This window comes from Lycium barbarum, chromosome 11 (genome assembly GCF_019175385.1).
Source record: "Lycium barbarum isolate Lr01 chromosome 11, ASM1917538v2, whole genome shotgun sequence".
In the NCBI taxonomy this organism is placed as follows: domain Eukaryota; kingdom Viridiplantae; phylum Streptophyta; class Magnoliopsida; order Solanales; family Solanaceae; genus Lycium; species Lycium barbarum.
In genome coordinates, this window is record NC_083347.1 from 54,307,307 (window position 1) to 54,379,395 (window position 72,089).

Consider the following 72,089-nt stretch of genomic DNA (forward strand, 5'->3'; position numbering starts at 1 on the left):
GGCCATATTTTTCATTAACAAAAACAGTGAAGTCCCAATTCTCCAAGACGCTTTCACACTTAACTCGGATTTACAGAGTGTTACATGGTGTGTCTAGACTTGAGTGGAAGGGTACTCCAGGTCACTCCCCAAAGAAGATCATTTCCTTTCTTCGCACCAAGAAGTTAGTTGATAGAGGTTGTTTGGCTTATATGATGTATATTCGTGATACCAGTGCTGACATTCCATTGCTTGAGTCGGTCCCCATGGTGTGTGAGTTCGTGAAGGTGTTTCCCAGGGACCTGCCGGGTATGCCACCCGACTGTGATATTGATTTCTGTATTGCCTTGGAGCTGGGGACTCGACCTATTTCTATTCCGCCATATCGGATGGCATGAGCCGAGTTGAGAAAGTTGAAAGAGCAGCTTGAGGATCTTTTTAGCAAGGGATTCATTAGATCGAACGCCTCCCCTTGGGGCGCTCCTGTGCTATTTGTGAAGAAAATGGATGGGACTATGTGGATGTGCATTGATTACCGCTAGTTGAACAAAGTCACCATTCAGAACAAGTACCCATTCCTCTTACTGATGATCTATTTGACAAGCTTCAGGGGGCTTCGATGTTTTCCAAGATTGACTTGAGGTCAGGTTATCACCAGTTGAAGATCCGAGCCGAAGATATTCCTAAGACAACCTTTAGGACTCGGTATGGGCATTATGAGTTCCTTGTTATGTCATTTGGGCTTACTAATGCCCCAACTGCTTTCATGGACTTGATGAATGGCATTTTTAAGCCATACTTGGATTCCTTTATGATTGCGATGATATATTGGTCTACTCAAGGAGTAGGAAGGACCACAAGAAACACCTGAGGATTGTTCTTGGTTTGTTGAGAGATAGGGAGTTGTATTCCAAGTTTTCCAAGTGTGAGTTTCATCTTGAGTATGTATCCTTCTTAGGTCATGTGGTATCGAAGGAAGGGATAATGGTTGATCCTCAGAAGATTGAGGCCGTGAGAGATTGGGCTTGGCCCACATCAGTGATAGAGATTCGTAGCTTTGTAGGTTTGGCCAGTTACTACTATCGATTCGTGAAGGGGGTTGCCTCCATTGCTTCGCATTTGACCCGTTTGACTAAAAACGAAGTACCTTTTCAGTGGACCGATGAGTGTGAGGAAAGCTTTCAAAAGCTCAAGACTTTATTGACTACAACTCCAATGTGGTATATTGTGATGCTTCTCATTCTGGGTTGGGTGCAGTGTTGATGCAGGAAAAGAAGGCTATTGCTTTTGCTTCTAGACAGCTGAAGATTCATGAGAAGAACTACCCTACCCACGATTTGGATTTGGAGACACTATCTCTAAGTTGTCCATTGTAAGATATTCATCGACCATCGCAGCCTTCAACATGTGTTTACTCAGAGGGATCTCAATTCTAGGCAGCGGAGATGGATGGAGTTGCTTATAGATTATGACATTACCATCTTATAGCATCCGGGCAAGGCAAATGTGGTAGCGGATGCCTTGAATAGGAAGTCAGTGAGTATGGATAGAGTCATGGAGGTTCAAACTCTGGCTAACAGTTTTATGAGGCTTGATATTTCAGATTCGAGTAGGGCGTTGGTGTCACGACCCAGCCCGTGGACCATGACTAGTGCCTGAGCTGGACACTCGTACACGTACCTGCTAGATATAGTCAAACTGGACCTAAGAACAATATGGAAACATACAAAAGAACTCCAAAGGTTCGTAACATCGTCATATATATAAATCCCAATAACCTGTCTCCTGAGGAGTCATAACTACTCAAAACATAATATGATACGCAAGCAGACAAGGCTTCCACTACATATCAATACCATACGCAGGCCGACAAGGCTGCCACTACAGGCAAACATATCCATAGCACATCGTACAGACACAGCTGAACAAAACTTATACACAACCCACACATATGTTTACAGACCTCTAAGAGTATCGATAGTAAAATATGATGGGACAGGGCCCCGCCTTACCCCTGGATAAACATATATATACATCAAAAGATCTGTACCAAAAGTCTAGGCTCCGGAACAATGGAGCTCTCCAAGACAGCTGAGTAGAAATCCTAAGCCGGAGGATCACCAAATCGAGTATCTGTACCTGCGGGCATGAAACGCAGCCTCCCGGAGAAAGGGGGTCAGTACGAGATATGTACTGAGTATATAAAGCATGAAATATAATAAAGAGGATCATGACTGAAATAGAAATCACATGAGACAAGTATGAGATTCAAAATACCAATACACTTGCCTTATGAAACGTAAATCATGCATATCAATATCATATATCATACCCGGCCCATTGTGTGACTCGGTGAATAAAGTCATCACATGCCATCCTTGGCGCCATAATAACATCATCATATCATCACATCATATATATATATATATATATATATATATATATATATATATATATATATACCGTACCCGACCCTCTAGTGAGGGACTCGGTGAACAATGCAGTGATACTGTGCACGAAAACATACCCGGCCCGGGACTCGGTGAAAGATATATTGAGGCATGCACGAGCAGAGTAGTGAACAACCATATGCAGACTAAATTATATTTGAGACTCAATAGAATATTCAAACGAACTATCATTTGGAAATCAAGACAACAGTCATATCAAGTATCCTTCGAATGTCACTATGGAACATATCAAATAGAACTTCAGAAATCATAGATACGTATCAAGACACAATAAGATAAGTTCTGGGAATCAAGAACATTAGCCATCCTAGTGTCTCTAAGAATAGGAGCTTCTTTGGAGTCATATATACGTCATCTGTTTGTTTCATAAAGATCATGCCAAAAGAAGGAAGGGATAACTTTACATACCTTTGGCGCTTAATCCGTTCCTCGATATGTATACGTTGCCTAAAATATCTCAACCTATATTAAGACGTCAAGACTATGGTTAAGCTACGAAAAGGCATAAAACGTACATCAACGTTAGTAGCTTATTTCAAGACAATTGGGCAGCACTTCCCCTATATCGCTCAATATCCTCACATTTACGCCAACTATACAACAACCAACATAGCAACAACCAAAGCACGTCTAAGTTATCACATCAAGAACTAGTCGAAACAAGATCCGAGGATACTCCAAAACAGCCCACATAATATAAGAATGCCCGATATACCTCAAATATCTAAATATGCAACCAACAAGCCACATACGCTTCGCATACGATATTTTATACGTTTCTTTCTTATCAATTAGTGATTCACATTAGCGACAACACAACAACGGCCTCAACTTCCATATACAAGAAAATTATCTTAACATTACAACAAGTCCATCAATTACAACAACACAATACAAGTCCTAACTACATTTAGTCCTCCAATTTCACAAGATCAACAACACAATACATAATCATAACCCTTGATCCCTCAATTCAACAAGAACAGCCCACTAAATATATAACTTCAACTTTAACCATCAAATTCCTTTACTTTCATCATTTAATCCATGACAACAACAATATCAATTAAAATTAACTCATCATTATTAGATTAAAACAACCCCTATACGACCCAAACAAAGTCTCAACATCAACATACACAATTCTTGCATCCAATTCCACATCCACCAATTCATACGAAGACCAAATCATCACTAAAACATGTAAGAGGGAATTAAACCTTACCTTAGGAACTTGATTTTTCTTGCAACATTTGAGGTTGATCAAGGGCTGCCATGGCCGTGAGCTTGGCAGCCATGGCTGGTCATATTTCCTTCTTGAATTCTAGACAAGATAGCAATTTTAATGGTGTAAAACAGCAGTTGGCCGTGAGCTCAAGGGGCTGCTGCCATAGCCATGGCCGTGACTCTCTCTCTCTCTAGCTTAGGAGTTCCTCCCTCTAAATTTTCCTTGGTGAAGATGAAATGAATTGTTATGCTTGGTCATCAATTAACCAATATATATATGCTGCCCATTATGTTGACATGTGGCAGCCCATTGACATGTGTCTCATTAACATGTCCTCACCCATGCCCAATCACAATTGTCCACATTTTCGTGGGACCCACCTAATACACTAATTAGGCTAATTAATCATTAATCCCCACTTAATAATCTAGTCATGGTTAGTTAATCCCTAATCTCCACTAATATTTCCACACTAATTGAAATTTACAAGCAAATCGTGCACTTATTAAAATCGGGATTAAAAAGTCCTTGTCTCATATCTAAAAAATAACCTTGTCCTTGAATTCATGTCAATTAGCTTACGAATAATCCAATGTACAAAAATACGGGGTATAACAGTTGGTTTGTGTTGAGGTGAGATCATCGCTTCTGGATCAGATTAAGGCAAAGCAGTTTGAGGATGCTGGGTTGTGCAAGATTCGTGATAAAGTCTTGAGTGGTGAGGCCAAGGAGGCCATAATTGATAGAGGGAGTCTTGAGAATCAAGGGACGTGTTTGCGTTCCTCGTGTTGATGATTTGATTAGGATGATTTTGGAGGAGTCCCACAGTTCCAGATACTCTATTCATCCTGGTGCTACCAAGATGTACCGTGATTTGAGACAGCACTACTGGTGGGGTCGGATGAAGAGAGATATTGCAAATTTCGTTGCTAAGTGTGGGAATTATCAAAAAGTAAAGTGTGAGCACCAGCGCCCTAGTGGTGTGCTTCAGGATTCCCATTCCCACGTGGAAGTGGGAGCGGATTGTCATGAATTTTGTTGTGGGTCTTCCGAAGAACCTGGGCAAGTTTGATTCGGTTTGGGTTATTATTGATCGATTGAGTAAGTCTGCTCATTTCATCCCCATTCAGGCTACCTTCACTGCTCAAAAGCTGGCCCAGATCTATATTCGTGAAATTGTTCGTTTGCATAGGGTCCCTATTTCCATCGCCTCTGATAGAGGCCCTCAGTTTACGTCCCATTTTTGGAGGACTTTACAGGCCGAGTTGGGTACTCGACTGGATCTCAGGATAGCTTTTCACCCTCAAATAGATGGTCAGTCTAAGCGAACGATTCAGGTTTTTGAGGATATGCTCCGAGCGTGTGTGATCGACTTTGGTGGTCATTGGGACCAGTTCTTACCTTTGGCAGAGTTCGCGTACAATAACAATTACCATTCGAGCATTGATATGGCTCTGTTTGAGGCTCTTTATAGGAGGAGATGCCGATCTCCTATTAGATAGTTTGATGCCTTTGAGGTGAGGCTGTTAGGTACTGATCGTTTGAGAGAGTCATTAGATAAGGTTAAGGTGATTTAAGATATGCTTTTAGCGGCTCAGAGTAGACAGAAGGAATATGCAGACTGGAAGGTCCGAGATCTTGAGTTCATGATTGGGGAGTAGTTTCTGTTGAAGGTCTCACCCATGAAGGGTATGATGAGGTTTGGGAAGAATCAAGCTCAGTCATAGGTTCATTGGTCCATTTAAGATTCTTGACCGTGTGGGGGAGGTAGCCTATGAGTTGGTTTTACCTCCAGGTTTGACGGGTGTTCACCCGGTGTTTCATGTGTCTATGCTGAAGAAATATCATTTGGATGGTTCTTACATAATTAGTTTGGATTCGGTCTTTCTTGATGAGAATTTGTCTTATGAGGGGAGCCTATTGCCATTTTAGATAGAGAGGTTCGAAAGTTGAGGTCAAAGGAAATAACTTCAGTGAAGGTCCAGTGGAAGCATCGCCCAGTCAAGGAGGCTACTTAGGAGACCGAGTCTGATATGCGCAGTAGATATCCCCAGCTTTTCACTTAGTCAGGTACCCTCCCTCTTGTTTCCTTTCTTGTCCATTCGAGGATAAACGATTATTTAATTGGTATCTGATGTAACGACCATTTTGACCATTTTACCCCTGTTGATCCATTCCTAAGACTTTGAACGAGTCTAGTGAAAATTAGAGGATTTAGAATCCTTAAGTGAAAGTATTTGACCAATAGTTAACTCTTAGGTAAACGTACCTTTTTCAAAATTTCGTCGACTCCGTGAGGTCCGGAGGGTGTATTATGACTTGGTGGGGTGGATGGTTTGGCTCCCGAGGCGTTTGGTTGCATTTTGAGTACTTGGTTGGAAACTTATTTTATTTTGTTTGGGAGTTGACTTGGTAAATTAGGCGTCCGTTGTAAAATCCGAGGCCACGAGTGAATTCGCAGCGCGTTTTTATGTATGTGTGCATATCTGGTTTATGTATGTGGGGCCTCGGATTGATGTCAGGATTTCGTGAAAGACTTGTGAAAACCAGATTTTTGGCGGGCCTTGTGCCGCCATAGCAGGACCGCCATGGTGGGGTCTCGATCACCATGGTGAGAAGCAGCATTTAATGATTATCTGCCATGGCGGATGGTCTAGTCGCCACAGCGGGACTGCCATGGAGATCCTTAGGACCGTCGTGGCGGAATGATGAGAACAGAATCCCATTTTATCTTCCTAAGTTCGAAGCAGTTTCCAAAACTCCTAAAACCTATCCTAAGAGCTTAGAGAGGCAATTTATTGAAGAACTTGGGGGAATCATCATTGAAGGTAAATTCTAAACCATTATCTTGTTCATTTTCCTTTCCCCATTAAGTTCTCATGGTAGTTCAAGTTCTAGAAATGGTGGGCTGAGGACCTTCTAAATCATGAAACCTTATCTTGAATTGGTTATTATTGTTTAATTCACTGTTTATATCATCTAGAAGTGTAGTGTATTACCTTCTAGGATGGAATTGTTATCTAAATTCATTAATCTATTTGACGCTTAGGGTTTCATCCAAATTTGGGGGTTTTGACTAAATTATGAAATTGAAGGGTCTAAAGTGATTAGAAACTCATGAATGTGAGGCTTATGAATGTTTAGACTAAGGGTAGGGTAATTTCACCCTTAATTTCCAGTTTTACCCATTTGATTCGTTAGGGGTATTTTGGGTACTTTTCCCCAAATCAATTCTTCTTCCAATTAGTTGGTGTATTTCTTACTTAGCATTATTATTTCTAGACTTTGAGCGTTCTGAGGCTTTACATAAAGGGAAGGCTCTATTGGAGTAGCTCGTGGTTCCAGTTATACTTTGAGGTAGGTTACGGTTTACCTGAGTTAGACATTGATTAGTAGATTGTATATATAGTAGAATTGACGGGAGAAAGCATGATTAGGCTTTCGGGCATGAGGTCTGGTTGTATATTACCTAGGTTGGTATGACTTTTGATTATATGGGCTTGTCACCAATACTTTATGTATTGAACAATGAGGTGTATTTGCTGCGTTATTGGAAGGAAGGGGGTTGATATATATATACACACACACACACACGCACTCTTCCGTGTTGATTGAGATAGCTTGTATGATTCATGCTATTATTGAGTTGATCTATTTGAGACTTGTTATGGCTTATGGCATTATGACTTGCACTTCCTTAGCATTGACATTACTTATTGATCATGCTGACATTGGAGTGGTGCTTCATATTGGGTTCTGGATTTTAACCATATTCTGAGATCCATTGTGGTATACAGACATACATATAAGGCATATTTGACAGGAGGTGAGGATGTGGCCTGGTTGTGCCTCGTGATCCGAAGTCAGTTCCTGAGCGAGTGGTACATGGACATCATGGGTCCCCTGCGGGTCATCACTATCGTGTGTACAACACCTTTAGCATGCGTGTATGGTTGGGATACTCATCATTGATTGCAGTGCATTGGATATCATCTTATTCCTGTGATTCATTGTTGATTGGTATTGATGATATTGCTGTTGGTGTGGTTGTGTCGTTGTGCCTATCTGTTTATCTTGCTGGTTTTACAAATGTATGCATGATACTAATCTTAGTCGGCCTATGATATCTACCGATATATAGTGTTTGTACTAATACTACCTTGCTACACCCTTTTTGAGTGCAGATTGTGTGTCGGGGATGTCTTCCAGACCTCATATCTAACCTGAGGCTACTTCCTAATTAGATCCGAGGATGAGCTCCTATCCATGCCATGCCGTGTGAAGATCTCTCCTTATTGATGTCTATTTCATTTTTAGACATTTCTGCTATTTTCAGACATTTATGTACTTCTTAGACAGTTTTACGATTAGAGTCCATGTACGACAACTTTCGGATTTTGGGGTTGTAATAAGTAGTATTCTGCACTTTCTATTATCTATGGCATGACTTAGACTTATATTTATTGGTTATGTTGTTATTTAAGCTACAATTGATTAAATGGTTGATTAATTGACGAAGGAGATGGCTCGCCCACCAGGAGGGTTAGTGTGGGTGCCATCACGACGGGTTGGGTCATGACAATACTGTTAAAACAACATGATGAAATGAAGTATTCGATTTTGTATGCAAAGAAAAAAAATAGTATTGCATATGTGTAGCCTTGTTTCCTCTTTAGTGTTTTCTGTGGTTATGTCCTACCCTGCTACTTCGTAATGTCATGGATTTGATGAATTAAAGTGTTATATCTCTTCTAGGATAGTCTAGGCTATAACATTTCCACACTTGGCTATTTTAATGCTTAAGACACTCTCAAAGTAATCTGGATTATTACACCTCAAAAACTTTGGCATCGCTTGCATCGTAAGTAAACTAACGTAAGTGCTAAGCAAGTGTCTAAAGGTTTTGGGATCAAGCCAATCGAAGAAATTAAGTTTATCGAAATTTTGGAAAAACTTGGCAGAATTTCAGACAGAATTTTTGGTCCAATTGAGGGAGGTGTATCTCCTATAATATGAGGAGTTATGGAATGCATAACCTATCTAAATTGAAGTGCATTGAGTCTAGTTTATAATGCAACAAACCGTTCGTCGATACGACATCGGAGTAGAAAGTTATGAGCATTTCAAGATAGACTGCCAGATGGCTTCTCCGCGGGCCCACTTGAAAAGTCAGTGGAACCGACCTTCAAGGGGTATAAATACCCCCATTCCCCTCATTTTATCATCATTCTACACTCTCTTGAGCTCTAGAAACCTCCATAAACCTTTCTTAAACATTTATAGCCCCTTAGATCAAGAATTTAACAAGATTACACTAAACTAGTTCATGAAAAGTGATGGTTCTTGCTTCTACTTGATGTTGTGGTGAGTTTGGTCTTGAAAAAGTTGGTGTGGCTAAAGCTCTTCAAGTATAAGGTATGTTCTTCATCTTGACTTTGAAATTGAGTTGTTTTTGGAGGATTTTAATGCTTTAAAGTGAAGGAAAACATAGTATAAAGGTCGTACTTTGATATGTTGATGTTGTTGACTTATAGGCTGATTTTCGAAGAAAGTTTTGGACGGATTTGTATATGTTTGTCATGTAGTATCTTGATTATGTCATTGTTGATGTTGTTATTGATGTTTGGGAGCTATTTTGGAATTGGTTGGAGTTGATAATATAGGGGAAATGTTGTCCGAATTCCGTTAACTTATTAACTAGCTAAGTTTGAGTGTGAAAGTGTTTGAATCATTTTGGATGTAGATTTACTGGCTCGGAAGGTAGACATTGAGTGGCTAAGTAAGCAGCAAGGTATGTTAAGGTTGTTCCTTCTTTTCTTGGCATGATTCCATTTATAGTAAGTGTTATATCCCGTATTTTAAACGTTCGGATATTCCAAGGTAGTCGTGGCAAGTTAAGGGTAAGGCTATTTTCAAAAAATTATGTTAATGTACAAGTTGGTTATAAATATCAATTATGGACATTACTAGAATGGACATGTTGAGAAAGGCCAAGGGTAAGAAGGAAAATTCGCAAAAGGGTTCATGGTAATATTGCGGAAAGAACAGGGGCAAAATGGGAATTTCACAAAACAAATATATATCAAGAATGTTCTTGAAGGGCCCTTGGCCGTGTGGCATGCCCATATATGTCCACATTTTTATTTAATGGGGGTTAATTATGTACATGTATGGACAAAGCTTGCAAGAGAAGCCAACCAAGTCATCTTTTTCAAGAAAACTCTAGAAAAGGAAAAATGGAAAAAAAAAAAAAGGGAAAAGAAGAGAAAAGTCTAGAGAGAGGCATGTGCCCCTCACATGCCACTATAACTATATATATATATGTATGAGTCTTGAAAAAACAAGACAATTCATCATTTACAACTCTAGAAATTTCAAGAGAAACAAAGAAAAAAACAAAAGACACTTTGGAAGAAAAATAAAGGGCCAATTTCGGCCAAGCTTGGAGGAAACAAGAACCTTGGAAAAATTTCTCAAAAATTACTCTCTACTAATTGGAAGGTCCCTAGCAAGGAGAAGAGGTCATTGGAACAAGTAGAACATTTATTGTTGCAAGATCAACATTCTAGCCAAGTGGGAAATTGAGGAAAAAGGGTAAGAACTTAATCTTCTTTTATATGTTATGTATGGTTGTGTATGTTGTGGTGCGTAGGAGCGAATGAAACTCATGAAAATTATGAAAATATGGATGTTGAATAGTTGTCCGTGTATATGTAGTTGTGGTCGTGTGGTCATAGTGTGATTTGGAAGAGAATGGATTAATTCTATGTAGTATGTTAGTTGTTGTTGCAATGTATGGAAAAGGATGGAAATTCATGAAAATAGGGGTGTTGTTGTTGTGGCCGAAAATGGACTGTTTTGCATGTCCAAGATTGAACTAATTTTATTTAGTATGTTTGGGTTGTTGTGTTGTGGATTATGTGATGTAAATGAGAGTTTAATGGTCCAAGTTGGTCTCGTAATTGTTGCGGGCTGTTTTTGGAAGCCAATTTGAATCAAATGTAGTTTCTTGTAATTATGATAATAATGTTGTTAAAGTGTGGTTTGTTGGTGTAGTTTGTGAATCTTAAAGAAAGAAATGTGTTGTGTTGTGTGAGAGGATTGAATCAATTATATGTAGTATGTGGCCTGTTATTGTAATATATAGAAAAAAGATGGATGAAAATGCATGAAAATATGTAAGAAGAGGTTATGGTCAAATAAGAGGCGTTTTGGTAAGTTAAGGTAAATCGATGTTATTTGACATTCTAGTTGTCTTCGTTATGGATTATGTGATGAAGAATGAAGGTTGTTGTTGAAGTTAGCATACATGAATGATGATGACATACACAGTTGTTGTTGAATTGGAGTGTTTTGGGCAAAGCAATATGTTAATTAAGTCGTGGAAAGATTATGTGAATTGAATTGAATTGAATTGAATTAAACTGAATTGAATTGAATTGAATGTTGGAATGTTGTTAGAATGAATTGCTAATATTGTTGTTGGTTTGGCCGAGTTCCATTCTCGGATTGTTGTTGCTAAATTTGGCCGAGTTAGAATCTTAGGGGTGGTGTATTTACAGGGGAGATGTTGCCGAAATTCCGGCAGAATATAAATGAATGTGCTTGAAAGGTTAAGGCAAGTATATGACAAAAGATCTAATGAATGTGTGAACTCCTTTGAATGTAGATTAACAAGTTGGACGAATAAGCGTAGCTAGTAAGGCGCGACGCAGGTATGTAAGGCTAAGCCCTTTCTTTCTATGGCATGAATCCTATGATGTAGTTTTATAAATGTTCCCCATAACGTCCTTGTTTTCAAAAGCTAGAAGTTGTGAATTTAAAACATGATTTCCTTTCCAAAAGTTATAAATGTTTTCCAAAATATACATTTTTCTCCAAAATCCAAGTTTTACAATTTTGAAAGTTTTTATAACTAAACCAACGACTACGAAGTTATGATGACAATAATGAAGCCAGACATGATAAAGTGTCTATGACGAATATGCCAAGGATATGTTCTTACCATGAAGACGACGATATGAAATGTTAAGCTACTTTTGGATAATGACTGTTTTAAAGGTTTTAAAGTACACGAAGTAATATGTTATGATCCTGTTTTATATTTTCCCTAGATAATGTTCTTCATTGATAGTCTCGCCTTATAATTGTTCGTTCAAGGCGTGACATGACGACCATGATGATTTCATAATACAATCGGAGGTTACCGACCTTACGTCACTCCGATAGACACATGACTTTCCTTGGGCTCTCATGCATGCTATATATGTATATGGGAGGGGGGAAGGGATACATGTATATGGGGATATGGGGAAGGGAAACATGTTTCATCGCCACCTGGTCAGCTGGCATTATCATCCCGGACGCGGGATGCCCGGACGCGGGATATATGGGCGAGCCGACATATTTCGGCGCAATGTGGGCGAGCCGACTTGTTCGGTGCTATGATATGATATGACCCGATAAGCATGCATGGTTTCCGCCCTAAGTGGCATTCATATGTACATGCATTTCAATCAGCCTATGATACACTATATGACTCCCTATGACATGATATGATATGATATGATATGATATGATATGACATGATACGACATGATACGACAGGATATGATACGGTAAGACATGATATGACATGATATGTTATGACACGATATGATATGACACGATATGATATGACGTGATATGTTCCCTACGAGATGCCATATGATTCCCTTGTGATTATCTCCACTGGTACCTCTCCTTGTATTGTCGTTCATGTCTTACATACTCAGTACATCGCTCGTACTGACCCCTCTTCTTCGGGGGCTGCGTTTCATGCCGCGCAGGTACACCCAGATGAGCCGAAGCCATTATAGAAGATGTTCCAGCGAAGTTGGCGAGCTCCATTTGGCCCTGGAGTGTAGCCGAGTCAGCGTACTATGCTATGATGTTTTGTTCTATGTTAGAGACTTTGCAGACAGAGTCGTGGGTATAGAGTGTCAGCTTTGTAGACGGCTTCGCCCGTCGATATGTTATTATGTTTCACGTCACGGGTCCTATATGATGATAGACTTTACTTATAAAAAGAAAAAAATATTGAGCGCTTACTATGTATTTTATTCTGAATTGATTCCAGAGTTTATATATGTAATAAGAGTCAGCGGGTTCGCTCGGCTCCAAGTATGGGGTCGGGTGCCCATCACACCCTAGTAAGGTCGGGGTGTGACAAAGTGGTATCAGAGCAGGTCGGTCTAAGGGGTTGTCTGCAAAGTCGTGTCCAGTAGAGTCCTGTTTATGGGTGTGACAAAGTGGCCACATTTATAAACAGGAGGCTGCGGGGCATCTAGGAAATGTTGACCTTCATTCAGTCTTAGATCGTGCGATAGAGCTAAGCCATAGGAAATGAGATTCCTGGTACTAATCATTAATTTTCGCAGACGTCCAATAGCGACGGAGAAAGGCGAATGACGACACGGTAAGACACAGAGGTAAGTTGGGATATTTGTTCTGTTACTTGGGACAGGAAGTTCTGAATGGCTGGAATATGTCATACAGCTGAATGTTCTGTAAAGTATCGTCGATAATTGTTACGTACAGACTGTGAAGAGTGGGAATGGTAAAGGAGATTCTGTAAGAATGGATACGCCTAACAGGAAGGCGCGTGGAAAGGAAATATTGCAAACCGGCAATAGGTAAGATGCGTTGTTCCAGAAAGGTCATGGATTTGGTATGGCAACGGAGGTGTGAACGTTACTATCGAGAATCCGGAAGTCCAGAATAGGGGGTAGCCATATACACAGGCGGAAGGTGAACATTGGAGATGAAAGAGGGCAAAACGGTAATTATAAAAGAAAGGACATGTTACGAAAATGTTTCGGAGCCTGTAAGACTTCGACTTGCTCCAGAGCATGCAATAAAGGTCATGTGAGGAAGCTGACGCGAAAATATCGGCATTAAGGCACCGAATTTCAGTGAAGCTTTTGGGTTAAGCGTGCTCAGGTGGGAGCAATTCCATGATGGGTGACCCCCTGGGAAGTTGATGAGAAATTTTATGAATTGAGACATAAGAGACAAATGAAAAGCTAGAGTAGTCTAAGGAAAAATTAGAGTGTATGGGATGATTAGAGACCATAAGAAGATGCGTGAAACAAGGCAGACTAGCCCGGTAAAGAGACAGAAAATGCATCATAGCCCTAGAATTAGGGTAGGCTTGAACAGCGCTTGGAAGTATTTTGTGAACTAGTTGATAGTGAATATGTATGTATATATGAATGTGTAAGATATCCCGTATATGATTGAATCGGTGGCGTGCGAGCCCAGCAACCGAAACTACGGGAAGAAAGGTATTGATCACGCAAAGGTGCAAAAGTACGAGTGACCGCAAGAATAAATGGTACAAGTGCGGCGAGTGAACTGTTATTATTTTACTGTAGGTTGAGGTCGGAAATTCCAGTATAACGATACACGGAAAATAAAGAGAGTGTGAGTAAAGGGAAGATAGGAAGCTTAAATGTCGGAAAAGAGGAAAGTTAAGAAAACCTTAGTAAGTGAAACCCCCGCGAGAAATTAATGGTAAAAGTACGAGACCACTAGGATGAGAATTCAAGTAGGCATGTGAGACGAGATAGAGTGAGGTAAAAGGAAACAAAGAGCAATGTGGAGAGGTTGAGAGTTGATTTCAACAAGTAGGTCTAAGAGAATGGTGACCAAGGTAGAGGAATGTGAAGTAAGAGAAAGAATGCTTAGGATGGTGATGGTGTTGAGTTGACAAATCTGTAAAAGGACAAGTATGTAGCCATAGTAATATGCATAGAGGTTCAAGAGAGTAACGGAACGTTTAAGAAATATGGGCACACAGCTACAACACGAACACGTGGTTAGAAAGAATTACGAGTAAGAGAGCTAAGCAAGTGAAAGAACGAATAAAGGATAGAAAGGTATGGAAATGTGGACAAATGAGGACCTAGACAGGAAGTAAAAGAAAAGCTTAAGATAAGAAGTTTTCGATATGTTAAGCACAAAGCTGGAAAAGAAGGTGAGGGATAAAGGTATAAGCGAAGACTTCATAAAGGACTATGAGCATATAAGGAACCCCTTAAAGGGGGGGAGGCCATATTAGGCTTACGAGGAATAACGATGAACGAAATGAGCACCAACACATGAAGCCAAGGACAAGTATACATGTATCAAGAGATACAAAAAGAGACTAAAGAAGAGTTGTAGTAAGAATCTAAAGGTGTGGCTTTTGTTAAGAAATGGTTATGAAACAGTAACAAGAAAAGAGATGATCTGAGAAGGACAAGGATAATACGTTGGCCCAACAAAGTAGAAAGCCCAAGACACGGGAAGAAGATTCATGTAAAAATCGAGAAGTTCGATTATGAAAGGAATGAGGTAAAGGACAAGGAGTGAGCATGAAGGAAAGGACGACTACAAAGGGATCCTCCCGAAATATTATGACACCCCGTAAGACCAGTTGAACATTCGAGGACGAATGTTCTAAAGGGGGGGAGGATGTTATATCCCGTATTTTAAACGTTCGGATATTCCAAGGTAGTCGTGGCAAGTTAAGGGTAAGGCTATTTTCAAAAAATTATGTTAATGTACAAGTTGGTTATAAATATCAATTATGGACATTACTATAATGGAAATGTTGAGAAAGGCCAAGGGTAAGAAGGAAAATTCGCAAAAGGGTTCATGGTAATATTGCGGAAAGAATAGGGGCAAAATGGGAATTTCACAAAAAACAATATATATCAAGAATGTTCTTGAAGGGCCCTTGGCCGTGTGGCATGCCCCTATATGTCCACATTTTTATTTAATGGGGGTTAATTATGTACATGTATGGACAAAGCTTGCAAGAGAAGCCAACCAAGTCATCTTTTTCAAGAAAACTCTAGAAAAGGAAAAATGGAAAAAAAAAAGAGAAAAGAAGAGAAAAGTCTAGAGAGAGGCATGTGCCCCTCACATGCCACTATAACTATATATATATATGTATGAGTCTTGAAAAAACAAGACAATTCATCATTTACAAGTCTAGAAATTTCAAGAGAAACAAAGAAAAAAAAAGAAGACACTTTGGAAGAAAAATAAAGGGCCAATTTCGGCCAAGCTTGGAGGAAACAAGAACCTTGGAAAAATTTCTCAAAAATTACTCTCTACTAATTGGAAGGTCCCTAGCAAGGAGAAGAGGTCATTGGAACAAGTAGAACATTTATTGTTGCAAGATCAACATTCTAGCCAAGTGGGAAATTGAGGAAAAAGGGTAAGAACTTAATCTTCTTTTATATGTTATGTATGGTTGTGTATGTTGTGGTGCGTAGGAGCGAATGAAACTCATGAAAATTATGAAAATATGGATGTTGAATAGTTGTCCGTGTATATGTAGTTGTGGTCGTGTGGTCATAGTGTGATTTGGAAGAGAATGGATTAATTCTATGTAGTATGTTAGTTGTTGTTGCAATGTATGGAAAAGGATGGAAATTCATGAAAATAGGGGTGTTGTTGTTGTGGCCGAAAATGGACTGTTTTGCATGTCCAAGATTGAACTAATTTTATTTAGTATGTTTGGGTTGTTGTGTTGTGGATTATGTGATGTAAATGAGAGTTTAATGGTCCAAGTTGGTCTCGTAATTGTTGCGGGCTGTTTTTGGAAGCCAATTTGAATCAAATGTAGTTTCTTGTAATTATGATAATAATGTTGTTAAAGTGTGGTTTGTTGGTGTAGTTTGTGAATCTTAAAGAAAGAAATGTGTTGTGTTGTGTGAGAGGATTGAATCAATTATATGTAGTATGTGGCTTGTTATTGTAATATATAGAAAAAAGATGGATGAAAATGCATGAAAATATGTAAGAAGAGGTTATGGTCAAATAAGAGGCGTTTTGGTAAGTTAAGGAAAATCGATGTTATTTGACATTCTAGTTGTCGTCGTTATGGATTATGTGATGAAGAATGAAGGTTATTGTTGAAGTTAGCATACATGAATGATGATGACATACACGGTTGTTGTTGAATTGGAGTGTTTTGGGCAAAGCAATATGTTAATTAAGTCGTGGAAAGATTATGTGAATTGAATTGAATTGAATTGAATTAAACTGAATTGAATTGAATTGAATGTTGGAATGTTGTTAGAATGAATTGCTAATATTGTTGTTGGTTTGGCCGAGTTCCATTCTCGGATTATTGTTGCTAAATTTGGCCGAGTTAGAATCTCGGGGGTGGTGTATTTACTGGGGAGATGCTGCCGAAATTCCGGCAGAATATAAATGAATGTGCTTGAATGGTTAAGGCAAGTATATGACAAAAGATCTAATGAATGTGTGAACTCCTTTGAATGTAGATTAACAAGTTGGACGAATAAGCGTAGCTAGTAAGGCGTGACGCAGGTATGTAAGGCTAAGCCCTTTCTTTCTATGGCATGAATCCTATGATGTAGTTTTATAAATGTTCCCCATAACGTCCTTGTTTTCAAAAGCTAGAAGTTGTGAATTTAAAACATGATTTCCTTTCCAAAAGTTATAAATGTTTTCCAAAATATACATTTTTCTCCAAAATCCAAGTTTTACAATTTTGAAAGTTTTTATAACTAAAACAACGACTACGAAGTTATGATGACAATAATGAAGCCAGACATGATAAAGTGTCTATGACGAATATGCCAAGGATATGTTCTTACCATGAAGACGACGATATGAAATGTTAAGCTACTTTTGGATAATGACTGTTTTAAAGGTTTTAAAGTACACGAAGTAATATGTTATGATCCTGTTTTATATTTTCCCTAGATAATGTTCTTCATTGATAGTCTCGCCTTATAATTGTTCGTTCAAGGCGTGACATGACGACCATGATGATTTCATAATACAATCGGAGGTTACCGACCTTACGTCACTCCGATAGACACATGACTTTCCTTGGGCTCTCATGCATGCTATATATGTATATGGGAGGGGGGAAGGGATACATGTATATGGGGATATGGGGAAGGGAAACATGTTTCATCGCCACCTGGTCAGCTGGCATTATCATCCCGGACGCGGGATGCCCGGACGCGGGATATATGGGCGAGCCGACATATTTCGGCGCAATGTGGGCGAGCCGACTTGTTCGGTGCTATGATATGATATGACCCGATAAGCATGCATGGTTTCCGCCCTAAGTGGCATTCATATGTACATGCATTTCAATCAGCCTATGATACACTATATGACTCCCTATGACATGATATGATATGATATGATATGATATGATATGATATGACATGATACGACATGATACGACAGGATATGATACGGTAAGACATGATATGACATGATATGTTATGACACGATATGATATGAGGTGATATGTTCCCTACGAGATGCCATATGATTCCCTTGTGATTATCTCCACTGGTACCTCTCCTTGTATTGTCGTTCATGCCTTACATACTCAGTACATCGCTCGTACTGACCCCTCTTCTTCGGGGGCTGCATTTCATGCCGCGCAGGTACACCCAGATGAGCCGAAGCCATTATAGAAGATGTTCCAGCGAAGTTGGCGAGCTCCATTTGGCCCTGGAGTGTAGCCGAGTCAGCGTACTATGCTATGATGTTTTGTTCTATGTTAGAGACTTTGCAGACAGAGTCGTGGGTATAGAGTGTCAGCTTTGTAGACGGCTTCGCCCGTCGATATGTTATTATGTTTCACGTCACGGGTCCTATATGATGATAGACTTTACTTATAAAAAGAAAAAAATATTGAGAGCTTACTATGTATTTTATTCTGAATTGATTCCAGAGTTTATATATGTAATAAGAGTCAGCGGGTTCGCTCGGCTCCAAGTATGGGGTCGGGTGCCCATCACACCCTAGTAAGGTCGGGGTGTGACAGTAAGACCGTAATGAACCTTGTGACTAGAGGTTGTCAAATTAGAGCTTGTCATATTGTTGCATAGCTTCCGAGTGTTATGTTAGTCTTTCTGAGGGTCCATATCCCCTCACTATGTCCTTGAGTTTATAGAGAGACAGAAGAGACATGATATGGTATCAGTTTTGTCAGCATATGCATGATATACATATATTTTCTTTAGCCTGGCCTACGGGTCAGTGAGACAGACATGCCTGGCCTACGGGTCAAAGAGACAGATATGCCTGGCCGACAGGTCAGTGAGACAGATTGCCTAGCCGATGGGTCAGGGAGACAGATTACTTGGCCTTATGGTCAGTGAGATATACAATAATATTATATTTCTACTATCTGATTTGTCCCTTGTGGGGAGTACTTTCAGTGTTAGATCTCGTGGTTGTGTAATAGAATTATGATAGTTTGGTATAGATGTTGTTGATAGCATGTTGGCTTGTTATAAGATAGCGGCACCGAGCATGTACGATCAGGTAGACAGAGCACCGAGCCTTCGACGGCCGAGTAGAAATTGCATCGAGCCACATATGGCCGGGTAGAGACGCACCGAGCCACGTATGGCCGGGTAGTCAACACCGAGCCTTAGATATGGCTGGGTATACTCGATAGTACAGTTTGCTTGTCAGTTGAGTAGAGGCAGATAGATGTACTTCTCAGGTTTCTCTAATCCTTATTTATTTCAGCAGATTTATGTATTTCAGATTCAATTGTATTTCAGCTTCAGTTATGTATTGCCTTACATACTCGGTACATTATTTCGTACTGACGTCCTTTTTCCCGGGGGCGCTGTATACATGCATGCATGTAGAGAGAGACAGATCGATAGACCTCCCTGTAGGCAGGATCTGATATTAGCTAATTGGTGATCAAATGAATCGAAGAAATTAAGTTTGTCAAAATTTTGGGAAAACTTAGTAGAATTCCGGACAGAATTTTTGGTCCAATTTGAGGGAGGTGTATCTCCAAGAATATAAGGAGTTATGGAATGCATACACTATCTATATTGAAGTTCATTGAGACTAGTTTCCAATGAAACAAACCGTTCGTTGATAAGACATCAGAGTAGAAAGTTATGAGCATTTCAAGATAGGCTGCCAGATGACTTCTCCGTGGGCCCACTTGAAAAGTCGGTGGAACCTCACTTTCAAGGGGTATAAATACCCTATTCCCCTCATTTTATCATCATTATACACTCCCTTGAGCTCTAGAAACCTTCATAAATCTTTCTTAAACACTTATAGCCCCTTAGATCAAGAATTCAACAAGATTACACTAAGCTAGTTCATGAAAAGTGATTGTTGTTGCTTCTACTTGATGTTGTGGTGAGTTTGGTCTTGAAGAAAGTTGGTGTGACTAAAGCTCTTCAAGTATAAGGTATGTTCTTCATCTTGACTTTGATATTGAGTTGTTTTTGGAAGATTTTAATGATTTAAAGTGAAGGAAAACATAGTATAAAAGTCGTAGTTTGATATGTTGATGTTGTTGGCTTATGGGTTGATTTTCGAAGAAAGTTTTAGATGGATTTGTATATGTTTGTCATGTAGTATCTTGATCATGTTATTGCTGATGTTGTTATTGATGTTTGGGGGCTGTTTTGGAATTGGTTGGAGTAGATAATATAGGGGAAATGCTGTCCGAATTCCGCTAACTTATTAACTAGCTAAGTTTGAGTGTGAAAGTGTTTGAATCATCTTGGATGTAGATTTGCTGGCTCGGAAGGTAAACTTTGAGTGGCAAAGTAAGAAGCCAGGTATGTTAAGGTTGTTCCTTCTTTTCTTAGCATGATTCCATATATAGTAAGACCGTAATGAACCTTGTGACTAGAGGTTGTCAAAGTAGAGATTGTAATATTGTTCTAGAGCTTCCGAGTGTTATGCTAGTCTTTCTGAGGGTTCATATCCCCTCACTATGTCCTTGAGTTTATAGAGAGACTGAAGAGACATGTTACGGTATCAGTTTTGCCAGCATATGCATGATATACATATATTTTCTTTAGCCTGGCCTATGGGTCAGTGAGACATATATGCCTGGCCTACGGGTCAGTGAGACAGATATGCCTGGCCTACGGGTCAGTGAGACAGATATGGCTGGCCGACGGGTCAGTGAGAGAGATTGCCTGGCCGACGGGTCAGTGAGTGAGATTGCCTGGCCGACGGGTCAGGGAGACAGATTGTCTGGCCTTATGGTTAGTGAGATATATAATACTATTATATTGCTATTATCTATTTGTCCCTTGTGGGGAATACTTTCAGTGTTAGATCTCGTGGTTGTCTAATAGAATTATGATAGTTTGGTATAGATGTTGTTGATAGCATGTTGGCTTGTTATAAGAGAACGGCACCGAGCTTGTACGACCGGGTAGACAGAGCACCGAGCCTCCAACAGCCGAGTAGAAAATGCACTGAGCCATATATGGCCGGGTAGAGATACGCCGAGCCACGCATGGCCAGGTAGTCAGCACCGAGCCTCAGATATGGCCGGGTAGACTCGATAGTACAGTTTGCTTATGAGTTGAGCTGAGGTAGATAGATGTACTTCTCAGGTTTCTCTAATCCTTGTTTATTTTAGCAGATTTATGTATTTCAGCTTCAGTTATATATTGCCTTACATACTCGGTACATTATTTCGTAGTGACATCCCTTTTGCCGGGGGTGCTGCATACATGCATGCAGGTACAGAGAGACAGATCGATAGACCCCCCCTGTAGGCAGGATCTACTATCAGCTGATTGGTGATGTCACGACCCAGCCCCGTGGGCCGCGACTGGTGCCCTATTTGGACACCCAAACAGACTTACGTACCAGATCGACATATCAAAATTCATTCGAACTTAACATACGTCATTTTAAGCAAATACTGAAAAAAAAATCATCTTAAGCGGTCGCCCGTACAGAAACATCATATACAAATCCAATAGATTGGCGGAATACCATCGCCAAATATATACACTTATACAGACAAATGGGCCGTTTTGGCCATAATAGTAAACGGGGCCGCATTAAGACGCACATCATAATCACAAACGAACAAACATGACCCATGACCCACATATATGACTACAGGCCTCTACAAAACATAACAGAAACATATGACGGGACAGGGCCCCGCCGTACCCAAATAGTCATATATACAGAATGTGTATAACAGAAGATATGTACCAAAATATGAGCTCCGGATCAAAAGGAGGACTCCAAGTGGTGGAATATGTATCCTATACCGGAGGATCACCAAAACAAACTTCTGTACCTGAGGGCATGAAACGCAGCCCCCGAAGAAAGGGGGTTAGTATGAAATATGTACTGAGTATGTAAAGCGTGAAATACAGAAATCCAAATCATAACTGGAGTGAGGAGTACAAAAAATGGATACAAAATTAGTATGTCAAAACCTGTGCTGAATATAAATATAATGCAAATAAAAATCATGCATAGGGCTCAGGAACGTGGTCGCCACTCCGATGCTGGCGCCACAACACATCATACTCCAGAAGGTTTCAAATCTCCGTACAGTCCCCGAACATATCATATCATCATATCATATCAAACATCAGAACATATCATCTGCCATATCACATCATAACGCCATATATAAGCGGTACCCGGCCCTATGGCAAGGTCTCGGGAACCGTAACACATCATACTGCCGAATGTAACATAATGCGCACGATCACAAAGCCGACCCGGGATCCGGCGAACGATATCATAGTAGTAGGCACGAGCAGAGTAGTGCGGAAACCATATGCATATACATAATTAAATTCCAAGACTCGACAAATAAATATATATACTGATAGTAGAAGGCTCAAAGTAAGTATAGAGTCCATCGGAATTATTATACAAAGGTTGTGAGCCTTTAAATTACAAAGCTTTTGAAAAACACTTCATAGATCATTTTCTTGAAAATTAAGTATCATTCATTTTAAGGGGGCTTTCAATTAACATTATAGAGTACTTCAAACGTATTTAATATACGAAAGTTACAAACTTTTGAAGTACAGAACTTTCTAAAAGCATTTCAGAAGCGCTTTTCAGAAATTCAAGTGACATTCATATTAGGGGAACTTTCAACCATTACTATGGAGCAAATCAAATGGAGTCTTTAAGATCATATGTACGTATCAAAATATATGTATCCAAAACTTTAGCCATATCAAATATTTTTCGGACTTCATTGTGGATCACATATTCATACTATTAACCTTGCGGATAACATTATGGATCAAATCAAATAGGGACTTTAAGGCCATATTTTCATATCGAAATATTCATCAAGGGCTTTAGTCTTCTCGTTTTTCTTTCGAACAACATTCGGAACATAACAAATAGAATCTTTGAATATCATAGAATATGTATCCCGCCATGTGGAAGAGCTTATGGAGGTCAAAGATGTTAGCCAACCTAGTGGCTCTAGGAATAGGATTTCCTTTATAAGCATACATATACATTTTGTTTCTCCCAAAAAGGATCATGCCAAAAAGAAGGAACGATAGGCTTTAAATACCTCAATTGCTTGCTAACAAATCCCGATCACTCACTAGATAAATCCCGACTCAAGTCTCGGGTTCTCCAAGATCTACAATAATATTATCAATTACCAAATATTAGCTACAAGTACTTAGAATTTTAATTCTAATTAGTATTTGTCTACCGAAATTTCGGCAGCATTTCCCCTGTAAATTCAACATCCCCGAGAATTAAACTAGGCCAAATTCATCAACAACCATACCAATAACATCAAAAACCAATTTACAATGCATTCCAACACTAGTAACCTTCCTTTCAACATAATTCACCGACATTCCATTCGACTACGGATTTTTCAAGCCAATATCGACACTTACACATTCATTACCAATTCAAGACCATTCAAGTGCAATTCAAAGCATTTCATACCATTTTACAAAATATACAAAAAAAAATCCACCAAGACTAGAATTCATCCGAAATCTCCAACCTTCGACACAACATTCACAACACATTTTTCATCTTCCCATTTCATCAACAACAACCACAATTTACACTTTAACAAATTCCATTTCCATAATTACATAATCTATAATAACATCACATACTTTCCGACAACAACTTAACAACAAATTTTTCATGCCAACTAGAACTAGAATTCTTCCATTTGCATTAAAAGGCCATTACAACACAATTAACATAATAAATAAAATTTCGATCATTCCTCTCCATTTACCCATTTTCGGCCACACACCCACATACCCATAACACAAAATTCTCATACTTTACATTCACTTCCATATACTACAATATATATATATAAAATTCTTCCAAGATAAAAAGAGTAGAATTCTTACCTTTTTCAAGAATTTCCACTTGATAAAAAAAGTACTTTCTTGCCTCCAAATTTGTATCACATTGAAGAGGGTTTCAAACTTAATAGGAATTCAAAAGAGATGAGTTTGAACCAAAGATTTGACCTCCACAATTTATTTATTTTTTCTTTCTTTCTCTTAGGGCCGAATGCCCTTCCTCTCACTTGCTCTTTTTTTTTTTTTTTTTTGTTTGTTGATCTTGAATGTTCTAGTAAGATGAAGAATAAATGGTCCCCTCTTTGCTTTATAATACATGGATTTCATTTAATTGTGGACTTGGGCCATGTAGTTGGTTGGCCCGCCACCCCCTTGAATTGGGCCTCTTGTTCTTTATTTTTTTTTGAGTCCAATTGAATATAGGTCTTATTTTGTAATTCCCGAAACTAATTTTCAAAATTCCAATTTTTTCCCTTAGCCTTCCTCGATATTTCCACATCAACATTTCATGGACAACACACATATTTTAAATAAAGATCAAATTTTTGGCCTTATTTCTTACAAGTCAACATTATTTCGAATTTCCCGAATATGCAAAAATACGGGATATAACATCCTCCCCCCCCCCCCCCCTTTAGAACATTCGTTCTCGAATGTTAAATTAGCCTTATAGGTCTTACAAGCATTTTGGGGGAGGTCCTTTATATGGACGGCACATATAAATCATTCATTAATCAACATAATCAAATAAGAAATTTAGATTACCTGAAGGCATAGGAAACAGGTGAGGGTACTTCTTTTTCATCTCGTCCTCCGCTTCCCAAGTCATTTCTTCTCTATTATTATTTTGCCACAAGACCTTGACAGAGAGTATATCTTTGGTGCGTAGTCTTCTCACCTGACGATCCAGAATAGTTACAGGTTGTTCTTCATAAGACAATTCCTCTGTTACCTGAATATCTTCTATGGGGAATACTCTGGAAGGATCACCAATACATTTACGAAGCATTGACACATGAAATACCGGATGTACTGCCTCCAGATCGGATGGTAATTCTAGCCCGTAGGCGACCTCGCCTATCTTCCGAATAATCTGATAAGGCCCAATATACCGCGGGCTGAGCTTTCCTTTTCTGCCGAATCTCATTACACCTTTCATAGGCGACACTTTCAGAAATACCCAGTCACCAATCTGGAACTCTAACGGTCGACGTCGTTTATCTGCATATGATTTCTGTCGACTCTAGGCTGCTAACAACCGCTCCCGAATGAGTTTCACTTTATCGACTGCTTGCGGGATTATATCGGGACCAATCAATTTAGTTTCACCCACATCGAACCAACCAATCGGAGATCTACATTTTCTACCATATAGGGCTTCCTACGGTGCCATCTGGATACTGGAATGATAACTATTATTATAAGCAAATTCAATAAGCGGCAGATGATCATCCCAACTACCTCTAAAATCAGTAACACAGGCCCGTAACATATCTCCCAGTGTCTAAATAGTACGCTCGGTCTGTCCGTCGGGCTGAGGATGGAATGTTGTGCTAAGACTCACCTGAGTCCCCAATCCTTCCTGAAATGACCTCCAGAAATTTGCTGTAAACTGAGCACCCCTGTCGGTTATAATAGATATAGGAACTCCGTGAAGCCTTACTATCTCTTTAATATACAATCTGGCATAGTCCTCAGCCGAATAAGTAGTCCTGACCGGAAGAGAATGGGCTAATTTCGTCAGTCTATCAACAATAACCCATATAGAATCATACATGCGTGGAGTGCGCGGTAAATATGTAATGAAATCCATATTAATCAGTTCCCATTTCCAAGCTGGGATTTCCATTTCCTGTCACAACCCGCCGGGCTTCTGATGCTCGATCTTAACTTGCTGGAAATTTGGGCACTGAGCAATGAACTCTGCAATATCCCTTTTTATACCATCCCACCAATATAAACATCTGAGATCGTGGTACATTTTAGTGGATCCAGGATGAACAGAATACCGAGCATAATGTGCCTCTGTATAATAATACCCCGTTAGGCAAAACTTCGAACTGGGTCTTTTCCCTATCAAGGGTTGTATCTCTGTACTGTACCAGAATAGGATCCTCGAACTGACGCCATTTTACCTCTTCCATAATCGATGATTCAGCAACTCCTCGGACAGAAACCCCAATATTTTCAGAATCGGCCAAACAGACTCCAAGGCTGGCTAACTCATGAATTCACGAACTAATTCCCTCTTCTCTGACTGCACGTCAGTCGAACTGCCCATAGACTTATGACCAAGTGCATCTGCCACAACATTAACTTTTCCAGGATGAAATAAAATATCGACGTCATAATCTTTCAATAATTCAAGCTATCTTTTTTGCCGCAAATTCAGCTCCTTTGGCTCAAAATATACTGAAGGCTTTTGTGGTCCGTATAGATATCAACATGGACCCCATATAAGTAATGCCGCCATATCTTCAAAGCACGAATCACCGCGGCTAATTCCAAATCATGAGTAGGATAATTTCTGTCGTGCGGTCTGAGCTGCCGGGAAGCATAGGCTATAACTCGACCGTGCGGCATTAGTACACAACCTATCCCAATACCAGAAGCATCACAATAAATAACATACCCGTCTGGGCCCTCGGGAAGGGTTAGAACTGGAGTTGTAATTAATTTTTCCTTCAGCAACTGGAAGTTGCGTTCACAAGCATCGGTCCACTGAAATTTTGCTGCCTTCTGAGTTAACTTTGTCAACGGTGCCGCAATAGAAGAAAAATTCTCCACAAATCTCCTGTAATATCCGGCCAAGCCCAGAAAACTGCGTACCTCAGTAGGTGTCGTAGGCCTAGGCCAATTCTTTACAGCTTCGATCTTCTGTGTGTCAATTGTTTCCATTTATACTTACTTTACTCTCACCCGCTTCCCCTCATTTGGGGTTGTACTTATACCATATCCATATCTTCTCTTTATAATCTATAACTTGATTATCTTCGTATGGAACCTTAACAAAATCGCGAGGCGATGAGAACTCTCGATTATATAGTACAAAATCTTATCTGATGGCTGGTACTCGAGTAATGTAATTAATGTAGCAATTTATCCGAAGCCACGTTCCATTTATTCCGATCGCTAATTAGCTAGTGCTTATAGTCGTTTCAAATTCTCCATTAGGTAGCACTTATATTCTAATGATAAATGTCCCAAACCTTCTTATAACACTATCTTTATCCCAACTAATATCGTCTATTTCTTCTGATAAATTCACAATACATCAGTTGTTTCGCAAATCCACAATCCTTGTCCTTTAAGGATTTCACTATTCCCGAGGTGAAGTCGCATATACGCGGTACTCTTTTATGCTTCATACTCTTTCTTTCTTGTTGTATATCAAATGCTAACTTCTAACTTACCCGAATTCATGTCGAATTGTCTTAATAGTGGTCTTGTCTTATTATCGTTTCGTCGCACTACATCTTTAAGTCCATAACTATATGTTTCCCCTTTTTATTCTATACTCATACACAATTAATTACGTCCGTCTTGGGTACTTCCTTTAGTATTTCTTTCATTTCTCCAGTCTATGTCCATCTTTTATTTCATGCACGAGGAATCTCATGCTGTTCCCGTATCCTTCAGAGAACACAACTTCTACATAAGCCCTTTCTCATTTTCAAATCATATTCTGTTTATCTCTTTTTATTCTTATCACACCAGTCATTTCTGGTATTTGTTCTGTCTTGTTGCTCATCTTTTTCCTAGATCGTCTTTAGTACTTCACCAACAACACATGAAATATATGATCCTAGACAGCCCACAAGTTTAAGTTTTTATTTCACAAATTCCATCTCAAATAGTCGATGAGAACCGATAAAAGGTTACTATAAGGCATTCTCCAACCACCAGCGGAAGAAAACTAGAGTCCGACAAGCACCACAAAACTTCTTAGTACTTAATTCACAGCTGCTTGTCATACGCTTTGTATTCTTCCAGTAAGGTGAAACTTAATCGCCGGACATTTTTTCCCTTCAACATAGGCTTTTTCTAAAGCAAAATATGGTTGGAACGTATTCTGGTCCGTTTAAATGAATTACGAATTCGCTGCTCATATATGCTTTCTCGAAATAAAATTTCCCAAATAAGGATGGTGCTTTTTACGAATGACATGGAGGGTATCTCTTAAGCTTTAATCCAACACAATAGATTTACCCTATCGGTATCGACTTTCAAGACATATTAAGAACTTATATCTCATTCTTCTTTTTATATTTCTGGAAAAATTTGGGCAGAGGTTCCTCTGTACTTTTTACTATCCCAAAGCCTGCACGCAGGAAATACCAACAACGTCTCACAGGGCCAACATATATACGTATATATCATACCGTATCATAGCCACACAGGGCTAACAATTTCAAATAAAAGTATAAAGATGTCGAGACTTACCTCACATGTCCAACTCAAACTGCACCTGTTACACTTTCCTGTTTACCTTATCTTTCATTCTTCAACCATATTTTTCAATCATATCTCAATATTCTTACCTTATCCAACATGCCCCTTTCGCACCGTTGCTTATCTGTGTACAGTGCAGCTTCCCATATCATCAGCCACTCTCTTTTGTCGATATCGTTCTTCAGCTGAAATTAAGGGTTAGTAGAAAGGAATTTCATTTCCTATGGCTGGGCTCTATCGCACGATCTAAGATCCAAAGAAAGGTAACACCCTAAATGTCATGTAGCCTCCTGTTTATAGATGTTGTGCACAACACACCGATAAATAATCTACTAGACACGGCCTGTAGACATTCCGAGGACAAACCGCTCTGATACCACTTCTGTCACGACCCAGCCCCGTGGGCCGCGACTGGTGCCCTATTTGGACACCCAAACAGACTTACGTACCAGATCGACATATCAAAATTCATTTGAACTTAACATACGTCATTTTAAGCAAATACTGAAAACAAATATCATCTTAAGCGGTCGCCCGTACAGAAATATCATATCCAACTCCAATAGATTGGCGGAATACCATCGCCAGATATATACACATATACAGACAAATGGGCCATTTTGGCCATAATAGTAAACGGGGCCGCATTAAGACGCATATCATAATCACAAACGAACAAACATGACCCATGACCCACATATATGACTACAGGCCTTTACAAAACATAACAGAAACATACGACGGGACAGGGCCCCGCCGTACCCAAATAGTCATATATACAGAATGTGTATAACAGAAGATATGTACCAAAATATGAGCTCCGGATCAAAAGGAGAACTCCAAGTGGCGGAATATGTATCCTATATCGGAGGATCACCAAAACAAACTTCTGTACCTGCGGGCATGAAACGCAGCCCCCGAAGAAAGGGGGTTAGTATGAAATATGTACTGAGTATGTAAAGCGTGAAATACAGAAATCCAAATCATAACTGGAGTGAGGAGTACAGAAAATGGATACAGAATTAGTATGTCAAAACCTGTGCTGAATATATATATATAATGCAAATAAAAATCATGCATAGGGCTCAGGAACGTGGTCGCCACTCCGACGCTGGCGCCACAACACATCATACTCCAGAAGGTTTCAAATCTCCGTATAGTCCCCGAACATATCATATCATCATATCATATCAAACATCAGAACATATCAAACATCAGAACATATCATCTGCCATATCACATCATAACGCCATATATAAACGGTACCCGGCCCTATGGCAAGGTCTCGGGAACCGTAACACATCATACTGCCGAATGTAACATAATGCGCACGATCACAAAGCCGGCCCGGGATCCGGCGAACGATATCATAGTAGTAGGCACGAGCAGAGTAGTGCGGAAACCATATGCATATACATAATTAAATTTCAAGACCCGACAAATAAATATATATATACTGATAGTAGAAGGCTCAAAGTAAGTATAGAGTCCATCGGAATTATTATACAAAGGTTGTTAGCCTTTAAATTACAAAGCTTTTGAAAAACACTTCATAGATCAGTTTCTTGAAAATTAAGTATCATTCATTTTAAGGGGGCTTTCAATTAACATTATAGAGTACTTCAAACAGATTTAATATACGAAAGTTACAAACTTTTGAAGTACAGAACTTTCTAAAAGCATTTCAGAAGCGTTTTTCAGAAATTCAAGTTACATTCATATTAGGGGAACTTTCAACCATTACTATGGAGCAAATCAAATAGAGTCTTTAAGATCATATGTACGTATCAAAATATATGTATCCAAAACTTTAGCCATATCAAATATTTTTCGGACATCATTGTGGATCACATATTCATACTAGGAACCTTGCGGATAACATTATGGATCAAATCAAATAGGGACTTTAAGGCCATATTTTCATATCGAAATATTCATCAAGGACTTTAGTCTTCTCGTTTTTCTTTCGAACAACATTCGGAACATAACAAATAGAATCTTTGAATATCATAGAATATGTATCCCGCCATGTGGAAGAGCTTATGGAGGTCAAAGATGTTAGCCAACCTGGTGGCTCTAAGAATAGGATTTCCTTTATAAGCATACATATACATTTTGTTTCTCCCAAAAAGGATCATGCCAAAAAGAAGGAACGATAGGCTTTACATACCTCAATTGCTTGCTAACAAATCCCGATCACTCACTAGATAAATCCCGACTCAAGTCTCGGGTTCTCCAAGATCTACAATAATATTATCAATTACCAAATATTAGCTACAAGTACTTAGAATTTTAATTCTAATTAGTATTTGTCTACCGAAATTTCGGTAGCATTTCCCCTGTAAATTCAACATCCCCGAGAATTAAACTCGGCCAAATTCATCAACAACCATACCAATAACATCAAAAACCAATTTACAATGCATTCCAACACTAGTAACCTTCCTTTCAACATAATTCACCGACATTCCATTCGACTACGGATTTTTCAAGCCAATATCGACACTTACACATTCATTACCAATTCAAGACCATTCAAGTGCAATTCAAAGCATTTCATACCATTTTACAAAATATACAAAAAAAAATCCACCAAGACTAGAATTCATCCGAAATCTCCAACCTTCGACACAACATTCACAACACATTTTTCATCTTCCCATTTCATCAACAACAACCACAATTTACACTTTAACAAATTCCATTTCCATAATTACATAATCTATAATAACATCACATACTTTCCGACAACAACTTAACAACAAATTTTTCATGCCAACTAGAACTAGAATTCTTCCATTTGCATTAAAAGGCCATTACAACACAATTAACATAATAAATAAAATTTCGATCATTCCTCTCCATTTACCCATTTTCGGCCACACACCCACATACCCATAACACAAAATTCTCATACTTTACATTCACTTCCATATACTACAATATATATATATATATATATATATATATATATATATATATATATATATATATATATATATATATATATATATATATATAAAATTCTTCCAAGATAAAAAGAGTAGAATTCTTACCTTTTTCAAGAATTTCCACTTGATAAAAAAAGTACTTTCTTGCCTCCAAATTTGTATCACATTGAAGAGGGTTTCCAACTTAATAGGAATTCAAAAGACATGAGTTTGAACCAAAGATTTGAGCTCCACAATTTATTTATTTTTTCTTTCTTTCTCTTAGGGCCGAATGCCCTTCCTCTCACTTGCTCTCTTTTTTTTTTTTTTGTTGATCTTGAATGTTCTAGTAAGATGAAGAATAAATGGTCCCCTCTTTGCTTTATAATACATGGATTTCATTTCATTGTGGACTTGGGCCATGTAGTTGGTTGGCCGGCCACCCCCTTGAATTGGGCCTCTTGTTCTTTATTTTTTTTGAGTCCAATTGAATATAGGTCTTATTTTGTAATTCCCGAAACTAATTTTCAAAATTCCAATTTTTGCCCTTAGCCTTCCTCGATATTTCCACATCAACATTTCATGGACAGCACACATATTTTAAATAAAAATCAATTTTTTGGCCTTATTTCTTACAAGTCTAACATTATTTCGAATTTTCCGAATATGCAAAAATACGGGATATAACAGGTGATCTCCCTTTTTGTTTGGAGTTGCCAGGTCTTTTGGAGTCTCTCTTTTTTTATTACGGATTGGATGGGTAGGCCGAGGCCCTGTCCCGATCATGGTCCAGTCATACTTTCCTTAGAGGCTTGTAGACGGGTCCTGTATATAGTGTGTCTGTGTGATTGCCTTGCCGGCTTGTATGACCACCCTTCCCTTTTTCCCCTTTATTTTCTATGTTTCTGAAATGCTACAATGTATGTATAGTGGTCCAGTCCTGAAAGCAAATGATCCTCTGATTGTGCATATTCTCTGTCAATGTGTGTGTCTATTTGTTTATCTTTAAAACTTTAAATGTCTGAACTCAGTATCTTCCTTGTTGAGTACTATGCCTGAAAAGTAGGACTTAAAGTATGTATCATATGCTGATGAGATGAATGTAACATGAAGCTTTTGTGTCTAAAGGGAATGAAAATCTCAGCTGTTGTGTATCCGTTTTCTTTAATAATTACCATGATAGTCTTTGAGGAGTGAATGTGCTGAGTATATTGGTGTATATTCTCTGCGTACATATGTATACCTGATGTATTGAGACTTTGTTGAGATGAATGCCAATTCCTGCTTGCTCAAATTGCCTTTTCTCCTCCCTTTTCTTCTTGTCTGATGCTATTGTGCCTGAATATACATCAGGTATACAAAATATATATGTTGTATGTATACCACGGTATATATTGGGGGTTGTATATCGCATATATCCATGATATATCATGTTGTTGCTTGTGGATCGGAACTGATATTAGTTGAACTGGGCCTATCCTTTTAATGTTACCTCCTTAATAACTAATTTGGGCTTTCCTTGCTATTATTTGCATACAACATCACGTTGGGCCCGCTGTTTTCTTTTTCCTTACGCATATTTGGGCCTATCTTTCCCTTTGTTTGTTTTTTATCCTTCTTATGTTAATTCAGCAGATATAACTGAATTATACTCGATACATGTACTTATATGTGTGATCATGCTTAAGTTTTTCTTTTCTTTAAGTTCTTGTTAAGTATAGGTACCCTCTAACCTCTATTTTCCTTTTTTCCCACTCCCTTTTGCATGGAATCCAACGACTTGGGCCATTTGGGCCAAGTTCACATCAGCCACAGTTGTTGGGCCAGAGGCCCAACATCCCTTTCTTTCATCTATTCGAACTAACTTGAAGGCTCAACCATGGGTGAAAATGGTTAATTGGTGGGCTCGAAGGCCCACCAACCTTCCTTTCTCCTTTATTTCTGTACATGTATTTGTAATTGTACTTGTAAATACTTGTGTACTGTTGAAAACCATTTGGTTGGAACCTTGTTGAAAATTAGGCAAAACGATAGCGTATATCGTTTAGAACGGATAGGAACCCAAATAGTTTTCAAACTCGGACCCGACAAAAGATAAATGACAATAATCTTTCAAAACATGATAAAAATAGTTTTATATTCCGTTTACAAAAAAAAGTGGAATAGTAGAGTAATTTAAGAAAAACAAATCAGTTATTTTTCCTATCTTGGAATTTCAATAAAACTGAAATTAAAACAGTGGATTTTTGAAAAAAAAAATGCAACTCTTTTTTTTTCTTCTCAAAATTCTAGAATTACCAAAGGATGACAAGAACCTGATTTTGGAAAACATATGAAATAGGCTTCAAATGTTTATGTTTCAAATGACTTAAGGATTGTTTTTTCTCAAATCTCTTTGGGCCAAGCCCATTTTAAGTGAAATAAACAAAGGAAGATCTACTTAAAGCCAAGGTTTAAGAAAGGTTTTGAATATGATATGGTTGACCTTCAAATCTAAGCAAAAGGAATAAATAACTTGTCATTGAAAAAGGACATTTTTATAAACTTGTATAAATTTCATGGTACCTTTTACAAATGACATGTATTTGGCACCTCTTTCATAGAAAACTTATAAGGACAAAGGTGACATAACATTTGGACCAAATTAAGTGGAACTCTACTCAAGAGAAATCTCGAGTGCGTTTTTGGTCCGGAAATGAGATGACCCTTGTAACCTAATACGCATTTTTCAAAAAGAATTCAACTTCTTTTTCTTCAAACAAAAGGATTTTTCCAAATATTTCAAATGATATGTCAAGACAAGATATAAAAGAAATTCAACTATTATAAGCAAATAATTTCAAAATCACACATTGAAGCCTGAAGGTCAACCGTATTATACAGATTCTTAATATCGGGGTGTCTTAACGTTTTTCCTAAGGAATCACCAGAACCTTTACCTCGAACTCTGGTCTTTAAAGGATTTTTCTCTTTTATGAATAAACCCTTTTAACTTGGTTTTCCTAATTTCTCTTATAAATTAGGTGGCGACTCTAAAAACAAATAAATCCAAAAGAGTCCACAAATTCGAAGTAGTTTTTATGCCTCGCGTAAAAGTGAACCGTAAGAGATGGCGACTCCGTTGGGGATTTTGCAAATGGGTTCTAACCAAAAGGGTTTCATTATAATGTGATTTATTGTAATCATTTGCTTATTTGTTCAATTTTTTATATATATAACTGTCATTGCATGCATATTATAAATTTCGCCAAACTGGCAAAAAACTGCATGGTTTCAAAGGTGACATGCAGGTTTGCGGTCGATCCTTCACTAAAAAAACCAAATATATTTCCTTGGAACACGTTGAAAGCGGAGCTGGTTCACGGTCGTCCAATAGCCTACAACGGTTCAGCTGCAGTCCCAAAGTCATTTGAAAAGCCCACTCTAGTATTGTTTAGGATAGAGCGAAGCCAAATCCCAACAGACTAGCGCATGCTTACTTAGACAGGCTTAAATATTTGAGGCGTATCTAAGGCCATTAAGAGACGAACTTGTGTCGAGACGGCCTATGACCCGAAGACACCGCATCCCACTATGTGCTAATTGGAAACATGTTTATGCCTATGTGTAGAACCCTTGTCCTTTTGGGGAGGGGGAGGGGGGAATTAATCGTGTTTTTTTTGTAGATGCCACCCACATAGTCCTCGAGGCACCTGATATGCTGAAAATTTGGTGGGGTTGGTTAGATGAAGCACAACAAAAGGAAGTCACAAACTGGTTAGGGCACCTACCCTCGTTGATAACTATGAAGGGTTATAGGGAACTAATCGAAGTGCTTGCTGGATATTGGGATTGCGATAGGATGGTGTTTAGGTTTGGGGAGATAGAGATGACCCCGACTTTGGAGGAAATCCGAGATTGCACAGATAGCAATAGAACCTGCTTGGGGAGGAGGAAGAAACCCGACCACAATCTTTTAATCCCACATAACCCGACCCCTGATGAAATCTTGAAATTACTATCTTTAGCCTCTGCTAATTGGATCTTCGGTCCAACCGTAGCCTTTAGGGAGTTGTAAATCCGATTTGGAACCAAAAGAGGATTCTTGGACTACTCCACCAAATTCCAAGCCTTTGCTGACTAGGAAGCCACCCGACCCTTATACTTTGCCATATGTTTTTTGGGACACATGGTTTTCCCCAAAGACAGACACCTTGCCATAGAGACTCGTGTCCTTTCTGTCACCCATGCTATCTTTCATGGCATAACCACAAATGAACAAACCAAATGATTTGACTTGGTCCCCATGATCCTTGCCGACATGTACCGAACCCTAGGCCAATGCCAAAACCATCATAGGTACTTCTAAGGGTGCAACCTACTGTTACAATGGTGGATCATCAAACAACTGAACAAATCTAAGGGACCCCAATACCTAAGCGACCAAAATAGAAAAGATAGACTCAAATCTCACTGTCCAAATATTGGGTACCAAACTAAACATGATGGGGCCTTCATCTTCTTGAGACTTAGGGAAGATAACATACAATGGATGTTCCCTGACTTCATAGCTGAGCGAGTTGTGGTTTGAGGTAGAAAATGCCCACTCCTACCACTTATGGGAATCTGAGGGATCCGCTCTTATACACCTACTAGGGTCTTTAGATAATTTGGTAGAACCCAAGTGATACCTCAAGTAAGAAACATGGGTCAATATGTGATCGACTATGAGGAAGACAAGATTCAAGGTGTAGGAGACCTCATCCGAGAATGGAATGGTCGAATCATTTGGGGTCCTGAGACTTTACCTCAAGATAGGTTTCATCTTGGATGCGAAGAAGGCTATAAAGATTGGTTGAGGGCACATTTGCAAGGAACCCTCATTCCCGGATCTAACTTATACCACTGTGTCCAAGACAAGTCTTCTCAAACCGAGATCAAGATGAGCCTAACCTAGAGGAAATCGGATGATAGGGATGCCAAATATTTGGAGAAGATTGAACATGATCAAGCCATCATAGCCAGCTTGACAGAAGAGTTGGGGTTCACACATGAGTGCTTAGAGGATCTCCATAATCGTATGAAGAAAGCGATGGATGAGACTTCACCAATGACATTCATAGAGAGAGGGTTCTTGATGGATTCATTTCTAACATCGACTCATCTCCGGATTCAGACCGCCCTTCGAAGGGCCAAGAAGGCTCGGACTGATAGAGCCTCATCATCTGCCACTGGAGGGAACTTTTGCTGATTTTACTTTCTTGTTTATAGCCCCTTGTCAGATTTATCATATTTTGTATTCCCTTTGGAAAAATATTAATGAAACTTTGATTTATGGGGGGGGGCAATGGTTTGATTTGACAAATGGCACTATCATGTTTCAAACGATTAGAAAGGCCTTGTTCAAAGGTCTTAAGAACGCGCGTAGCAGACTTATTGCAATTATATGATTATGTGATTACATGCCTATGTTCTTTCATGTGTTCCATTTAGATGATTAATTAATTCTACATTCCGACCACTACCCAAAAGAAAACACAAAAGAATAACAAAATTTCCAAAGAGCACCACATGCCAAAGGACTAACCATTTGTACCTCTCCAAAAAGGTTGACATGCTACCATGGACGCTAAAGATAGCCAAAGTGGCACTACCCTTGTTGTCAACTTGGTTAGGGGAGAGGAAAATGAAGATTCACTTTGAGAGAAGATCTGTAGGGTGGAAGGAAAGATCAACTTGATCAAGGAAAAGATCAAAGAGGCCGACTAAATCTTGGACCTGGCTGGAAATCCGCCAAAAGGAACCAACGAAATGGAACAATACCTTGAGAACCTCTCAGATGAGGTCAAAAGAATGGAAAGAAGCTATATACCACTTTTAGGTAAGTCAGAGACCCCCAAGCAAGAAACTGAGGTTCCTAAAGAGGAGTCCGAACCTTATGAGGAAGAACAAAGTTAGCCATCCAAAAGGGCCACCACCGTTGCCTCTTTTGCTGAAGCTGAAAATTACGAGATACCTCAAGGGTCCACCCACCCACCATCACCAACTTTGTATGCAATTGCCCTCAAAGCCTATGCATGCCCCTACAGAGTCACACCGAGGCATGTGCGATGTGAGGAGATCTGAAAAAAATGAAGGCCATAGGGGCCATGTGCTCCAATTATGAGAGGCTCTCGCCATGCGTACCAATCTATGTGCACAAGAGATACCCCTTCCACAAGAATCAACATGGCCACACCGCTGATGAATGTTTGGCCCTCTAGAGGAGGGTCCTAAGACTGATTGACAAGAAGACAATCTGAAACCTGTGATGGACACACTCTTGTTGGTTCATGACCCAATCATCCCCAGTAAAGGAACTACACTGGACACTCAAAGATGGTGCTATGACTTCACTATCTTCAAAGACTCATATGCGAGCATCTTCCAAAAGATAGCAAGCACTGGAAAAATCCGCTCAATTGAGGCTGCTTGGAAACCCTTACCCAACAGACCAAGACGAATTTGAATTTGCTTGTTTCATTCTAAGGCACCTGGGCACAACATTAATGAATGTAAAACCTTCAAGTTTGAGTTGGAGCATCTAGTCCACACTGGGGAAATTTAGGTTGTACTCCCTCCCCGTTACTAAGCAAGCAAAAGAATGACGCGGTAGGAGTTGATGACCCCGATCGACCTCATAGAAAACTAACACTTTCTTGGTGGATGTAGGTTCTCTAGTGTCGTCAGGAGGACAACAGATTATTCTGCTAACCTTGTTTGTTCATGATGACAAATCAGGTAAGAAGCGGCTCATCAGAGAAAATCCTGGTCCACATCAAGCACACAATTAAACCAAGAGGGCTATAAAAAACAAAGCGCCATAAGGTATAATGACCCGTTTGGTCGTTATGTGAGATTTGACCATTTTACCCCCGTTGACCCTTCCCCAAGCCCCGTTAGAATATTTTTGACCCAGGGGAATGGCCGGTATTGTTTCGGAGGTTATCAGGTGAGTTTTGGTAGGATTTGAGGAAATTAGAACTTTAAAATGAAAAATGTTTGACCAATAGTTGACTTTTGGGCAAACAGACCTCTTTTGAAATTTCATCGATACCGTGAGGTTCGGAGGGTCGATTATGACTTGGTGGAGTGTTTGGTTCGGTTACCAAGGCTTTCAGAGGCGTTTTGTACCCTTGGTTGGATACACGATTTTGGCCGTTTGGGGATTGATCGGGTCAAGGTGACCTCGTTTGGGAATTTTGAGGCCATGGTTGAGTTCGTGGTGCGTTTTTACATATGTCTGCATATTCATTTTGTATTCGGAAAGTCTCGAATGGATGTCGAGATTTTGGGTGAACTTGCTAAAACCGAGTTTTTCCTGATTTTCTGATGTATCGCATTTGCGGGCCCGCCCAGGTGAGGCCTGGTCCACAGATGCCAGTCCTTGTTGAGTCGGCTTATTTCGCACCTGCAAAGTCATTCCTGCATGCGCGGTATCACGCTTTGCGACCATCCTCTGCATCGGCGAAGATGCTGCATCAGTAGTGAAATCTACCTTAGCAGACGAGTATCCGCCAATGAGGAGCCGCGTAGGCAGACAATACTCCGCGTAGGCAGACAATACTCCGCGTAAGCGAAAATCACTGAATCAGAAAACCTTTATATTCATTATTCCGAACCCATTTCTTCCATACACCAAATTGAAAACCTAGAGCAATAATTAGGCGATTTGAGGAGTTGTTGGCTTGAATATTCATTGGGTAAGCCTACTTCACTTTAATTTGTGTTTGTTTATGATCTAAGTTGGGTTCTATGGTTGAATTAAAGAGGGTTGGCTGGAGAAGAAGGGTTATAAACCCTAGTTTTGGATTGATGAATCTTGTGCTATCTAATTTAGGTTTTATGGGTAAGTTTACTGATTTCTAACTTCTAATCAAAAGGTAACTAGTCCCTAGGCTTGATTCTTCCTTTTTCTTCAAGAATCTAAGTCATTGAAATTAGGGTTTTTCTTTAAATTGGGGATTTTGACAAAATGAGGCAATTGACGATAAATGGAGTTCGAATTAGTGATTGGGGGATGGTATTGGACTCCCTAAGTGTAGGGTAATTGAGTTTTACTTGAAATTCCCATTTTGCCCTTGTGGGCTCGAGTTCTTTTTTAAGGGTAATTTTTCGATTCGAATAGTACTATAGCAATATGGGTATTGATAGTCTCCATTTATGATGTAGATTACATTATTGAATAGACTTCAAACATTCAGAAGCTCTTCGAAAGGGGAAGGCTTTTGTTGGATAGTTCGTGGCACCTACTAAACATTGAGGTAGGCTACGGTTTACCTTTCGGTTAGACTCTAATTAGTGAACCACATGTAGGAGTTAGATATTGACGGGGAAATCATGTTAGGCTTTCGAGTATGGTGTGGAGGTAGATTCCGATTAGGTTGGTTCTGTTGTTGTTTAGTTGGGCCTATCGCCTTATTTGCTATGTTGTGATTGTGTTGCATTCATCTTTCTCTTGTTATGTCACTTATCATCGGAAAAAGGAAGAATAATGAAACTAGGCTTGAATTGTGATGCATACTTATGAGGAGACACGAGTGAGATCTTGATTATACTTTACTGTTGATGATGATATCATGTATAGCATACATCCACATTTCATATGTTATATTGATATTAAACTGTGACTTGGTACTGATGATGATAAGTGAGGAAAGGTAACATCCGTGGTCTTTGCTGGATTGTGTAAAAGAGAGATGTGAATTCATGCCTGAGGTTTCTTGTCCATACGAGGTGAGTTGTACTCGCTGCTCAAGGTTTCTCGCCAAGACGAGGGTGTACTTGGACTTCCCAGGTCCTCCATGGGTCATGACTATTGAGACATCAGGATTTCAGTCCTTAGCATGTGTGTACAGGTTTGAGGTATTCGCCATTGTTGGGCTTGTCGCCTTATTTGATAAGTTGTGATTGTGTTGTATTCATCTCTCTCTTGTTATGTCACTTATCATTGGAAAAGGGAAGAATAATTAAACTAGGCTTGAATTATGACGTGTACTTATGATAAGACACGAGTGAGATCTTGATTAAGCTTTATTCTTGATGATGATATTAAGCATAGCATACATCCACATTTCATATGTTATATTGATATCAAGCTAGCATACATCCACATCCGAGGTCTTTGTCAGATTGTGTAAAAGAGACATGAGAATTTGTACCCGAGGTTTCTTATCGGTACGAGGTGTGTTGTACTCACTGCCATGGATCCTCCATGGGTCATGAATTTCCAGGTCCCCCATGGGTCATGACTATTGAGACATCGAGATTTCCATCCTTAGCATGTTTGTATAGGTTTAAGGTATTGTCCATTGCATTTCATCCACTTGCATTGTATTGTTTGCATTAAATGGTACGTTTCTGCATTGATTCCTTGGTTGATGATTCATTTGAGTTGATGTGTGCTTTCTATGTACTTACTTAGAAACTTGATGGATTCGAGGATTAGAGACTTTCGCCTAGGTTATGACTGTAGACTGTTGAGATCTACTGTGGTTCCTATTGCTGTGAGTCTTACTTGAATATGTTTAGTAACTGTCCTTGATTGCTTACATGTCTACTTGTTGATTTTCTTCTTCGTATTGTGAATTAATTGTTGTCGGCCTATGATACCTACTAGTACATTGTGTTTGTACTGATACTACCTTGTTGTACTCTTTTATGAGTGCAGAGTTCATCACATGATCCATGTCAGCACCTCATGAGTGATTCCTAAGGCTTCTTATTTGAGTTTCCAAGGTGAGCCATGTTCTAGATCGGCAGCCTGAAAAACTTTTCTCTTATGATATCTGTCTTTCTGTTGCGAGACAGTATTCTAGACACTTATGTATTTTCTATATTCAGACTTACATTGTTTTGCAGTGGCTTTTGTACTATGACTTGACCAAATTCTTGGAGTTTCGTATGTACTTTCGCACTTAGATATTTATGATATGATTTGAGACTGCTTGTATTATTTAGTCTTCTGCATGTTAATTCTAAAAATGGTAGAGTAAGGAAAGGGTTAGCATACCAGGGGGGTTAGTATGGGTGCCCGCTCGACCCACGAGTTGGGTCATGACAAGTTGGTATCAGAGCCCTAGGTTACTAGTCTTATAAGTACAAGAGAATGTCCTGTAAAGTCTTGCAGATCGGTACGATGAGCTCCGTACTTATCTGCAAGAGGCTATAGGACATTTAGGAAACTTCCCATTCTTTCATCCCTTTCGTGCTACTTCATCCAAATTGGTATCTAGTCGATTCAAATTGGTATCTGAATTTCTTTGTATTATTCTCTCACGGATAGTGGGAACTCGTCATTAAATTCTTACGCGAGTGGTTTGACATGATGTGACGTGATAAGGAACGAGATATGTTATTCTGATACGGGTGCGTGGCCAAGTCTAGTTTTTAGCCATGATCGGGATTCTCTAGTTGGTATGGAAAGGTTTCGGCATCGACAAAGTTTAGAATGATAGATGTGTGGTACAAGTGTATCAATGGCCAGTCAGCAATTCAGCAATGGAAGAGTATCGATGTCAACATCAGGAAGCAAGTGTAACTGGGGAGGGGGGGCTTGTCGTATTTGACAAGAGCATGGTGACCGCGTTATGATGATGAAAAGAAGTTGAGGATAAGGAAAGGGAAGCGACTTTTGTGGTAAGGTGTAACTAAGTAAGATTTCTTACGGTATATTGGGAAGAGTACTTCTTATCTTATGGGACGAAGGCGTAAGGAAGAGAATTTGGATCCATCAATCTCCGATATATGAAGCGAACAATTGGTATCTGACATGCTCATCAGGATAGGGTTGCAAGATGTGCAAGGGGGGATTTCATATTCGGTTGTGGGAAGTTAAGTTGGGCTTCGATATGACAGAATGGTAGTGGAGGAGTACGAACCAGTGGTTTATGGGTTCTTTCAGGGAAATATCTGTCGATTAAAGATTAGAAGGCACGGTTAATTGTGACGAGTGGGAACTCGAGGTAGTAGGCAGCTGTGATCCTTCAGTAAAGGGTATGTTTGCAGGGTTGTTGTGTTTAGAGGATTGGTGAGGGGATCGTTTAAAACAAAAGCTTGTTGATTTGAGAGTTATGTTGCGGTTATACAATGTAGAGTGGATGTAAGGGTTCATGGATGAGTTAGGATCTTCAGTTATGTCATAGGCTAATGGGGCCAGTGGTTAACTAATAGAAATGACTCAGTGATGGGCAAACGTGAAGTTTTAGTACTCAAGGATTTATCTGGTGTTGCATCTAATCTATGACAATGGGTGTGGGCATTGTATCTGTTGTGTAAGTTTAGACTAGTTCTTGCTACTGCTGTTGTTATGACTCTGCTGGGTTGATCGAATGAGAGGGATAATCACACGATTTGATTAGAGGTGTTCTGGTTCGGTAATGAAGGATCGCCTTATGGATTATGAATCAGTTCAGTAGTGGCTTGGCGTATTGTATCGGTAATGATTGATTCTCGTTGGGATGACCAGGTTAATCGGTAATTTTTAGTGGGAAGACTTCATAAATAATGGTTTACGTGACGCGCCAGATTTATAGTGGTTCCTAGTTTGATGTTCGAGTGAGAGAAAGGAAACTCTCGGCTGTCTGAGTGTGTGGCATAATACTATCTCCAGGATTGACTCGGTAATTTGGCAGGACTTTGGATTTTGCGGTATACTTTTGAGTGATGTTGAGTGATGATCAGTCGGTGGTGGTGAATGTGATCTGAATGGAATAGAGAAAGTGAAGAATTAAGATAAAGGTATAGTTGCTCGAGAATCGATAGGAGTAAGGTACATCTTCAGGATTGCTTGGGTCAGGTATGGATTGTGGTGTTGTTTTCATGCATTTGTCAGATGAGGTGTGATTGTTAAGTACGCTTAAAGAAGGAAGTCTACAGAAACGAACTAAGTGTTATGACAAAGTTCCGTGAGGTTTCGTGATCAGCGACTGGTGAGAGGTAAATTTCAGGTGACCGATATGCGAAGGTTTATGGAAAAGTGGCTTGTGTTATACAAATTGGGTAATTTTGTAGGACTCTTCATTGGATGAACTAAAGTTGTCTAACGAGAAGAAATTTTGGGAATCTCTATAATTTGAAGGTTAGAGTTACATTTTTGAGATGAGACCGTATTCATAGTAATGGGTTATGTGTAAGTATTACTAATTGGATAGCTTGGGTGAGCATTTTTGGAATATTAAAGACTTAGAGTTGTGCAATGTTGGTGCAAGACATTGTGAGATTTGGTGCTTTTAGAATTTTGATAGGCGTATGGAGGTGTTATAATGAGAGATTTGATGGCTAAAGGTGTATTAATTGAGGTCGCATGTTTTTGCGATAAAGTGTCCGGGATCATGAGGAGTTTAAGAGGAATCACGAGGAGAATTTGATGTATTTAGTATTCATGGGGTTCAATCTGATTTGGGAGAAAGTTGAGGAAACATAAAGATTGCAATCATAGGTATAGTTCTTCGCAACTAAGTTGATGAGTGGGATAGAATTCAGCCTTTGGAGTCGAGGTAATGGTGCAGGATTGAGTATTCATGAGAGAAGGATTACAATTGGTCGCCACAAATGTGTGATAGGACTGTGATCGGTTTCGTAAATGCTGGATTCAGCTCGGGTGACCAATGATGATATTTGGGGAGTTGTGCATTTGTCTGATCAACATTGTTTAATTTGAGTCGGGGAACTATGTTCATATTACCAGAAGGACTTATGGGTTTTCTAGTAAATCACCTTCAAGAATTCGATGGATTTCAGTTTAGAATCGAGGTTTATGAGTGGAATTGATGATATTACCGAAGGCAGCTATTTAGGACAGTTATAATGGTCTACGTCGGTACTTAACGATGATTTGAGGAGCGCCCTTTAACTATGGAGGTTCAGTCTTTAGCTAATGGTTTGGTGAGGCTTGATATTTCGGAACCGGGAAAGGTTCTGGCTTGTGTTGAGGCGAGGTAATCTCTTTTGGAGCAGATTAAGTTACAACAGTTTGATAATTTAAAGTTGTGTAAGATTCGAGATAAGTTGTTGAGTGAAGAGGCCAAGGAGACAATTCTAGATGATGAGGATTAAGGGGCGCATTTGCATTCCTCGTGTGGGTGCCTTGATTCGTTTGATTTTAGAGGAGGCTCACAGTTCTAGGTATTCTATTCATCCGGGTGCTACAAAGATGTATCGTGATTTGAGACAGCATTATTGGTAGGGTAGGATGAAGAGGGACATTATGGATTTCATTTCTCAGTGCTTGAATTGCCATCAGGTTGAGAATGAGCATTAGAGACCAGGTGGTATGAGTCAAAGGATTCCCATTCCCGAGTGTAAGTAGGAGAGGATATCTATGGATTTTGTGGTAGGTCTTCCGAAGACATTGGTCAAGTTGAGCTTAAGGTTTATTGGTCCTATCGAGATTCTCCGTTGTGTTGGGGAGGTAGCTTATGAGTTAGCCTTGTCACTAGGTTTGTCAGGTGTCCATTCGGTATTTCATGTTTTCATGTTGAAGAAGTACCATTCAGACAGTTCTTATATCATTTGTTGGCATACGGTATTGTTCAATCAGAATCTATCCTTTGAGGAAGAGTCGGTATCGATCTTTGATAGGCAAGTGAGGAAGTTGAGGTCAAAAGAGAAAGTTTCAATTAAGGTGCAATGGAAGCACCGTCCAATTGAGGAGGCCACTTGAGAGACTGAGGTCGATATGCGTGAGACATATCCCTATCTTTTTACCGACTAAAGTACCTTTCCTTCGTTTCATTTCTTCTCCATTCGAGGATGAATGGTTGTTTAATTGGTAGCTGATGTAATGATCCGCTTGATCGTTATGTGCGTTTTGACTATTTTACCCCCGTTGACCCTTTCTCGAGCCCCGTTAGAATGTTTTTGACTAGTGGGGATGGGCGACACTATTCCCGAGGTCATCGGGTGAGTTTTGGTAGGATTTGAGGAAATAAGAACCTTAAAATGAAAAATATTTGACCAATAGTTGACTTCTGGCTAAACGGACATTTTTCAAAATTTCGTCGATTCTGTGAGGTCTGGAGGGTCGATTATGACTTGGTGGAGTGTTTGGTTCGGTTACCAAGGCTTTCGGGGCATTTTCTACCCTTGGTTGGAAACTTGATTGTGGCCGTTTGGGGATTGACCGGGTCATGGTGACGTCCGTTGGGAATTCTGAGGCCATGGTTGAGTTCGTGGCACGTTTTTACATGTGTCTGCATATTCAGTTTGTATCGGGGAGGACTCGAATGGATGTCGAGATTTTGGGTGAACTTGGTGAAACAAAGTTTTTTTTTGGTTTTCTTATGTTTAGCGTCTGCGACTGTTTGGACTCGTCTGCGAACCAGCCCAGGTGAGGCCTGGTCCCCAAATGCGAGTCCTTATTAAGTCGGATTTTTTCGCACCTGCAAAGTCATTCACACATGCGCGGTATCGCGCTTGCGAGCATCCTCCGCATCGGCGGAGATGCTGCATCAGTAGTGAAATCTACCTTAGCAAACAAGTATCCGCCAAGGAGGAGTCGCGTAGGCGGACAATGCTCCGTGTAAGCGAAGATCACTGAATCAAAAAACCTTTATATTCATTATTCCGAATCCATTTCTTCCATACACCAAATTGAAAACCTAGAGCAATAATTGGGTGATTTGAGGAGTTGTTGGCTTGAAATATTCATTGGGTAATTCTACTTCACTTTAATTTGTGTTTGTTTATGATATAAGTAGGGTTCTATGGTGGAAATAAAGAGGGTTGGTTGGGAAGAAGGGTTATAAACCCTAGTTTTGGATTGATGAATCTTGTGCTATCTAATTTGGGTTTTATGGGTAAGTTTACTGATTTCTAACTTCTAATCAATGGCTAAATAGTCCTTAGGCTTGAATCCTCCTTTTTTCTTCAAGAATCTAAGTCATTGAAATTGGGGTTTTTCTTTAAATTGGGGATTTTTACAAAATGAGGCAATTGATGATAAATTGAGTTCGAATTAGTGATTGGGGGATGGTATTTGACTCCCTAAGTGTGGAGTAATTGATTTTTACATGAAATTCCCATTTTGCCCTTGTGGGCTCAGGTTCTCTTTTAAAGGTTATTTTTCGATTCGAATCATGCTGTAGCAATATGGGTATTGCTAGTCTCCGTTTCAAATGTTGATTACGTTATTGAATAGACTTCAAACATTCGGAAGCTCTTCGAAATGGTAAGGCTCTTATTGGATAATTCGTAGCACCTGCTCAGCATTAAGGTAGGCTACATTTTACCTTTTGGTTAGACTCCAATTAGTGAAGCCCATGTAGGAGTTAGATATTGACGGGGAAAGCATATTAGGCCTTCGGGTATGGTGTGGAGGTGGATTCCGATTAGGTTGGTTTTGTTGTTGTTTTGTTGTGCTTGTCGCCTTATTTGCTATGTTGTGATTGTGTTGCATTCATCTCTCTCTTGTTATGTCACTTATCATTGGAAAAAAGAAGAATAATGAAACTAGGCTTGAATTGTGACGTGTACTTATGATAAGACACGAGTGAGATATTGATTATGCTTTACTGTTGATGATGATATCATTCATAGCATACATCCACATTTCATATGTTATATTGACATTAAAATGGGACTTGGTACGGATGATGATAAGTGAGAAAGTGTAACATCCGACGTCTTTGTCAGATTGTGTAAAAGAGACATGAGATTTGTACCCAAGGTTTTTTATCAGTGCGAGGTGTGTTGTACTCGCTGCCATGGGTCCTCCATGGGTCATGAATTTGCAGGTCCCCTACGGGTCATGACTATTGAGACATCGAGATTTCCATCCTTAGCGTGTTTGTACAGGTTTAAGGTATTGTCCATTGCATTTCATCCACTTGCATTGCATTATTTTCATTAAATGGTACATTTCTGCATTGATTCCTTGGTTGATGATTCATTTGAGTTGATGTGTGCTTTCTAAGTACTTACTTAGAAACTTGATGGATTCGAGGATTAGAGACTTTCGCCTAGGTTATGACTGTAGATTGTTGAGATCCACTGTGGCCCCTATTACTGTGAGTCTTACTTGAATATGCTTAGTGACTGATCTTAATTGCTTATATGTCTACTTTTTTATTTCTTTCTTCGTATAAGTGAACTAATTGTTGTCGGCCTATGATACCTACCAGTACATTGTGTTTGTACTGATACTACTTTGTTGTACTCTTTTCTGAGTGCAGAGTTGGTCACAGGATCCACGACAGCACCTCGTGAGTCATTTTCGAGGCTTGTTATTTGAGTTTCAAGGGTGTACCATGCTCCAGACCTGTAGTTCAAAAAACTTTTCTCTTATGATATCTGTTTTTCTGTTTCGAGACAGTATTTCAGACACTTATGTATTTTCTATATTCAGACTTACGTAGTTTTGTAGTGGCTCTTGTACTATGACATGACCAGATTCTTGGGGTTTAATTTGTACTTCCGTACTTAGATATTTATGATATGATTTGCGACTGCTTGTATTATTTAATCTTCCGCACGTTAATTCTAAAAATGGTAGAGTAAGGGAAGGGTTCGCCTACCAGGGGAGTTAGTGTGGGTGCCCGCTCGACCCACAAATTGGGTCATGACACAAAGGCGGCATAATTTAGCCAAGAGGGCTACAAAGAACAAAATGCGACAAGGGTGGCCCAGTCAAGACGAGAGGGCTACAAAAAGACAAAAAGCCACATAGGCGGCACAATCTAGCCAAAAGGGCTACAAAGAACGAAATGCCACACGGGAGGCCCAGTCTAGCTGACAGGGCTTCAAAAGGACAAAGCGCCACAAGGGCAGCACAATCTAGCCCAAAGGGCTACAATAACGAAATGCCACAAGGGTGGCCCAGCCTATCCAAGAGGGCTACAAAAGGACAAAAATGCCACAAGGGCGGTACAATCTAGCCAAGAGGACTATAAGAAAGACAAAGCACCATAAAGCCACAATCTAGCCAAGAGGGCTATAAAAGGGTGAAATACCACAAGGGCAACACAATCGAGCCGAGAGGGCTACAATGAGTGAAACGTTACAAGGATGAAATCATCAGGTCAAAAGAACCACACAACGAACGAAACGACATATCATGGCCAAGAGGGTCGCAGCCGGCACAAAGGACGAAAGACAGACAATCTATCCAAAAGGGCCATTCATATAAACAATGCTGAGAGGTCCATTCATTCATTCAAACTGCCGAAAGGGTCATTCATTCATACAAACATTGCCAAGAGGGCCATTCATATCAAACACTGCCAAGAGGGACATTCATTCAAACTACCGAGAGGGCCATTCATTCATTCAAACTGCCGAGAGGGCCATTCATTCATACAAACACTGCCGAGAGGGTCGTTCATACAAATATTGCCGAGAAGGCCATTCATTCAAACTGCCGCTAGGGTCATTCATTCATGTCGAACATTGTCTAAAAGGCCATTCATTCATAACAAATGCCAAAAGAGCCATGAATTCATTCAAACAAGCGCCAAAAGGGCCATTCATCCAAACAAGCGCCAAAAGAACCATTCATCCAAACAAGTGCCAAAGGGCCATTCGTTCGCACAAAATGTCAAGAGGGCCATTTCATGCAAGCAATGACCAAAAGGGTAAAACAAAATCAGACAGCGCTAAGAAGGTCACCTATTTTTAAAGAGTTAACCAAGAGGGCCATACCATCGAAAACCACGCAAGGGTGGTAAGAAAAATACATAAGACCAAGAAGGTCACCCACATTAAGTCAAATGGTGCCAAGAGGGCCTCCCAAAGAAAACCAAATGGTGGCAAGAGGGTCACCCACAAGAAGTCAAACCAAGAGGGTTACAATGATAGAGCCACGCAAGGGTGGTAAGACAATTACACAAGACCGAGATGCTCATTCAAATCAAACGGTGCCAAGAAGTTCACTCCCGTAAAATTAAACCACGAAGGTACAGTTACGAAGCCACGCAAGGGTGGTAAAACTAGAAACAAGGGAGAAGAGGGTCAACCACAATCCTACCCAATAGATGGAAGTAGGTTTGTAGCACCCAAAGAAAGTAGCAGGCTGATCAGACTAGATCCAGACACATACTGAGCAACCATGGAACTTAGCCTTAGTTAGCCGGTCGGTATAGGATGCCATGAGATTCAAGCTCTCTGGACAGGAGTTGAGGGCCACTCCACACCACACTCTGCCATAAATTGAGTTTGAAATTTTTCTTGTTCACTTTGCTTTTATTTCAAAATCCCGCAACCAGGAAGCACAAAGGCATTGCGACTCGGGATACGTGCAAGGAGAGCCAGGGAAGGGGCAAGGGGTTCACCCACTTTCACGCAGTTACAGTCACTCAATGGAGTTGTTCGCCTTTGTTTGGAATGAAGATGGATGAACAGGCACTTGAGCCTGGAACTGATGAAATTCGGGGAAACCATGGAAGCGGTCACTCATTAGGGATACCCTTTTCTACTGATTGAGTAGAACTACAAGTGACCCAATTTCTAAAATCGAGGATATGTAGGCGGACTCAATCCAGAGATTCGGTCGTATTCCAACAAATCATTCTGGGACTTCTAACTTTTGGCATTGGAAGATTCAGGATTTGTTTTATGAAAATCTGCATTATAAGTTTAATTGAGTCGAACTACAAGTGGCCTGAATTCTCATAAATCCAGAGATATGTAGGAAACCCAGAGACTAGGGTCTGGCCACAATTTTGAAAATTGCATAAAAAGAGAGAAGTATTTTGAATTAGTCGATCATAAATCAGGTCTGTCAATTTCTGTGATTAGGGATGGACTTGCCATCCCCTATTAGGTTGCACAACCTACTTCATATCCTATCTGCGTAACCAATTTTTTCTTAAAGGATGGAACACCTCACTATACCTAATCTATGCTAGCGTCTTTCCGGAATAAAACTACAGATAAGAAAAAGAGACACGATATTTGCGTGGAAACCAACCGGCTCAAAAGGTGATAAAAACACACGACCTACTGACCTGTAGGATTTACCTCAACTTCACTACAACTGAGAAAACTAAAAATTAAGTTACAACCTCTGCAACCTAATCCCAACTACAACAGCCTTGTTATCCAACCTCTGACTAGCAAGCTATCTCCAACTAGTAAACTTCCTACTTGGAGTAATAATTTTTTCATCTACTTTAATGCATCTTAATAAGCAGATAAAGATACAACTTGATAAAACAACCTAATACAAGATATCTAGACTTGTGAACTGGAGAACATTATAATGTAAAATAGTTCCTTCAATCCTTCTTTTTGCACTAGGAATGCAACCCCGGATTCTTGAATATTCTTGGATATATCTTCTTCGCTCAATATTCTGAATTCTCTCTTTGTGGGTGCGTAAACTTCTTCTTGGAAAGACCTGGGTATTTATAACATTGAAGCTGTAAAGGTCGGTTAACACAAAACCCTTTCATAGTCTGTCAATGACGTGTAATAGGGTTTGTGTAGTATTTGGATTCTTTCCTTATTGAGTCCACTCCTTGTACGTGTAGGAGGCTTACTAATACCTACAAATATGGCAAGGAATCTTTCATACTTGACCGCCAAGTTCTTTCCATAAGTCAACAAATCCTAGTTGTTGTACGTTTTGCCCAGGAACATGTTCACGAACCTGTTTTATCCACCTTGTTCATCAATCTCTGAATCTATGCACTGTCTGAGATATAACATGTAGTCAAACCTATTTCATCATCCCTTTCACATTCATACTTCTGACTTCTTCTTGAGTCTACCATTGGTATGGATGATGGAACATGTTGACAGACCTGTTTTATATAACTGTAAGCTTTGTGTCTGCAACTTCAAATCTCCACTCTTTCACCATTGATCAATGCTAGGTCATTCATCTATCGCACCTGATGACCTGTGTTCATCGCTCATCTACATATGATGACTCTTTGGTATAGAGCATGCTTGCACATTTGTTCTACTTCTTCATTGAACTGCTTCTTCACTGAATCATCTACACTCCCGTTTGCTGCCTCGTTTAGTCGTTCTATTCATATATATTTCATGCTATACACTGAGTGTCTCTGTGTGTGCCTCTGTGGTAGATCATACATGTGGAGCATTCATTGTCTCTCTGGTTTGCATTCCACCTGCCTTCGTACTGACACATATCTATATCTGCATCTATTTGTTCATGTGTCTGCATCTGTCTTTGATGCTTCATTGCAATGGAACATTTCCTTGGACCTGTTCTCACTATACTTTCTTGCTTGGAGCATTGTTCTTATCTCTTCCTCTACTTCAATCAGTTCACTTATGCTTAATTACTTGTTCTGGTTTGTTAATCCTTAAAACTACATTACCCAAATTTATGCCAAAAAATCGCCCTTTTTGATTATGACAAACACCAACTTTGACCTTTTATTATATTGTGATACTATTTAATCTTCTTCCCTCTTTTGGCATCATTAAAAAGAGACTAGTTGATTCAACCACTGGCACACGTACCAATTCACCAAAGGATTTCCATTAATTCACAGTATGCCCCAACACAGATATACTTTAAACAAATACATAGACCAATGAAAAGCAAAAAGGAAAACAATAGATGAATGTAGGACACATGTGATTTCCTACGTAAAACGAAGAAAATGGTTTTGAGGTTAAGAAAGTGTCTTTGGTGAGTGCGGAAACCAATTCTGAATAGTTTTTGTATTTTATTTCCTTTCCTTATCCAGTGTAGTCTGCAGACTCAAAAGTTGGGCATTTAGTTCTTCATTATCTTGCTCATACTTAGCGTGTAGCATCCCCAGTTGATACAGCTGTTTTTCTTTTAAGGTAGTCATTTCTGCCTCCTTGTTTGCAAGATGATTCCTTAACATTTACAGCTCTTTTTCTGCATTCTCGATTGGAATAGGTTGATCGATTTGTTTCACAGTCCTAATAACGTCCTTTGTTGTCTGATATTGCAATAACATGACAGGTACTGCAAAGTTGTCAAACATGTCACCCAACCAAAACCCATATGCTAGTCCATGCCCTTGTGTTCCCTGAAGAGATATCATGTGCATGTGTTGAATCATGAGTTTGGGCAGGTTTATCTGGACCCTGGTGTCAAGAAGCTCCATAAGTATCATGTCATAGAAACTTTCCTCAGCCCTTCCTTCCTTTCTTGGTACTAACATGCGATGCACAACTTTAAAATACAGTTGATAAAGCTTAGGCATCTCATTCTTTGGTACCCTCTTATGTTGTTTGGCTGTTGGGTTACTTGAGAATTCCTTGTCACCTCTACAGCACTTTCCATTCCTTGATGTGAAGGCCATTTATTCGTGCCATACTTTGCCCATCCCACAAAGGGCACTTGCAAGATTTCCCTAGCTTTTGAGCATTTAACATGATCTTATTTCCCAATACACTGTTGGTGAGTTATTCCTCTTGAAATGTATAATTGGCATAGAACTCTGTAACATGTTCCCTACAAATCCTTCTCTTCTCATTTCTTTGAACAAATAAATTGATCCACCCCTGATACTCAATTCTTCCTAAAAGCTCGGCCATCTCGGGCCCCCATAACCGGTGACTACCCTTCCTCTGTGTATTGATCGTCTTTGAATAAGCAACACCCTTCCCTGTGTTTGCTCCTCCGAGTCCTCTGTGTGATGATAATTTTTGATGTCTTTGAGGTCTTAGTCTTCTGACTCATATGACTCATCCTTCTCACTCTAAGTTAGTTCATCCCTCACTTTTAAATTACCCTTTTCTATTGTGGAACCAAGCTTGAAACTCCATCCTTTTGCCGTAGCTCTTTTGAGCCTGGAGGTTCCCATGTCTCTACTTTTATCTGCCTTTGTAGATGTTGATTTCTTTACTGATTCAGTGTGAGAGACTGAAACAGGTTTGGCGGTCTTTGCTTTTGATCCAACACTTCTTTTACTAGCCACCATAGCTTTGATTAGTTTATCTTCAACTTTCTTCTTCCTCTCCCTGGTGTGTGGAGTTTTGTAACTAGCTGAGGGACCCACATGTTCCATTACTTCTTTATTGGTCTTTAGTGCAGGCTCACCTGATGCCCTTCTGATCTTGGATTTGACCCTCTTTCCCACTAATTATGGAATGAGCACATCACTATCATAATTTAATACTCTCAGCATCTGCCTTGTTTGGATTAAGGTGAGACGCCTGTTCGTCTAGTTGAACAAGTTCATCAACCTGTTCCATGGACATCTGGATATCGACAGTAAAGAACTATTCCATGGTATTTACAGAAGGTTCAAGAGTTCTATCTAATTCAGTTACTCTTGATTCTCTCTCACCCAATCTTTCTAGTGCCTCAGCTACTATCTCCTCTACAGGCTTTGTAGTTTCAAATAGTTCATCTGTCTTTTCGATTTCACTGCCAACACAAGCAAAACTTACTCTATCCTCAGCATCGTTTATTTCAACAGGCATGTTTGTTTCATCTGTAGCTTTTCTTAAGTGTCCCCCCTTACTGTCAGCTTCCTCAGTTGTCTCTTTTGGTATATTTTCATCAATTTTTAATTTCCTTATGGAGGTTACTACATGGGCTACCCTGTTTCTTCAACAATTACAATTTTTGGAACAACTACTGAGTTTATTTGTTCTAGAGGGCATGTATAGTAGGTACCTTGTAATTCTGACATTCTGCACACTAGGCTTTTACATTCTTCTTCTTTAGGCTTTTACATTCTTCTTCTTTTATTTCAAATAGACCACCAGGAGTCTCTAGGACATCGGAGTGATTAGAGAAGGATACCATGGATGGGTCAAATTGAGAGTCATCTGAGGAAATTTGTTCATATGTGCGGCATTCTGTTGCTTTGATTCTTTTAGGGTTTTGACTTTGTGGATTGGAGATTGGGATTTCATTTTTCGGTGTCCCTAAAGTTTAGGACTCAAGTATGGTAGGGCTTGTCATAGCGTTTGTTCTGAGAGTAATGGGATGTGGTGGGTTAGCAGAGGTAGATTCTTGTTGTTCTATTGAAAAGGAGTATAACTGTAAGCTTTTTCACTACCAAATGTTTGGTAGAGTGGAGAGAAAGCTTAGTCAAGAGGAGGCTTTGAAATTTCATATGACTTCAAGGTGAGACGGTTTATAGGTTCTGGATGGGTTTCCCCCTTTCTAATTTAGTATGTTCCGAACTAAGTAAGGAACTTTTCACATGGTCTGCATATTTAGTTAAAACATAATACGGTTGCACATACCTTGTTTTGTTTTTTTGAAGAATTATTCATAATTGCATTGTTCAACCTTATTTTTTCCCCTAGTCATCTTGCTCCTACGTTTTAGTAGCTGAATAAATGTCCTTTGCATTGTTTTCCTTCATTCATTCTGAGAGTGAGCAGAGTTTTAATGGTGATTGCTTTCATGTTTTGAGCAAGCACTATTCATGTATTTGTCACACCCTAATCTTGATAGGGCATGATGGGCACCCGACCCCATACTCAGAGCCGAGCGAACCCCATTAGTTCTCGTTATGTTCATAACCTCACTGGACTCTTAAGTTACGAAATGAAATGCATAATGGAAACTTGTCAAAACCATTCTTTTCGTCGTTCTCAAATCAAGTAAAATCTGTAATCATATGAAATTCGTAACATAATGCATAATGGTACATCGGCTTGCAGAGCCGCTTACAAGACTGACATCCTATATACGTGACTCTGTCTGCAAAGTCTCTAACATGCTATATACCATAACGTAGATACTTTGACTCGGCAACACTCCGGAAAGAAATGGAGCTTGTCAACCCAGCTGGAACATCTTCTAGCAATATCCTCTACTCATCTGTATACACCTGCGTGGCATGAAACGCAGCCCCCGAAGAAAGGGGGTCAGTACGGAATATGTACTGTGCATGTAAGGCATGAAATACAGTTAGGTAGATCATAACTGAAATAGAGATTCCAGGAGACAAGTATGATAATCAGGAAATCGCTGTACCTGTGTATTACGAAACAAAATCATGCATATCATTACCATATACCGTACCCGGCCCATTATGGGACTCGGTGGATAAAATCATGTCATCATGTCAGCATACTATCATATCATCATATATATATACCGTACCCGGCCCTCTAGTAAGGGACTCGGTGAATAAAGTCATCGTATGCCCTCCTGGCCGCCATAACATATCATCATCTCATCATATCATCATATCATCATGTCATCATACATATATATATATATATACCGTACCCGGCCCTCTAGTGAGGGACTCGGTGAATAATGCAGTGACACTGTGCACGATAACATACCCGGCCCAGGACTCGGTGAAAGATGTAACAACAGTATGCACGAGCAGAGTAGTGAGAAACCATATGCATATAAATCAATTTTTAGGACTCAACAGGTAAGTACACTAATCGACACTTGAAGGATCATAAACACGTTTCGAGTCAATCCGAGTTAGCATAAGAAAGCTATAGACGTTATTCATTACAAAAACCTCTATGAACGTTTCAGAGCAATCCGAGACCGCCTATGAAAGTTAGGGACATTAATCCTTATAGAACCCTTTTAGGAACAGAAACTCTTTATGCATTGCTCGTTATTCAATTATACAATAAGCTCGACTATATTAAGTATGCTCGTGTCAAGAAGTGAATAAGAATCATAAACAAGCTCGGAATTAAAGAATAAAGTTACCCCAAGATGCGTGTCATACCTTACTTAGCTCTAGGACATGCCAAAATAAAGAAAGGGTAAGCCTTACATACCTTGTCCGCTTCCTAAGCTAATCCGAACTTAAGTCTCGGCTTTCCCAAGATCTACAACAACGTCAGAAGATAGCAAACATTAGCTATAGGTATTTAGGAATCCGATTCCAAGCTAGCAATTCACCTACAGAAATTTGGGCAGCATTTCCCCTGTAAATTCAACCAACCCCGAGAATTCAACTCGGCCAAATCATCAACAACTATACCAACAACCACATTAACAACTTCGACAATTAATTCAAAATGCATTCTAACGTTAGCAACCCTTTCTACATAATTCGACGGCATTTCATTTACCTTCAAGTTAACCACAACAACCCAACTTACAATCTTCCAAACTCAATAAGAACAACAACAACACATTCCTCGCTTCCAAGTTCATGAATTATACCAACAACCACACGTTAACAACATCATTCATACAAATATAAGAAACCATGCTAACGTCACATTAACTTCTACAACAACCCACAGCGATTACAAATTCATTTTAAGCCATCAAACCTTCATTTTCATCATGGAATCCACAACAACAACAACCAAAAATACTAAATAAAATCAATTCATCAGATCTTACCAACACAACCCCTATTCGGCCACATCCCACACACACATATTTCATGAATTTCATCCATTTCTACATACTACAACACTCACAAATCATCTCTAACACGTAGAAAAGGAGATTAAACCTTACCTTTACCCTTTCACTTCTCAACTTGGCTAGGGTTGGTAAATTGCACAAATGAATGCTTTGCTTCCTCCAACAACTACTCCACGTTAATAAGGGCATCCCAATTGGTTGGAATACTAGAAGAAAATTATTTTTCTTGATCAATTTTTATGGCATCAATTTTGCTAGCCATGGCCGAATGCCTCTATATTTTTCTTGAAGTTTCTTGAATTGTGAAGATGATGAGTATGCCTTGCTTTGGTCATCACTTATCTATATATATACATGGCTCCTACAAATATAAGGTGGACACATGCCCCCACTCATGGTTTGAGTTAATTGGCCAAGCCATGGGTGGGACCCACTTAAGCCACACGGCCATGGTGGCTTTCATGACCATAATTTTTTTGAATTTTTCCCTTTTTACCCCTAGCCTTTCTCAATATTTCCATACCACTAATAACCAACTTGTGTATTAAAATAAAATCGGAAGGAAAATAATAGCCTTGCCCTTAACTTATCGCGATTATCTTGAAACATCCGAATGTACAAAATACGGGATATAACAGTATTGTTCTAGCTTGCTACTCTACTCCTCCTTCCTTGCAAAATAATCAGGATTTGTTCATTGGAACCCCTGTGTGTCTTGGGTCCCTATCGTTCCACATAGGTAGAATTAATTTTCTCTTTATCCACTTCGGCGCAACATTAACAAACGTATTCCATAGACCTGTTCCATACTGGCTATTTGGGATGGTGTATTTTCCCTTTTCTTCCTTATGCCTAGTATCCCATAGTAGACCGTCTCTAATTCTGTGGTCCAACTTTTGACACTTGAAGCGTTTCTATTCTTGTGCCCTTTTTATGATTTTTCTCCCATTCTATTTGGTCTTCATCTTCAGCAATCTTGGGAGAGTTTCTTACGCGTGCACCTTTTTATCAAGATCCTTTTCTCAAGGTGTTACCCTTATGATGATAACCTTGCTCTAATACCACTTGTTAGGTTGCACGACCTATTTCATATCCTATGCGTACCCAATTTTCGCTTATAGGATGGAACACGTCACTGTACCTGTTCTATGCTAGCGTCTTTGTGGAATAAAACTACATATAAGTAAAGGACATATGATATTTACGTGGAAACCACCCGGCTTAAAAGGTGATAAAAACCACGACCTACAGACATGTAGAATTTACCTCAACTTCACGACAATTGAGCCAACTGCAAATTAAGTTACAACCTCTGCAACCTAATCAGAACTAGGTTGCCGTGCTACCCAACCTCTGACTAGCAAGCTATCTCCAAGTAGTAAACTTCCTACTTGGAGTTACAATTGTTTGTATCTATTTTAATGCTTCTTAATAAGCGAATAAAGATACAACTTGATAAACCAACCTAATACAAGATATCTAGACTTGTGAATTGGAGAACATTATAATGTAAAATAGTTCCTTCAATCCTTCTTCTTGCACTAGGGACGCTACCCCCGTATTCTTGAATATTCTTGGTTATATCTTCTTCGCTCAATATTTTGAATTCTCTCTTTGTGTGTGCACTAACTTCTTCTTGGAAAGACCTAGGTATTTATAATATTGATGATTCGTACGTCAGTTAACAAAAAACCCTTTCCCAGTCGGTCAATGACATGTAATAGGATTTGTGTAGTATTTGGATTCTTGCCTTGTTGAATCTACTCCTTGTACGTGTAGGAGGCTTACTAATCCCTACAAATATGGTAAGGAATCTTTCATACTTGACGGCCAAGTTCTTTCCATAATTCTGCAAATCCTAGTTGTTGTAGGACTTGCCCAGGAACAAGTTCACGAACCTGTTTCATCCACCTGGTTTGTTCATCTCTGAATCTCTGCACTATTTGAGATAGAATATGTTCTCAAACCTATTTCATCATCCCTTTCACGTTTATACTTCTGACTTCTTCTTGAGTCTGCTTTTGGTATAGATGATGGAACATGTTGACAGACCTGCTTTATATAACTGTAAGATTTGTGTCTCCAACTGCAAATCTCCACTCTTTTACCACTGATCACTGCTAGGTCATTCATCTATCGCACCTGATAACCTGTGATCTTCCCTCCTCTGCATATGATGACTCTTTGGTATAGAGCATGCTTGCACACTTGTTCTACTTCTTCACTGAGTCATTTACACTCCCGTTTGCTGCCTCGTTTAGTAGTTCTATTCATATATCATTCATACTGTCACGACCCAACCAGAGGGCCATGACGGGCACCCGAAGCTAACCTACCGAGCACCTCTTGACATACATCTCATAATTATATCTAGGTGGACCATAAAGGTAACTCATAGATATCATAATCTGTAAGGGCATGAGTCAAAGATATAAACGCACATCTATTCATTCGTCATCAAACTATACCCATATATGTATATACACACATAAGCCGACAAGGCTACCAAAACGATATATAAAATATGAACCGAAGAGGTCATAGAACATCTAACTATTCACATCTGTCTACCAGCCTCTACATGGAGTGCATAACATCATAAAGATGGGACAGGACCCCGCCATGCCCATGTATGTACACAAAATAATTAGACCAGTTGAACTGCAACACCGGAACAAATGGAGCGCTCCTATACAATCACTGATGGAGCCGCCTATGGGTCTGGTCAGTCTCCCTTTCTACCTGCGGGCATGAACACAGCTTTCACAACAAAAGGACGTTAATACGAATAATGTACTGAGTATGTAAGGCATGAGTAATAAAATAATGAAACTATGAAGATAACATAAGATAAAAAGATCAATTTGTACCTCTGAATACCTCTTAAGGCGGATGTCATGAATGCTTAGTTTTTTAAAAAAACCATTTTCATAAATACATATATAATACCGTACCCGGTCATATAGGCTCGGTGTTATCATTATATCATCATCATCCCGCATCCGGGGCATCTCGCATTCGAGGTAACATCATAACGTACCCACTGCAGTGGTGTGCACATTTACGTGTCGTATCCGACCGGCTATAGCGCGGCTCGGTGTGATAAAATAGTTACATATATATAAAGCATTCATGAGAGCCCAAATGAAAGTTATAACTCTATCGGAGTGACGTAAGGTCGGTAAACCTCCGATTGCCATTATGGAATCATCATCATCGCTATATCTCACCTTGAAGGAACAATTACCATAAGATGAGATCAACAATAATGAACAAGATCAATAATCATGAAACAAAGTTCAATAATGTCATAAGAACATCAAGCACTATAAGCTTTAGTATTTCTAGAAATGGAGTCATCATAGAGGACATTTGTATATAATGTTCGTATCGAAGTGATCATGTCATAAGAAGGAAAGGGTTAGCCTTAACAGACCTTTTCGTACCGCCAACTACTTAACTTTTTTTTTCCTCCCAAGCTCGCAAATCTACATTTAAGAGGATTCATATTAGAGTTAAGTCTTGAAAACACTCATAAGTTCAAACTAGAGTAATTAGTGAGCTAGCGGAATTTGTGCAGCACTTCCCCTATTTTATCTACTTACACCAAATTCTCAAACAACTCCCAAACAACAATAAAAACATCAACAATACCATAATCAAAAGATTTCATTCAAACTAAACTTAAGTTAATCCAAAATTCTCTTTCAAATTCAACTCATAGCCATCAACTATAATTTAATACCTTGTGACTTCTCCACTATTATTCTTTTCCTTTCCAAGACTTATTAACCCTTTAAGTAAACTCAATAATATGAATAACATACCTTTTACTAGAATAACTTCACCTCACTCAACTTCTTCCAAGACCAAATTCACCACAATCTCAAATAGAAGCAAGAACAATCATCTTCCACAAGTCAGCTTGGGTTTTTGGAGTTTGATCTTCTCTTTTGGCGGTATGGAAGGCTTTGGAATGTTAGAGAACCTTCAAGAACACTCTAATAATATGGGGAGAGAAGTGAGGAAAGTGGATATGAAAAATGGGATCTTTTGGAGTTTTAAAAAAGGCTTAAACCGCCCCACCGCTCCGTGTTGCGGGGGAAATGCGGCACCACAAGTTGAACTTGCGGCCGCACACTCCCTCCACAACATGGGGGTGGTTCTGGGCAGTAAGCTCCGCCAAAATGGCAATTGTTCGGCCAGTATGCTGCAAACAAACTCAGTATGCGGCCGCAAACTGCCCACAAACTACGATTTTCGCGAAAATGCGTTCTTTTCGATTCGTTTAACCTCCAATCCTTATGATACCTTCTTGACACTTATGTAAACCTTCATTTACCATCTAAGGAGCCCTATAAATCCCTCTCAAGCTAATGGTAAACAATGTATAGCACAAATGATGCAAAATCTTCCCAAAAACTTGACACCAATTCTAACCTTCAACGAACTTGCTTCCGTCAATTCATTTAACTCTGAAACCTTAAGGTACATACTTAAAATTTTTAGATATCATCCTTTACCTTATGAGGGTTTCAGTTCCACTTTGGGCTTTAGTTAGTTTACTTATAATGCAAACGATGCGAAATTTTCCAAGGTATGACATGCTTCCTCCCCTAGGAACATTCGTCCTCGAATGTTAGACTCTTAGGGGTCTCACAAAAATTTCGGCAGAGTTTCCCCTGTAACTATATTACTACCATCCTGTCACAACAACCCAAAATATACAACGCCTCACAGGGCCACAACAACAATAACAATAATGGCCCCACACGACCAAGAAATCATAAAAAGAAAGCATTACGCACCTGAAGACAATGGTGTCTCTGTCTGAACCTCCTCTAGGAGTGGAAAAAAATGTGGATACCTGGACCTCATACTTTTCTTAGCTTTCCAAGTCAATTCCTCCTTATTATTGTTTCTCCAGAGAAATTTGACTGAAGCTACATCCTTAGTCCTCAATCACCGAACCTCCCTATCCAGGATAGCAATGGGAACCTCTTCGTAAGATAATTGCTCAGTAACTTGAACAACATCTACGGGTAAAACTCTGGAAGGATCTCCAATACACTTACCAATCATTGACACAAGGAAAATCGGATGGATTGACTCCAAGTCTAAAGGTAAATCTAACTCATAGGCCACTTAGCCCACTCTACGTACAATCATGTAAGGTCCAATGTACCGAGGACTAAGCTTACCCTTTTTACCAAATCTCATAACGCCTTTCATAGGCGATACATTCAAGAATACCCAGTCATCAACTTGGAATTCTAAGTCTCGTCGGCGATTATCTGCATAAGACTTCTGATGACTCTGGGCTGTCAATAATCGATGATGAATAAGCTTGACCTTCTCCACGGCCTGTTGGATCAAATCTGGCCCTACTAATTTAGTATCCCCCACTTCGAACCATCCAATTGGTGATCTATACGGCCGCCAATATAAAGCCTCATGCGGGGCAATCTGGACACTGGAATGATAGCTATTATTATACACAAACTCAATAAGAGTCAAGTGATCATCCCAACTATCTCCAAAGTCTAGCACACATTCCGGTAGCATATCCTCGAGGGTCTGAATTGTATGCTTAGCCTGTCCATCGGTCTGGGGGTCAAATGTCGTGCTAAGACTCACCTGACTCCCCAAACCCTCCTAGAAACACTTCCAGAAGTTAGTTGTAAACTGTGCACCTCTGTCGGAGATAATAGATACCGGAACACCATGGATTCGTACTATATCCTTAATATAAAGCTTTGCATAATCTTCAGCTGAGTACGTAGTCCTGATAGGCAGAAAATGAGCTAATTTTGTAAGTCTATCCACAATTACCTATATGGAATCATACTTACGCTGAGAACGAGGCAAACCTGTACTGAAATCCATATTAATTACTTTTCATTTCCAAGTCGAATCTCAATAGCTTACAATAATCCACCCGGCTTTTGATGCTCAATCTTTACCTGCAGACAGTTGGGACATTGAGCTACAAACTCTGCTATGTCTTTCTTCATTCCATCCCACCAATAAATTTCCTTAATATCATGGTACATCTTTATCGTCCCCGGATGAATAGAATAACGGGAACAATGAGCCTCCCCCAAAATCTAGCGGTGTAATCCTGCAACATCAGGGACACATAGCCTGCCTCGGTATTTGAGAACCCTATCTACGAAAATATCAAATGGTGACTTTTTCTTCTGGGGAGATGTATCTCTATAATGAACCAACATGGGATCCTCATACTGGCGCTCTTTCACCTCAACTACTAGAGAGGAAACTGTTGAATCCTGAATAGTAACTCCCGTATCGCCCGAGTCCAATAATCGAACTCTTAGATTAGCTAACTGCTGAAGCTCACGGGCTAACTCTCTTTTCTCTAGCTAATCATCATATAAGCTACCCATGGATCTATGGCTAAGGGCATCGGCTACCACGTTCACCTTTCCAGGATGATACAAAATGCTAACATCATAATCTTTCAATAGCTCCAACCATCGCCTTTGACGCAAATTTAACTCCTTCTGCTTAAAAATATACTAGAGACTCTTATGTTCTTTATAGATGTCAACATAAACGCCATACAAATAGTGCCTCCACATCTTCAACGCATGAATCACCGCAGCCAACTCTAGATCATGGGTTGGATAGTTCTACTCGTGTTTCCACAACTGTCTTGAAGCATGAGCTATAACCTTGTCATGCTGCATAACACACAATCTAATCCAACACCTGAAGCATCACAATAAATAACGTAGCCCTCCGATCCTTCCGGAAGTGTCAGAATTGGGGCGGAAGTCAATTTATTCTTTAGCTCCTGAAAACTGCACTCACAAGCATTTGTCCATTGAAACTTAGCTGATTTCTGAGTTAGCTTCGTCAGTGGTGCAGAGATAAGAGAAAAACCTTCTACAAATCTCCTGTAATAACTTGCCAAGCCCAGAAAACTACGAACTTCCATAGGTGTTGCAGGTCTCGGCCAAGTCTTTACAGCTTTAATTTTGGTTATCCACCCGAATACCATCAGCTGAAATAATGTGCCCTAGAAAAGTCACAAAATTTAACCAGAGCTCACATTTAGAGAACTTAGCATATAATTCCAGGGCCTGAAGAACTCTAAGAACAGCACGTAAATGAATTGTATGCTCTGCCTCGGATCGAGAATATACCAGGATATCATCGAGAAACACGATCACAAAAAAATCTAGGAAAGGCCTGAATACACTGTTCAGCAAATCAATAAATACCACTGGTGCATTAGTCAACCCGACCGACATTACCCGAAATTTCAAATGATCATATCTAGTTCTGAAGGCCGTATTTGGAATGTCCTTCTCTCTAACTCTCACCTGGTGGCACCCTGATCTCAAATCTATCTTTGAGAACCATTTGGCACCCTCCAACTGATCAAATAATTCATCAATCCTCAGAAGTGGATATTTATTCTTTATTGTCACCTTATTCAGCTACATGTAGTCGATACACATTTGTAATGAACCATATTCTTTCTTACAAACAACACAGGTGCTCTCCACGGCAAAGAACTAGGCTTGATAAAGCCCTTCTTGAGCAAATCCTTGAGCTGATCCATTAATTCCCTCAATTTTGCAGGTGTCATTCTATAAAGAGGAATAGCTATTGGCTTAGTATCTGGTGACACGTCTATGGCAAAGTCAATCTCCCATTCTGGTGGTAGGCCTAGAAGTTCGTCCGGGAATAAATTCGAAAACTCATTAACCACTGGAACAGACTGAAGAGTCGGCAGCTTTGCTTCCGTATCCTAAACCTAGACTAAATGATAAATGCAACCTTTGGCAATCATCTTTCTTGCTTTGCGATAGGAAATAAACCTACCTCTCAGAGATGCTATATTACCCTTCCACTCTAGGACTGGTTCTCCTGGAAACTGGAATCGAACCATCTTCGTTCTACAATACATAACAAGAAGCCAACCAATCCAGACCCATAATTACATCAAAGTCTATCATATCAAGCTCAATAAAATCTGCCATAGTATAACAATCACATATTATAACCACACAATTTCTATACACCCGTCTAGCCATCACTGGGTCACCAACGGGTGTAGACACTTCGAAAGGTTTAATTGACTCGAATTTCACCCCAAACCGACCAACAATGTAAGGAGTAACATAAGACAATGTCGAACCTGGATCAATCAATGCATATACATCGTGAGAATACAATGATAATATACCTGTAACCATATCAGGTGAAGACTCGAGATCCTGCCGACCAGCCGATGCATATATATGGTTCTAAGGACCGCTTGAACTGGGCGCTCCTCCTCTACCTCTACCACGAACTGTTGATGTCTGCGAACTTTGCCCCAGGGGGCGTATAGATGATGAAGAACCTGCCGCTGATCCTGTAGGCTGAACTATACCTCAATCACTTCTCGATGGACAGTCACGCATAATATGGCCTGGCTAACCACAGGCATAAAAAGCATCCGAACCCAAGCGGCACTGTCCTGCATGCAACTTACCACACTGTGTACATCATGGTAAAAGCAGCCTCATTTGGCCTGAATCATCCCTATACTGAGAACCCGAGGCTCTGGAACTCTAACCTGGTCCTGAATAAATAGGTTAGTCAAATCTCTTGCCTGCAAACCGCGGAGGTGCACTAGCTGCGGAATGGCCGGAGTTTCTAGAATATTGCAACCTCTAACCCCCTCTGAACTCAATAATAGCACCTGAAGATCTGGCTCTCTTACTATAACCCCTATCATGCTCACGCTCACCCCTCCGCTGCTGCTGTAGCTCCTCAAGATTCTGGGCGTGGGCCTGAATACGAGAAATATCCATATCTTCCTGAAGTGAGGCCGTTAAGTAATCATCAATCAAATGTGGTCCTAAACCACTCATAAACCGGTGGACACGATCTCCCATATCAACTACCATAGCTAGAGCATACCTAGCTAATGAGTTAAAACGAAGGCTATACTCCCGAGCGCTCATGTTCCCCTGTCTAAGGTTCAGGAACCTATCAGCTCTAGCCCGTCGAATTTCTGCCGACAAATAATGTCGGAGAAAAGCATCCACAAACTCTTTCACACGGGTGGAGGTGCATTAACCCCTCTAGAAGACACGCAGGTATTATACCAATGAACAATCACATCCTGTAATCTATAAGAGGCCAACTCTAGCGACTCAATAAATGAAGCATACATCACCCGTAATGTCCTCAACATACCATCTAAAATTTTTTGCGGGTCCTCATCTAGTTTTTACCCAAAGAATTCTAAAGTGTCTAAGTTAGTAAAATCGAGAACTCCGGCACTAACATCCCTATCACCATGACCCTTACCCTGTCGCTGGGCCTGAGCGGATACTAACTGGGTCAACAATTGGATAGACTCTCTCATCTCTTCGCCTGAGGCATCCTGTGGAGGAACTGGGGGTGTGATATGCTCAAATTACACCTTTTATTAGCGTAAAGTGGACAATGTCAAATATAGTAACCCAACAAGGTTGGGGTCGAATCCCACAGGGAATATGGTGTGAAAAGGTTACTAAACTCCTAGAATTCATTATTTAGGTCTAATGTATTACTCCGATTAATTTGTTGAAAGTTGGTTGTTTATGAATAATTGCTAATTAATGTCTTTGGATTGTAATGTATGGTAAAAGAAACCAAGGTTGTGTCCCCGCTAGATGAATGCAATGCTTAGGGTTCTAATATGATATACTTCTAATGGATCGTTGTATGAGTGCACTTAATCTCGAATGGAGTTCCTAATATTTCCCAATAGTTAAGAACAATATCTCCAATAGTTAAGAACAATATCTCTTTATGATCTTCCCAAATATAAAAGAGTTTATATGAAGAACGATTAAATATGCCAAGTAAATTCTTCTTATTCCTAAGTGAATTTATTAAACAAGGTTTAAATATTTGAGTTCTTGTTATTAGTTCTTACCAAACCCTAATTATTTTCTCAAATAAATCAAGGTTTATGGCGTACGCTAATGTTTGCAACCATCAACTAACAATGAATAATGAAGAACTAACAAATCCTAACAATCCATTATGCATATATCACAACTAGAAACCCATGCGCAAAACATCAATCCTTGGGTCCACAACCCTAGTAGGGAATTTTGCTACTCATGGAATTGATAAAAACGCAAGACTTTGTAATTGTAATTGTTGGTTGAACTTGCAAAGAGAATTGAAGATAAACGAAATAGAATAGTTTTGAAACCCTTGAAAACTACTAAGAACTCAAAAGTGCTCAATACAAGTCTTAAACTCAAGATGTCTAAAAAATAAAACCTAATCAGGTATTTATACAAGTCCAAAACTCGGAATTAGTAAAACTAATCCTGCCTATGTCGGCTTGTAACTCGATGAACCGTCTTTGCACATTGACGGTACCATCGAGTAACGATGGTGCACTTTGACGGTCTAATGACAAAATCAAGATGCAAAACCACAACCGTCGATGTACATCGATGGACCGTCGATCATGTTGACGGTTCATCAACCTTCCCATCCTTTTACATCAAAGTTGCACAGTCTCTGAACATTCACTCAGGGCAGATCGACTACATTCTCGACAGACCGTCGAGCGTGTTGACGGTCCGTACAAGTGCATAGCAGTGCCTTGTCTTCAAAATTCCTTGTTTTCAACTGTTTTTGCATTCCAACTTCTAAATACCTGCAACATACACAAAACACATCAAATTGACAAAAACTCACTTCAAGACAAGTAAAACTTAGAGTTAAAAAGCATCAAATGTGTCATAATTTCACGGCACATCAACACCCCCAACATAAAGTCTTTGCTTGTCCCCAAGAAAGTAAAACAACACAACGACTCAACTATCACCTAAATATCACAGAGTAATAATGTCTACAATGGTTTTAACTCCGAACTACAGGCATCCATGTCTTACTACCAAGGACCACCTCACTTTCATAATCAAAATACGATGCACAACTCAAGAATGCTACGAATCACAATGAAGCTTCAATTTATGACATTACATTGTTGAACATATCATGATGCACACAAACGTCACTTTAGGCGGTCACTTTATTTTGCACAAATTGTAATCCTTATGCCGTCTCATAGACCAAAGAATGTCCCACACACATATATACAATGAAAAATGGAAAAAAGACTAAAGAGAAGAGAAGACACTCACTGTCACAAAGAATTTCATATCTACACACGCAACTACCATAGGCTTGTCCTTATTTTCTATGTTTTCATCCTTGGATAGTTCAATTGTGATCACGTTAGGACTTGTTTTTGGCTTGTAATGTGGGCTTAGGGACGGGTAGGATACTTTTGGTACTAGTGACTCGCCCTCCTTGGACACTACACTTGTCCTTATCTTTATTCACCTCTTCTTTTCTCCCTTTATATTCTTTCAAATTTTTGACCTCGACGTGGTTTATTCCTACTAAAGCTTAACCTTCTTTTTGTGGTACGAGTTTCTAATTTTTTCATTTTTTTCTCTTATTTTCTAAATTTGTATAGCAACCACATCGAGTGTCCACTACCACAACTTACACACCCCCAACTTAGGCTTTTAGCCTCTACTTCACACTTGTCTCACTCCCAACTTAGGCGTTTAGCCTCTTTTATCTCGTAGTATCAAGGAGGGACCGGGTGCGAAACTAGAATTCAATTCAAAAAGGGTATGGGTTTGTTACAGCTAACAAAAAGGTCAAAGGCTCAAAAATGGAAAACTAGGGATATTTGCATTCCATGGTCAGGCTTATAAGGCAAAGTGACTATTTATACAAAGAAATCCTAAGATCATTTCACAACCAAACGATCTACCGAATTCAAACATGACTGACCAGGCAAGTTCTAGATTACACATGCATAGTATGAATACAACTAACATCTCACACACATATCGGCATAAGAATGATTATTTTTAAAACTGTGACCTTCTAAGCAATCATTCATCACACACAATACCCCAATAATCATAATGTCATACAAAGAATCAATTGCGTCAATCAGTAGCTGTTTCTAAGTATGCATCTTTCAATTTTTTTCGAGGGGTCCATACTTTCCAAAAAAAATCACAAACCATGCCATAAGTTTCAAAACAATACCAAATAAGTCAAAACTACTCTATTCTATCTAAGCACATCCTACACATGCTAGTTTCAACAAAATAAAAACCCTTCAGGAAAAGAACTCTGGCAAAAAAAAGCCGCGAGAGGGGGGGGGGGGGGGCGAGGGTCCTAAACACCTATCTACACTAACTACAAATCAAATACACTCACCCCCAACTAAAGAACTTTGTAATGTCCCCAATGCAGTAAAAATAAAAGCAAGGGGGTAGGACTACCTGTGGCGCACTAGGCACGCTACTCATCTCGAGGCTCTATGACCTGCGGGGCATCAGCTGGATCAATACGAGCAGCAGTAGTAGCAGTGATGCCCTGATGCACTAGCGTTGGAATAGGGAGAGTCGGTGGCACGGTCTCTCCAGCTGGAGCACTGCTCGAGGCGGCTCCCGCAGTCCCACGAGGGTAGTTCTCCACAAGAGAGTTCAGGGTAGCTTCTTGGATAAGCTACTCCTCTAAGCTCTGATCCCCCAGGCGAGTCCTCTCTCGCAACTCATCCTTCTCCTCATCATCATCCATCATTCTCTTCCCCTTCTCCTGAACACCAACCGCTGGATTGGCAGTAGGAGATCCCTCATCATCAAGTAACTGGATCACTGGAAGCATGTCCTTCTCCACTTCAGTCCTGGTGGGAGGTGGCATCATCCCTACGCTCCGATCATGAGCCTGCAAACTCAGTACAACAGCTTTTAGCAGTTCCAACACAACCCGTAATGCATCAGTTGAAGTACTCGGCTGAGACAACTCCAAAACTACGAGCCTCGTCTCAAAACTATCCAAACGCGCAGGCGTGGCCTGCCTCAGTGGCACCATTGCAGCCGCAACCCCCTTATTTACAAACTCATCCAGCTGTCTGACTATGACTTTGGACTGCTCATCTGCCGTCGCTGCCTACTTTGCAAATTTCCTGAAGTTCTCGAGTGAGAAAGCATATGGATCCGCTACTCTGGCTGCCCCCTGTGGCTGTGCAGCAATTTCCTGTGGTTGTGGCACAGCAGTCTGTGGCTGTGGAACTGCAATTTGTGGCTGTGAAGCCGGAGTCTGGGTCGCTAGTGCATCTGTTTGCGAAGGCCTAGGATCTGTAATCCGAATAGGGTAAAAAATAGGGGTAGTAGTAGCGGGTAACACCTCCATAGTATCACCAGCGGCGCCTGAATGTTGAATATCCAGAGACTCAGGCAAACCCCCAAACAATACCGGGAAGCCATCCTCTGCACCCTGGCCCTCTCTAATGGCCTCATCTTTGCTTTTATTCACTGTATACACATGCGAGGTTGTAATCCAGTGATCAATGTGTAGCAAAATGAGGACATGTCCCCTCCAAATGAGCTCGATGATCAAACAAGGATATATCAATAAAGTAATGGACTGTGAGGCCCTCAGCTGAATCTCATCGGCAGCCAACCGCTCAAAATTAATCGGGTATCTAGTCATCAATGCAGCAACTATGATAGATATGTCAAGAGTAAGTGCATTGTCGGTCTGAGTAGCAAGGAGCCGCAACTGTAGCACACTCCACCAGAACTTGCCATCAAGTGTCAACCAGCGCTTCTTTATCCGCTGGGACATGTCAGTAGTCTCCGTCCTCTTTCTTGGTTGGCCAATCACTTCCACCACCCAATCTTGGACTGTCTGCGCATCCTTTCGGTCAAGTTTATCATCCAACTTATATGTCTGTCTCGAAGCAGTATAGTCATTACCGAAATACACCCTGTTGATTGCTTCAGCGGAGATATCAACTTTCACTTCTCTCACCTCAACCTTTGTCAATGGGTCAATCTCAATCAGCCTCTATCGTGGTTTTCTTACTTTGTTAATCAAGGCTCTCGCACTAACACTGGACAGTACTCCCCAAGAGCTCTATCTATAAAGCCTAAATGATAGTGCTCAATGGTGTCTCTGGTGCGGGGGGGATCTCCAAACCCTCAAAACGGATACACCTCTCCTCATGGGTGGTTCTATTCTCGTTTATCCTGGTCTCATTTTTTAATGCAATCCCACCATAAAATAGCTCCCTAGCACCCGCGACTGTGAACCGGTGATGATCATCTTCTAAATTTTTGGTTTTGACCTCTCGTGATGTAGTTGCATCATCACCCTCAGCTGGAGGTGAACTATGCTAAGTCGGGGATCCGGTGAGTGGGAGGCATATGAATCACCCCCCGGTAGCGTCTCCTGAAGCAGCCTCCGAACCCTCATCTGCATCTCCATTACCTGATCCGGATGAAGAAAATCCCTCCTCTTCAGACTGGGAGGAACCGGAAGGTGAATGAGATGGCACTGTGACCTATCTGTTCCAATAGGAATGGAAGCCCTGTTCTTCTTTACTGGCATAACCTCAGCTTCATCATCCGAAGGTTCATCTCTCAGAGTGAGTTCACCACTGGGCCTCCTTCTACCCGTTTCTCTCTGTGTCTGCCTTGAACTACCCCCTCGTATAGTTATCAAATTGGGTGGAGCCATATCTAACATCAAAAACCATTTGTTAATCAGTATGTGCAATATAATCTCAATCAATAGGCATATTAGTCCATTCTATCAGTTCTCTGAAAATTTGCTCTGCATACTGTCTTTGTACATCGACGGACTGTCAAACCTGTCGACGGATTGTCGAGTGACACGACGATACCGTCCTTGTACAAAGACGGTCCATCGACTTACTGACAGTACCGTTGACATGTTTACGGTCCTGTCATGTTGAAACAAAGAATCTGCAAGCTAAGTTAAATTCTAAAGCACAAACATCACAGACTAATTTTTCATCTATGTATAATCTTTTCGGGTTCGGGGCTTTGGGGTTACTCAGACTTCACCCTATTGTTCCACATCTTTTTAACCATTTGGTATATTGTCGGGTTTTGTTTGGCGGGAATAACAATATCAAACCAAAGTTATCAATCGAAATGCCCTCCAACCTGTTGGAGTTATCAGACTTCACTCCACTATTTTCATCACTTTTCACATAATAACCGTTACGAATCATTGGCGGGCATAATGAATCAACACGAATGTGGATCAAAATGCCTGCCAACTCAATGGAGGTATTATATTCTCGTCCCCATGAGTCCTAATTACAGCAAACATACTAAATTCCCCACCCCCAACCAATAATTTCAAACAATTTCACATACGAGCATGAATTTCAGCCAAATATTACAAACCCTAGGTCATGATTTCTACCCTTTGTGCTCAAAATTGTATTTGAATTCCCCAACCCAATTAGTACACCCCCAACGTAGTTCATAACATGGTAGACACACTCCTAGTTCCACAATATATGAATTTCATCACTTTAGGAACCCCAGTTGTGTCTTTTCGAGTTCCAGACCAAATTTAGAAAAACAAAAACCAAGAAAAGGGGTGCCTGACATCTACATACCAGATTCACAAGAAAGATTATGAAGAAAACTCGGGATTTGGGACTTTGATAGCAACAGTGGACACGAAAATTAATGAAGA